At 40.7% G+C, this 72089-nt stretch overlaps 3 protein-coding genes across 10 annotated transcripts; 1 reads left to right on the forward strand and 2 right to left on the reverse strand.

Moving 5' to 3' along the window:
* Positions 1-7644: 7644 nt before the first annotated feature.
* Positions 7645-14170, reverse strand: zgc:109965 (M28_nicalin_like domain-containing protein). 3 transcript variants are annotated; one of them, XM_034287418.1, is made up of 16 exons: positions 13986-14170; positions 13557-13747; positions 13079-13269; positions 12828-12972; positions 12532-12629; positions 12328-12405; positions 11960-12063; positions 11724-11755; positions 11225-11364; positions 9621-9799; positions 9188-9275; positions 9038-9076; positions 8646-8815; positions 8399-8452; positions 8099-8177; positions 7645-7972 (listed from the first exon to the last, which is right to left on the reverse strand). In XM_034287418.1, exons 2-16 carry the CDS (start codon positions 13699-13701, stop codon positions 7916-7918), a joined length of 1599 nt encoding a protein of 532 aa, XP_034143309.1. In that variant the 5' UTR covers positions 13702-13747; positions 13986-14170; the 3' UTR covers positions 7645-7915. The 3 variants fall into 3 exon arrangements, with proteins under 3 accessions (XP_034143309.1, XP_010879679.2, XP_010879680.2); XM_010881377.5 differs by having other exon boundaries at positions 11667-11755; positions 13986-14169; XM_010881378.5 differs by having other exon boundaries at positions 11667-11755; positions 13900-14002.
* Positions 14171-14444: 274 nt separating this feature from the next.
* On the reverse strand, positions 14445-28456 carry LOC105017064 (protein FAM219A). Of its 6 annotated transcripts, none has more exons than XM_010881374.5 (6): positions 28201-28456; positions 21806-21905; positions 21132-21234; positions 20223-20306; positions 17747-17801; positions 14445-17325 (listed from the first exon to the last, which is right to left on the reverse strand). In XM_010881374.5, the coding sequence occupies exons 1-6, from the start codon at positions 28267-28269 to the stop codon at positions 17167-17169; spliced, it is 570 nt and encodes a 189-aa protein (XP_010879676.1). In that variant the 5' UTR covers positions 28270-28456; the 3' UTR covers positions 14445-17166. The 6 variants fall into 6 exon arrangements, with proteins under 6 accessions (XP_010879676.1, XP_010879674.1, XP_010879675.1 ...); XM_010881372.5 differs by having other exon boundaries at positions 17726-17801; XM_010881373.5 differs by having other exon boundaries at positions 21806-21908.
* Positions 28457-29904: 1448 nt separating this feature from the next.
* dnai1.2 (dynein, axonemal, intermediate chain 1, paralog 2) lies at positions 29905-54386 on the forward strand. The gene is made up of 20 exons (XM_010881369.5): positions 29905-30050; positions 30161-30229; positions 30355-30453; positions 32815-32895; positions 33041-33167; positions 33286-33335; positions 33467-33628; positions 33744-33803; positions 33916-34041; positions 34144-34228; positions 34322-34439; positions 35413-35456; positions 35560-35807; positions 35880-35969; positions 36119-36206; positions 36301-36380; positions 39849-39997; positions 42300-42399; positions 47348-47533; positions 54274-54386. The coding sequence occupies exons 1-20, from the start codon at positions 30012-30014 to the stop codon at positions 54373-54375; spliced, it is 2103 nt and encodes a 700-aa protein (XP_010879671.2). The 5' UTR covers positions 29905-30011; the 3' UTR covers positions 54376-54386.
* Positions 54387-72089: the final 17703 nt, after the last annotated feature.

The raw sequence follows: 72089 nt of genomic DNA on the forward strand, positions 1-72089 counted from the left end.
TACCTGTATTAACTGCACCTGTTTGAACTCATTACCTGTATAAAAGACACCTGTCCACACACTCAATCAAACAGACTCCAACCTTTCCACAATGGCCAAGACCAGAGAGCTGTGTAAGGACATCAGGGATAAAATTGTAGACCTGTACAAGGCTGGGATGGGCTACAGGACAATAGGCAAGCAGCTTGATGAGAAGGCAACAACTGTTGGCGCAATTATTAGAAAATGGAAGAAGTTCAAAATGACGGTCAATCTCCCTTGGTCTGGGGCTCCATGCAAGATCTCACCTCGTGGGGCATCAATGATCATGAGGAAAGTGAGGGATCAGCCCAGACCTACATGGCAGGACCTGGTCAATGACCTGAAGAGAGTTGGGACCACGGTCTCAAAGAAAACCATTAGTAACACACTACGCCGTCATGGATTAAAATCCTGCAGCGCACGCAAGGTCCCCCTGCTCAAGCCAGCGCATGTCCATCACATACAATGTGATTTTCTGGATTTTTGTTTTAGATTCCATCACTCACAGTTGAAGAGTACCTATGATAAAAATTACAGACTTCTACATGCTAAATTGGCAGTGTATCAAATACTTGTTCTCCCCACTGTATTTACGAGGCTTCATGCCCCACATTTTGAAATGGAAATGTGCTGATAAGTAAAACCTTTTCTTGTGTCATTTTGGCCTTCTGTAATTATTGGGGCAGGGAAGCATTTTTTTCTTTTGGCTTTGAGTCAACAAACACAATCAAACAATTACTATGTTATTGATTTTCCGATTTTATGTGAGGGCATTAGTGAACATAGGTGTTTGACAATTTAGGGATGACATCACTGTCTATATCAAATGTTTTAGGACCAATTCATTTGAAGTTGAAACTAAGCAATAAAGTGTTGTATTTGGTAGCATTCCCTTTACATGCAAATACTATCTGCATTTTGAGACCCATTGACCACATTATACGTTGTGTATTGCTTTGATCATGTTCTTCCAGGCCTTTCTTTTTTAACTCCTAGTTCTACCTCTCTATGTTTGAGGTCATTGTATTGTTGTATGTACACATTAGCTGGACTCTCCAGTGAGTTTGGAGGCATTTGCTCATCCTTTAACAGTCAATTTCTACAATTCAGAATTAATTCTGCTGCTGCCATCTGCAGTTACATCATCAGTAACGACAAGCAGGGCGTTTCCTGTGGCAGCCATACACACCCAGGTCATAACTCTCCCTCCCTTGGGTTTCACACATCAGGTATGGCAGAGGAAGCAATGTCTAATCTGTTCACAAGACCTTTTTGCAGAATTCTGAAGTCTCTTTGAAGTATTGTAACCTGGCCATCCTGTTGTTGAAGTTAACTCATTATTTGCACCTTGCAGCATAGCCTTCTGCTGGTGTATTCTTCTGGAGATGGTATTGGCTACACTAACCTTAACTAAAGTATTCCTGACCTGTCGGACAGTTTGTTCACTCATCAACTGATTTTTGTCAGGTTTTTCAGTTTGACTTTTATTGCAACCTCTTTGGTCCTCATGTTGACCTATAGCAGGCTCTAAAGGCGAAAGCAATGCCTTGAATCAAGACTTAAAAATGACTATCTGCACAAATGATGGTACAGAGCACACCTGTTTAGCAACTTCCCATAATACAACCCCATTTCCTAAGTTGGGATGGAATGCAATGATGTGCAAATCCTTTATCCCTATATTTGATTGAAACTGAGATATTTTATTGTTATTGGAAAAACACATGCCCATTGGGAATGTGATGCCAGCAACACATTTATAAAAAGTTGGTACAGGGGCATGTTTACCACTGTGTTGCATCACCCCTTCTTTTAACAATAGTCTGTAAGTGTTTGGGAACTGAGGAGACCAGTTGCTGTAGTTTTGAAAGTGAAATGTTTTTCTTGCCTGATATAGGATTTCAGCTGCTCAACAGTTTCAGGTCTCCTTTGTCATATTTCTTGTTTCATAATGCACCAAATGTTTTCAAAGGTCTGGACTGCAGGCAGGACGGTTTATCACCAAGACTCTTTTACTGCGGAGCCATGCTGTTCTAATATATGCAGAATGTGGATTGTCTTGCTGAAACAACCAAGGCCTTCCCTGAAAAAGCCTTAATCTGAATGGCAGCATATGTTGCCCCAAAACCTGTATATATTGTTCAGCATTCATGGTGCCTTCACACAAGTGCAAGTCACCCAGGCCATGTGCATAAATGCACCCCTGTACCATCACAGATGCTGGCTTCTCTGCACTGTGTGCTGATAACAAGCTGGACGGTCCCTCTCTTCATTAACCCGGAGGGCTCAGTGTCAAATTTTGATTTGTCAGACCACAGGACAGTTTTCCACTTTTCTACCTCAGTTCATTTAAATGTGCTTAGGCCCAGAGAAGGTGCTGGTGCTTCTGGATGTTATTTAAGTATAGTTTCTTCATGGTAGAGTTTTAACTTTCATTTGTGGATGCAGTGACATACTTTGTTCACAGACAATGGTTTTCTGAAGTGTTCCTGAGCCCATGCAGTGATTTCCACTGCAGAATTGTGTCTGTTTTTAATGCAGTGCCGCCTAAGGGCCTGAAGATCATGGCCATCCAATATTGGTTTTCGTCCTTGTTCCTTGCATACAGTGATTACTTCATATTCTCTGAATCTTTTAATGATATTATGTACCGTAGATGTTGAGATCCCCCAAATCTTAGCAATTTTACCTTGTGATACGTTATTCTTGAATTGAGGCACCATTTTGCCCACACAGTCTTTCACAGTGTTGAACCCCTCCCCATCCTCATTTGTGACAGGCCCATCCTCTCTGGAATGATCTTTTAATACCCAATCATGTTACTGACCTGTTGCCAATTGACCTAATTCGTTTTTCCAGTCTTTTGTTGCCCCTGATCTAATTAGTTGTGTGATATTGCACCAGGTTGTGTTTTTTAGCATTACACAATGTTTCCAGTCTTTTGGTGCCTCTGTTATAGCTTTTTTGAAACATGTTGCTGGCATCAAATTCAAAGTGAGCATGTATTTTCCAAGAAACAATAACATTTCTCAGTTTCAACATTTGATATATTGTCTTCGTACTATTTTCTATTGAATACAGGGTTTAATGCATTTGCACATCATTGCATTCTGTTTTCCTTTTCATTTTAAACAGTGTCACAACTGTCTTGGAAACAGGTTATATTCACTGTCCGGACATGAAGACATTTGAACAGAATAAAAGTGTTGTCATTTCTAAATGCTGGAACCAATATGTACTGCAATAACCATAGAATAAAATATGACAGTTTTTTTATTTAACCCCATCGCAATTTTTGTTCAAATCCAAATGAAGGATAAAAGCTTCATTGCCCCATAATTATAGAGCACTGCATTGAACAATTTTTAAAAATATTTATTTTATATCTATTTACTCATTAACAGTACTGACAAACCTTTGTAGTTATTAGGTGCCAAAACCAATGTTTACATTTCACATGTATTGAGGCAGAAGGTGTGTGTGTGTGTGTGTACATGTGTGTCTGTGTGGAGTGTGTGTGTGTGTGTGTGTGTGTGCATGTGTGTCTGTGGTGTGCGTTTGTGTGGTGTGTATGTCTGTCTGTGTCTGTGTGTGTGTGGTGTGTGTGTGTGTGTCTGTGTGTGCGCGTGTGGCTCTGTGGTGTGTGTGTGTCTGTCTGTCTGTGTGTGTCTGGTGTGTGTGTGTCTATATCCAGAGGCAGCAGGCCAGGCAGGGACCAGGGCTGCAGCAGGGCCGGCCCTGATAGGCGTGGGTCAGCTCTTTCCACTCTCCCCTTTCACAGAGCAGCACAGACAGGGATGAGGATATGAGGAGGTGGGTGGATTTAAATTTATATTTATTTTATATCTATTTTTTCATTAACAATACTGACAAACCTCAGTAGTTTTAAATGCTTCAAATTAGGTGCCAAAACCAACCCATGTTTACATTTCACATGTATTGAGGCAGAAGGTGGGTGTGGGTGTGTGCGTGGTGTGTGGGTGTGCGCGTGTGTCTGTCTGGTGTGCGTGTGTGTGTGATGTGTGTGTCTGTGTGGTATGTGTGTGTCTGTGTCTGTGTGTGGTGTGTGCGTGTCTCTGTGTCTGTGGTGTGTCTGTGTGTAGTGTGTGTCTGTGTGGTATGTGTGTGTCTGTGTGTGGTGTGTGTGTGTGTGTGTGTGTAGTGTGTGTCTGTGGTGTGTGTCTGTGTCTGTGTGTGTCTGTGTGTGTCTGGTGTGTGTCTGTGTCTAGCTCCAGAGGCAGCAGGCCAGGCAGGGACCAGGGCTGCAGCAGGGCCGGCCCTGATAGGCGTGGGTCAGCTCTTTCCACTCTCCCCTGTCACAGAGCAGCACAGACAGGGATGAGGAGGTGGGTGGAGGGATGTGCTGGTTGGATCTGGGCTCAGTACATTGCTCTGGGTAATGGAAAGAATGTATTTCTCTGCGGTACACAACCCCTAACGAGCACACATGCACATATGCAAACACCTAAACACCAACACGCAGGCACACGCAGGCACAGCATAACATCAGACACACTCTTAAGCCCCTTCATTCATTTAGGATTATGTCATTAGCAGGAGTTATTAAAACACTATTCTTGTCCTGACATTGTTGCATACATTTTTTTATGTGAAAAAAAATCTTTCTTCTGTTTTGCAATCAGTATGTAGAGTCTACAGAAGTCAACATGAGCATAATGGATGGATTAGAATTAACGGTTTCTCATTTGATAATCAACGTGAGAGGGGACTGTCAGTCAGTGGTCTTTTTCCAGAATGGAAAAAGTGAATAAGAGTGTGTGTGTGTGTGTGTTGGGGTGGGGGGGCAGGAAGATGAATGCTCTTGCACCGGTCATGAGGCTGGTTCTTGTAACGTGTCAAGAATCTGGCATCCTCCAGATGTGTGTCATGTTTATCCTGGCCAAATCCCCTAGGGAGATTTACATCTGGCGGCCTTGCTCTCTGGTGAATGGTTGGCAGAGAACAGGAGTGGGAGAAAAAACAGAGGAAGGGAGACAGAGAAGGGGATAGAGAGCGAGACAGAGAGTGAGAAAGAGAGCAACAGCGTGTGAGAGAGGGAGCTCATTATGGAAAGTTGGCAGCCAACTGAGGAGCGAGCCACAAGCAGGGGCAGGACACAACGGAAAGAATGAGATTAAACCCAGAAAAATGCAGGGTAACGAGGCTTTTAAGACAAGAAAGATGAGTAATGATGGTGCTCCTAAGCCTCGAAAAAGTGAACTTCCTCCATTTTTCTTTCACCAAGTTTGTCCAGAAGAGTGTTCTGGTTGTAACAGAGATAAACGGAGAGATCCAGGTCTAAGAGAAGTTTTACTTTAAGTCTCTTGTTTCAGGGCTATGAATGCTGTTTAGTGAGAGATAACCTTGAGGAAATGCTATAATCCATACATAGTTGTATGTTCATTTATCTCTCAGTGACTTTCCTATTCTACTGGAACAGTTTAAAGGCTAACTGTTTGTTATTATCCTTCTCTCTCTCCCACACTTCCTGTGTGGACCAGCGCCATAGATGTCATGCTAATTCACAACCCTTGAACTGCAAATCTCAAAATAAGATTCATGATGAAACCAAACCAAAACCATGGAAATCCAGCCAACATAAAGCAATGCAATACATTAAGGATTTTTTGGAAGAATGCTAAGAATGTCAACCTCCTGTTTTTCTTTGTCTAGGAATTCAATTACATGTTTCAATGGAATATTACTCTATATCTATAGCCTTTTCCACTCATTCTTTCAAACATCTATATCAAGGCTATGATTATGTTATAATATCTGAACACTGTGTCTTGCCTGCTACAGTTTATATTCTTAGCACTACCTTGGTAACAGATCTGGATCTCAGAAAACAGGTGTATGAACATCTGTTGCACACTGAAGATCCGCTCCACATTACGTTGATTTGTAGTAACAGCGGTTGACTTGATCTCCAAGATGAGTCAGCCTACAGGGAGCTGGTTTGAGACCTGTGGTGCTAGGTAAACAACCTTTCCCTAAACGTAAAACAAACAAGCAAACAAACAAAGGAGCTGTTTGTGGACTTCAGGAGACTGAACAGAGAGCATGCCCACATACACCACATCGACTAGGCCCTAATACACATGGATAAGGCCCCCATACACATCGACAAGGCCCTCACCACATCAACAAGGCCATTATACACAGACAGGGCCATCATACACACCGACAAGGCCCTCATACACACCGACAAGGCCCTCATACACACCGACAAGGCCCTCATACACACCGACAAGGCCCTCATACACACCGACAAGGCCCTCATACACACCGACAAGGCCCTCATACACATCAACAAGGCCCTCACACACATCGATAAGGCCCTCAATTGTAACCCATAAGATCAGTAAAATGTATTTATTCTTCACACTGTGTTCTACCAGTGTTCTAGTCTGAGAGGCTTTGTGGTGGATACAAGCTCTGGAGAAAACGGATGTGGTTTAGGGTGTCCTAACTATTTGGTTCCCTCTTGTGGACATACTGAATATAAAACACTGAACTGTGTATTACCACAGAATGCCAGTATGCTGATTGTCTTGAATGAAATGCAATACAGTTGTCTTCGAAGAGTTTCTCAAATGTAAATGTGAGGCTTAAGTACCACAGTATATTCTCCAGGCAAATACTTAGCATCAAAACATAACATCATACCTATAACAATATTTCTCAATGATACAGGCACTGACTCAGGTGAGAGAAACTACTCATACAGGTGTTACTCCCTTTCAGACCAGTGGTGGGATTTCTTTTCATTGAGCTGGTTCTGAAAAAGGGCTACTACATTTTTAAAGCATTTTAGATGCTTTTATAGTGCATTTATTGGGCAGGATTTAAGGTGGGCTGGTGCCCAAGATGTTTGTGCCAGCACCAAAGGTGGAGAGGATGTGCTACTGACCAGGTGTAGGGACCTGATGGAGGCACGGAGGTTGATATTTTACAGCTCCCACTACCTGGTCTAGTTAACACCAATTTGAACATGTCATTAGCTTTAGGCCATGCCTTTTAATAAATCCCACACAATCTGTCCAATTCGAAACCTATTTCCATGTAAATGTAAATAATCTTAAAAGTATTGCTTAACTGACCCTCAGGTCTCTAAATAAACTGTCCGGCACTGGCTTCCTCTCACCCTCATGTTGGCATAGACTTTCTCCATCAAAACTACAGAGGCCATCCAGACGAAACATCACTATGAATGAAAAATACTGAGACCTCCCTATTGAAACATTACAACTAATCAAAACTACAGAGGCCTCCCTAATGAAACATTACAACTAATCAAAACTACAGAGGCCTCCCTAATGAAACATTACAACTAATCAAAACTACAGAGGCCTCCCTAATGAAACATTACAACTAATCAAAACTACAGAGGCCTCCCTAATGAAACATTACAACTAATCAAAACTACAGAGGCCTCCCTAATGAAACATTACAACTAATCAAAACTACAGAGGCCTCCCTAATGAAACATTACAACTAATCAAAACTACAGAGGCCTCCCTAATGAAACATTACAACTAATCAAAACCACAGAGGCCTCCGTAATGAAACATCACAACTTTAAGCTACAAATTATTGAAAAGATTGAAATAAAACATTGTGTTATTCATAGAGATTCTATTTAATCAACACAAAATAGATTAAACGAGTTGAAAAAGATTTGAAAAAGTAGCATTTTCTAACTCTATATATTTCATAAAGGCTTTTCACATCAGCATTGTAAACTGCTTGTAAAAACACCCAGCCTAAAAGTACAAAAAGCAAGCAATGCAGATGTTAAAGCACAGCCAGTCTCAGTTGTCTAATATTTTTTTTTCCTTTGGGCATCATAAACACAGCTCTGTTGTCTTCCAGGGTGTCAGTGGTCACAACCTTACTGTTGTTTGGACTTGACAGCTGCTTTCAGTTTTGTGTAGAGATATTCAAAATTCTAAAAAAGGAAAGAGCAGAAATCAGCACACTATCAGTGTTTTAGTGACAATTTCAAATCCAGAACATGGCCTTGATACAAATATTGTTCCACACAATATTATCAAATAATGTGTTTATCACAGACCTGGATGGCATAGTAGACTGTTCCTAGATATGCTGCTATACAGCCACCAAGGAAAAGGTCAAAGGCTGCTGGCTTTATTCTGTGATAAAACATATAGAGAAAGAAATCTTCATTGTGAGTGAGGCATGACAAAACACATTTAAAAGGTGGGGAAAAAATCTCAAAATCAGACTATAAAATACATTGTTTGCTCAACTAATCTAGTGAAAACATAAAACATAAAAGTTGTGAATCAAGAAAAGTTGTTGGCAATTTAACATACATTATTTCATTATATTAAAACTGCTATTTACTCCATACCTGTACATCATCATTGGCTGCTCCATTTGGTCAAAGAAGGTAAGCTCAGGATCCCTTAACATGAAACAAAACGTTTTCAAACTACTTTGTCACCAATCCTAACTGCCAGGAATGGAATATGAAGGCTCTTGTTTTCTTTTTAAAAATAATTTTATTTGTAATTCCCCTTTTATTTTGTCTTGCGTTCTCTCTGTGTGTGTGTATCTGTGTTTTCTAAGTTAGTATCACTCTCTGTGTGCTTTTTCACCTCTTGTCTTGGCGGAAGGTGTGTCTGTGAACCTGGTGCAGATAGTGCCTCAGCTCATGCTCCAGAGAGTTGACCAGAAGGGCGTTCTTTGGTTCCTTGTCCAGCTGCATGGCCCGTGGGAGGGACGCCAGCAGAGACATGAGTGTGGACATGCGACTGTCCTGAAATTCCTGCAAGAGATTCAAATGGACAGTTGAGGCTGCATACATACAACTTCACAACACAAACATTCAGGTTATGTAAGTACATTGATGGAATTGTTTACACAGGAAGTGGCCATCAAATCCCCCCAATTTTCAAATGTTCCCTCAACTGTAGCCACTTTGGGATTGTTGTGACAGCAGGATGCAATAGCTGGCTTCAGTCATGTTTTGAAGAAAAAAACATCATACCATTTGTCCCTTGAAGACCTGTATGTCTTTTGGGGAATCCTATTGAAAAACAAATAATGACATAAGTTCTGTAAAACAAAGAAGAAAGGAATAAGGATGATGCCTTTTAATGATACTGTGAGTGTCTGTGAGCAAGAACCTGTTTTATACCTTGTCAGAGAGATTATACATAAACCGAGCCAATGATTCTGCAATAATGATGGCGTTGCGCTTCATTTTTCTCAAATCCACATGCAACCTGTGGAGAGGTTGGAAATCACCAGAGTATCCACACTTTACAAACAATTATTAGTACCAACAACATACGGTAAAAACTATTAGTCCTAACCAATGGCTTTTACCGTCTCAGGGCTGAATCTTGCCCTGAGACAAGATTCAGCACGGTCAACCAAAAAGGGTCAACCAAACAGCATTAAAGTCTAACTGCCTTAATATGGCGCCTCAGAGAGGTTTTACACAAACCTTGTGAATTTTAAAAAGTTCAGTTGGGGAAATGTTGTGAAATATGCCTTTGATATAATGTTGTCATTCTTTCCAGCGCAGAGGTTTGTAGGAGCAGTTTAAGCAGATATCTGCTACTCACATAGTGTCCAGGATGGAGCCTCTGAGCTCGGCTTTGGGGTCCCCCAGGTGAGACAATGTGAAGCCCGGGATCCTTCGTATGGCATAGCGCTCGTGCTCCCAAGCCACAGTAGTCTCCCCCAGGTTGATCTTCTTGTGGACCATTCCAAGTTTCACCCAAGGGAACCGGGAAGAAACCACCTAAAATAAAGGAGGGTAGTATTAATATAAGTTTAGTATACAGTACAGGCCAAAAGTTTGGACACACCTTCTCATTCAATGCGTTTCCTTTATTTTCATGACTGTTTACATTGTAGATTCTCACTGAAGGCATCAAAACTATGAATGAACACATGGAATTATGTACTTAACAAAAAAGTGTGAAATAACTGAAAACATGGAGGTGTGTTTGGGGTCATTGTCCTGTTGAAAAATAAATGATGGTCCAACTAAACGCAAACCGGATGGGATGGCATGTCGCTGCAGGATGCTGTGGTAGCCATGCTGGTTCAGTATGCCTTCAATTTTGAATAAATCCCCAACAGTGTCACCAGCAAAGCACCCCGACACCATCACACCTCCTCCTCCATGCTTCACGGTGGGAACCAGGCATGTAGAATCCATCCATTCACCTTTTCTGCGTCGCACAAAGACAAGGCGGTTGGAACCAAAGATCTCAAATTTGGACTCATCAGACCCAAGCACAGATTTCCACTGGTCTAATGTCCATTCCTTGTGTTTGTTGGCCCAAACAAATCTCTTCTGCTTGTTGCCTCTCCTTAGCAGCGGTTTCCTAGCAGCTACTTGACCATGAAGGCCTGATTCGTGCAGTCTCCTCTTATCAGTTGTTCTAGAGATGTGTCTGCTACTAGAACTCTGTGTGGCATTCAGCTGGTCTCTAATCTGAGCTGCTGTTAACCTGCGATTTCTGAGGCTGGTGACTCGGATGAACTTATCCTCAGCAGCAGAGGTGACTCTTGGTCTTCCTTTCCTGGGGCAGTCCTCATGTGAGCCAGTTTCGTTATAGCGCTTGATGTTTTTTGCGACTGCACTTGGGGACACATTCAAAGTTTTCGCAATTTTCTGGACTGACTGACCTTCATTTGTTAAAGTAATGATGGCCACTCGTTTCTCTTTACTTAGCTGATTGGTTCTTGCCATAATATGGATTCTAACAGTTATCCAATAGGGCTGTTGGCTGTGTATCAACCTGACTTCTGCACAACACAACTGATGGTCCCAACCCCATTAATAAGGGGAAAAATGACACTAATTAACCCTGACAAGGCACACCTGTGAAGTGAAATCCATTTCAGGTGACTACCTCATGAAGCTCATTGAGAGAACACCAAGGGTTTGCAGCGCTATCGGAAAGCAAAGGGTGGCTACTTTGAGGAATCTAAAATATAAGACATGTTTTCAGTTATTTCACACTTTTTTGTTAAGTAAATAATTCCATATGTGTTCATTCATAGTTTTGATGCCTTCAGTGAGAATCTACAATGTAAATAGTCATGAAAATAAAGAAAACGCATTGAATGAGAAGGTGTGTCCAAACTTTTGGCCTGTACTGTATAAGAGCTATCCAAAACCTCCAAACGTCCTACAGTATCTACTGGTAGGCACCAGTTCCAGCTGCTGTACGAAGGTGTGCTGAGGTGTGCCAGGTTTGGGGGGGCGGGAGACATGCAAGAACAGCTCATCTCCATTGGCCAGTGTGTCCAGACACAGGACAAATGCCACGTTGTCATGCAGGAGGCTGGTCTCTGGAGGGAGACATAGCACAATAGAATCATTTTAAGAGACAAACACACTAGAGCCACTTGAGGGAGACAAAAAAGAGGCAAATCAACTGGAACTTCTATGACTACACAGGCATCATAGCTTCGCCCTCCCAGTCATGGTTTGTCCAGTGGACAGCTGATGACCATATCAGTATGTGGCTTAAAGAGAGTGGCCTAATGATTCTGACTTAAGATGATTGATCTTGGTCTAGTCTAGTTGAGTCTAGGTGCCATCAGACTCCATTCCTAGAAGACGATTAAGTGAGTGATTAAGAGCAGCTCACCAGCATGGTCCATATTCTCCTCTATAAACTTTTTGGTACCAATGAAGTTATACTTCCCTCCACCAGTCAGAGAGAAAAGAAGATGGTATCTAGAACACAAGAACATTCATTTCAAATGCCCGAACACAACGTGAAAACATAGATACCCAGTATTGATTGGATACGTTCCTTTTATGATCAATACTTTCTGTGTGATTTGTGAAAACAAATCTTAATGACTCATTAATGATCTGTTTATAATTGACAGATAGTGTGTGTTTTTGTGTGTGTGTGTGTGTGTGTGTATAACTCACGGAGGCTGGCTGTGGGTGCTGCTGTAAAGTTTCCGGAAGAGCCGGGCCAACTCAAGCAGGATGGTGACTCCACTACCATTGGAGTCTGCTCCATACGACAGCCACTGTTTTATGTCAAATTTATTTTTCCAATTTAAGTCAAATGTAAATCTAGATCTCAGCCTAATTCTAACAGTGAACTTAACCCCAAGTCAGATAAAGCTTGTAGTCAAAGTGTCCACCCTACATGGTTTTCCTTGTTTTACTTTCGTAGCGAGGACCTCGCTACAGTAGTAAAGCAGGAACGCACACACTGACACACACAGCTTTATTTAAACTGTTGGTTAATAAATGTGTATTTTGCTAGTGTAACTGCGCTGCATACTCACTGGACTAAGGCCATAGGAGTCATAGTGAGCGGTGATGATGATGGTGGGCAAATCTTCTCCAGCACCAGGAAGTACACCCTGAAGTCACAGGTGGCTACAGTATGTCTGTCTATTTGATAGGTCCCTGGATAGCCATATGAAGTAGCTGATAGCCATATGAAGTTGCTGATATCTGTGGTCATAGACAGGGTTGGATAGACTCACCTCCAGAGTTGTGATTGTGTTGTCAGTGATGGGCTTAATTGGTTTGGTGTTGGTCACAAGAATTTGAAATGCGCTGGCTATGACCATACTACGGAGAACTGTAGAGAAAGAAAAGACAAAGAGGAAAAGAGAAATAGTTTGTTCTGTGTGAAAGATGCTAATAATTATCACAATCTCATTTCATATTGCATTATATCCTTTCATTCTTCTCGCCTTCCTAACAGTCACTACCTCCTTTATTCATCTTTTACTCAAACCCCTATTCCTCCCATTTCTCCATCCCTCCTCCTCCTCACCTCGGACCAGTATGGAGGAGGCGCGAGTGGCCGCAGCGTGCTTGACCTCCTCGTACATGAAGAGGAGCTGCTCATCCTCTGGGACCACATATGTAGGAATGATGGTGTCTCGCAGAAGCGCTTCGCTCTCACCAACCATGAAGCTCTGTACAGAAAGAAAGGTCCAGAAGAGTCAAACGCGCCCTGTTGGGGCGGGATGGTACATTTGGCCCAACCGCATGACATCAACCAGAGGCTCATTTGAACTGAACCTGTATGATGTCCTGGTGGACAGCGGAGATGTTTTTTGGGAGCAGGATTAGAACAGCGGCAGCTGTCTGCCTCAGCGCCTCCAGGTATCGCTCGATGCTGAAGTCTAACAGCTTCATGATGACACAGCGGCGCGTTAACACTGGCTCATCGGCCGAGCGGGCCTCCGCCTGTACTCTGGCACCACGACAGCCTTCACGGTCAAACAGAGTGGCGGGACACGGGTCAAAACGCAGCTCTACTGTACTCTCCGGTCTTCCAGTCTCAATCACTCCAAAGACAAACACCACAGATTAAAAAGGGGTACAAATACAACAAAATCATAAGTACTACACTACATGCAGCCCTATGAGCACAACGCGTCGGAAAATACATGACAATTATTTTACTGGGAAGAAAGGTTTCCTTACCAAACTGCACTATATTTTTATTAAATAAAAACTAAGGCTCTAAAGCCATCGGCTGGCTAAGGTAACCCACCATGTCTTTTCTGCTGTATGTTATACTGTTGCATCCTATAGGCAGTGAACTCATAGGAGGATACAGCAGGCAGGGCAGAGGCATGCAGCAACGCCACAAACAGCAGAAGAAGGGCAGCCACTCGGGATAACACTGTCAGAGACATGTCGCCGCGTCCTGATAACACCACGTTACTGTATCAATGCAGAAATCTGTGGAGGAAGTGTGACTGCTAAACAGATACATCTTCAGAATGTGCCCACAAAGCAAGTACATAACACCTGTTTTCCAGGAGAATATTCCTTCAAACCCTAGAAACAGATACAGCACCATCTTTTTTTAGGAACAGCACCAAAGAATGTACCTGAGCAGCTTGGGAGACCAACAGAACCGTCCCATAGCATGTATTTCTCCGGGGGGAGACCCTGGGGGCTTGGAAATCTTACTCACCTGTCCTCAAGGTCTCCTGTTTTGGCAATGTGTTCCCTCCTCACCTTCCAGCGTGGACATGATCCAGTCTCCTAAGGGAGAAGGCTCAAGATGCCTGGTAGTAAGCGGCTGTCCACCATATGTCTGTGGGGATAAAGTCAGGCTAATCAGTCCTATTCTCTTCCCTCCCCCAACCTCCAGGCCAAGCACATAATGTCCCTGTCACACTACCATTCACTGGCATGGGTAACTACAGTAAGCACATCATTCTGTCATTGGACTATTGCTGTTAGTTGGGTTCGGTGTAATGTTCAGGTTTTTTGATTAAAAAATGAGTTATTTTGCACAGAACAAACAAGCATGCACTTTAGAGCAGCAGGAGCTACCTTATTTACTGTACACACTTGTTTCTTTCTATCCCGTACCACACAGCTGGGTGTGCATATTCATCCATTCCCCACAGACTGCTGCACCACACCATTTCATTGAGACAAATTATATTTATTTATAGACATGACAAATAACCATAACACTGTTACATACTGAAATGTAAATTGTTCACATCTTCATTACAATCACAATAAGCATCTGAAGAATAAAACCATAACATATGGACCACACAGGACATCCGCAAAACGGCACTTCAAAACGTAACACTTGTGAGTACTCCTTAGGATTTCAGTGCAATTTCACAGACAGAAATGTTGCGCACTGTGTCCATCTTAAAATGCTTACTTTCCTATTATTATTATTATTATTATTATCTTAAATAAAACATACCACTGGCAATAAATATCTTCCACTACAATGCATTGTTTAAGGCATACTCAAGGCAACTCAGGGATGAGAGGGAGTGCCAATTTGTGAGCATGACAGGGGAATGTAGCACTGAGAGCTAAGCTAAAGCAGGTATACATTGCCATTGCATTTGCCATTTAGAAGATACAATATGTCCTTAAATGATCTAGGCAAAGGGTGCTTTCACATTAGGCCTACTGAACACAGTGATACCATGTTTTTAACAGATTATAAACCAGGGTTGGGCTCGATTTAATTTAATGTCCAGTCAATAAAGAGAATCAATCTCAAATTGGAAGTAAACATTTCCCTCATTGCAAAGCATTTAAGAGAATTGAAAACAGAATTGAAAACAAGATAATTGTGTGTACTCTCTTAACATACGGGAACAGAAATGAAACAGAGCCCAATGTTGCAATAAACAGTGAGCATTTCCATTGTTTTGCATTGACCTGCTTGGGCTACATTTGTCCATAATCTGTGTTAGTTGACACTAGACCAAAACCTATTCACATCATACACTAACTACAGTGGAATGCATTAGGTAACGTGACCAAAAGCACAACATCCATCCCTTCCTGTACATACACTATGCTATATACAGTCTTGTATGGCTCCCTTTCAACGTGTTGCCAGAAACATTTCACACTGATCCGCCCTCGGTGGTTTCTATGGATACCACGTAGCGTGGTTTCAGTTTGGACCACTCAGCTACGACTGGCTGCTAGCAGTGAAATAAGCACAAGATGGGGGTATAGCCTACTTCTGGAAGCACTAAAGGAAGACACAGGCTCTGTGTGTGTGTGAGTGTGTGTGTGTGGACTGTATCATTTGTACAGGTGCAATGGTATCATCCCTTCTCTGGAACTCAAGACACGTTCCCATGTCAACTGGTATATTGATACAATAATTTAACACCATCTCTTGACAACTGTCATGGGCATTACAGACACAATAAGGACTCCACCAAGAAGGGAGTAAGCCTTTGGCACAGTTAAACTACAGTACCTACAACCACTAGGTGCCAGGACAAGGACATAGTGTTACAGTAATGCAGGTACGGTACCCGTTAGCACATGGTTGTGTTAGCATGTTAATCCTACTGAGCACATTGGACAATTAGCATTTCTGATGTGTATAATAATAACAACAAAAACAACTGTTCAAAGCAATTAACACCAAAAGTATCACAATCGGAAGTACAACAGTATAAGTGAAGACAGCATAAAATGTAATTAAAAAGGAGTAAACATATAAGGATGATCTAATAATACACAATGATTTTGAGGAGTAATTGAAACCTTTTAGTGTTATAGAAAATAAGTTAAATTAATTTGATGTGGACATTGCAGAATGTCAACAAAACACAAATAGGTCTTCACCAGCATAACTAGCCTGGTCCCAGATCAATTTATGCTGTTTTGAAAATTCCTGCGGTAATTGTAATGCTGAACAATGTGCAAAAAAAGCAAACAGATGTAGAACTAAGCAATCTCCCAGGAGAAGATTATGCATGTAAGTGACCATATACCTACACATTTAACTTCTGTGTTTCAGCGATTAAGTACCAGGCTGTGTATGACCTATGAACTCAGTACTACACAAGAACATACACCTAGTCAATTGGCACTAGGTGGAGGATGAACTAGCTTGGCCAAAGATTGCTGATTCTCATCCTGACCGTTTGCTAAAACAGCACAAACACATCTAGCACCTTGCCTCCATGTTAGACACTTCTCACTACAGCAGAGAAAAGCAACATTGGAGCAGAAAAACAATGGAGAAGTAACACCTGTAGCAGATCCAGTCAAGTCATAAAAACTCATATGGCATTTACCTTGTGAGGTGCTTGAAACATATTTGTGATTCCCTGGTGGGATTTTCTTAAATCTTCTAAAGGATTTCATACTGAACAAGTGAGATTTTGGACATGCTAGACACTCAGACAAAGCTTCATTCTGTCCAATGCAACGTTGGTTATTTTTCCAAGCTTGAAGTACATTCACTCTTAATGGCCCCATATATACCAAAACAGCAACAAAGACTTTCAGGTTAACTTGGAAACAATCTTCAGTACATCCCTTGCCATCATGTTTTATTCCAAGATAAAACAGGGTACAGCTGCCTTGGAATATAACTCAAACAAAAAGACCCTTGTACGTGACTGGAATGTAACGGACAAAAGTATACACATATCCTACCATAGGAGGAAATCTCAGCGCATCTTTTGTGCATTTACTCCCATACCATATTCACACAAATTCAATAGACCTATTTTTTCAAGGGGGGGGGGGGGGGGTTTGTCCCAATATGATCTTTAAATCCTCTTCCTTCCTGTTACCACCCCAATGGTGATGTTAGTTCACTGCAAGGGGGTGGAGTCAGACATGTATTATGGGTGGGGCTACTGGATCTGGCAGGCTGAGGAGGAGGTGGCTTGGCAGCACATGCAGGTCGGGTTCACCGATTTAGGAGGGATTAGATCTAGATCCTCATCGTCTGGGATCTCATCCAGCCGATAACCGTCCTTCAAGAGCTGGATATTAAGGTCCTGGTTGATCTGCTGCAGGGGACCGAGCGGATAAAACGTGAAAATGTAACAATCATAATAATAAGAACCACGCAGAGTTGAAAGCTGATGTTTCAAGTTTAAGAATACTACTATGGGTGAGGCTAATGCCAGTCATTCAACTATATTAATCAATAAGGAGAAAAATACTTCTAAAACAACATACAAATAGAAGAACACATTCATAAAAATGAAGGGTGACAAAACAATGAAAGTGCTAACTATAACGTATGACTAAATCATAGAAAATCCATTATAAACAGAATAAAGTGATTGATGGTCAGATTAAAAGAGAACATGGTAATAAACTTTAGCAGGAAAGTGAAGTGAATGGACAGGTTATGTAGTGGTAATAAGTTTAATGTGACATTAGCTGTATGTAGTGCATAGATACCTGGTCCCTCAGACATCTCACCTCGGCTGAGGAGTATCCAGATGAAGAGTATCTGGACATGTCAAAGTCATCGTCACTGAAACAAGAAAAAAGATGAGCCATCACATACTATGACCTGAGTGATCAGAGTCCCCAACTCGACTGCCTATGTCCTTCCTCTGAGTCTTCCTTTATAAAATCTCACCTTCCTTCCAAGTGGTTGGTCATAAAAATATTATAGACCAGAAAAATTACCTGGACTGCCCAAACACTTGACTGGAAAAGTCGTGCAATACAAAAAAAGAACCTGGTGGAACATCTCACAACTAAATAGGTTAATTTGCAACAGGTCAGTAACATGATTGGGTATAAAAAAATTATTACAGAGAGGATGAGTCTCAGAAGTAGAGATGGGGAGGGGTTCACCACTTGTGCAACAATTAAAATAATAACTTCTCTCAACATAAAATTGCAAAAAGTTTGGTGATATCATCTATTCTACAGTATAGAATATCAATAAAAGATTCAGCGAACCCGGAGAAATCTATTTTTTCTAATGGACAAGGGCAAAAACCAATATTGGAGGGCTGTGATCTCTGGGCCCTCAGGTGTCACTGTATTAATAATGACTCTGTAGAGGAAATCACTACATGAGCTCAGGAACACTTCAGAAAACCATTGTCTGTGAAAGCAGTACGTCGCTGCATCCACAAATGCAAGTTAAAACTCTACCATGCAGAGACAAAATCAGAATAAACAAGATCCAGAAACACCGCTGAGTTCTCTGGGCCCAAGCTCATTTAAGATGGACTGAGGCAAAGTGGAGAACTGTCCTGTGGTGTGACAAATCTAAATTTGACATTATTTTCAGGAATCATGGATGTTGCATCCTCTGGGCTAAAGAGGAGAAGGACCATCCGGCATCAGTGCACCATGCAAAAGCCAGCATCTGTAATGGTATGGGTGTGCATTAGTGCACATGGCATTTCTGTGAAGACACCATTAGTGCTGAACAATATATTGGTTTTGCAGCAAAATATGCTGCCAACCAGACATTGTTTTCAGGGAAGTCAAGACTTGCTTTTCCAGCAAGACAGTGCCAAACCACATTATATCACAACAGCATGGCTCTGTAGTAAAAGAGTGCAGGTGTTAAACTGGCTTGCCTGCATTTCAAACCTGTCACCCATTTTCTGCATTATGAAATGAAAAATATGACAAAGGAGACCCCAAACTGTTGAGCAGCTGAAATCCTACATCAAGCAATAATGGGAAAACATTCCACTTTCAAAACTACATAAATTGGTCTCCGCAGTTCCCAAACGCTTTCAGACTATTGTTAAAAGAAGAGCAGATGCAACACCGTAATAAACATGCCCCTGTACCAGCTTTTTTTGAAACATGTTGCTGGCATGAAATCCAGAACGTGCATATATTTTTCCAAAAACAATAAAATTTCTCTCTGATATGTTGTCTTTGTACTGCTTTCAATTAAATAAAGGGATTAAATGATTTTCACATCATTGCATTCTGTATTATTTACATTTTACGCAGCACCCCACCTTTTTGGAAAAGGTCGTAATTTATTTGCTTTATTATGACTACACCCTAATTTAAATTTGTAACTTAATAGGTATGTAGCTTAAATTAAAAACATTTAGGAATCTAGGAAATGTTGAGTGTTCTCTCCAAAAAGCATTTATGAAAATGAGAATATACTGTAGTATATTCTATATCTCCCCAGCGTTCCAGCAGTATCTAGTTAACTAATATAAAGATCTGACATTTGAAAAAAGTTGATTTGTTCTAGCGCACACAACCAGCAGAGAAAGTCTGAACACTTGTATTAATTGTGACTCTAGGAATGATTGGCACCAATTTTGCATCCACAATAAAATCAAAATGTACCCTGTAGTAACTGTTACAGAGCCTCTGTGTGTGTTTGAGTAAGGGGGACATGACATAACTCACACATAAGAAGTGTGTGTGAGTGAAAGAGAAAAATAAAGAGAGAATCTCTTAAGAGGGTAAGTGTCCCTGCATAGCGGCAGTAAGGGAGACAAACACGTCTCTGTGTGTCACAGAGAGAGAAAAAAAAGCAAGAGGAGATTTGTAAAGGCGTTTCCCATTGGCTGGAAAAACAACAACATGGGAGGAGGGACTCATTTAGACACCACTACTACATTTGTGATGCTGACATCTGTTGGGTAGGGGAGGGTAAGACCCCTTAGCCGTCCAAATCCCAAACCCACTAATCCAGCACCCTAGTAGACATCTTTCCTGCTTACTCTCCCACCACCATGTGGAATCACAGTTAGAATCAGATTGCCAAGTAAAATTACACACATCCAGAAAGGTTTTTAGTGTAACGGTGCCTCAAGTGGTGGACAGTATTTATTGACAAATATATGCAAAAACCAAGGCTGCTGGAAGGCCAATACCTTTTTAAGAAGGAGATGTCAATTACAGTTCCTCATCCCAGTCTATGCCAGATTTGATAGACTGGGCTAAACATTACCTGTCTGTGTCCAGCGCCACAAGGGGCTTCTCGTCCGGGCTGGTCTGGTCTAAAGAAGAGTAGCCTTTGTTTGGCACCACCAATCTACAGAGAAGGAAACAAAGCATGGGCGGTTGGTGAAAGGGAGTTGAGTGGGAGGCTAACTCAGCAGAAGATACAAGTCATGGGGATCCTTCTCAAAGGGCTAGTTAGTGTGGAAACAAAATGTCGAGATTATATTTTAACTTTCGGCCTCTTGAATGAAACAAAATCTAGTTAGGTCTGGGGTATCATTAATTGAAATTACCCAGCCTCCTCTTTTGCAGCAAAAGCAGCAGCTGTCTAGTCAGCCACAGGGGCTAGCAATCTCCCAGCCTGGTTAGAGCCCTTCTGGCTAATCTCAGGCCTGTAGGCTAGCAGGGCTCTTTACTAATCCACCCTAGGGACTAGGATTACCAAATGGAAAGGTCCCCTTGGGTTTGACTCAACTGAGCCCAAGGCGTTTCAACTAGAGTAATATAGAATTAAGCGTCCACAATCCTCACAGACCCCCCATTTCTCTCCTTGTAATATTATGTTTACATTTTACCGTGAACCGTGTCATTGCAAACACTGGAGGTCTGACCCCATAGAGAGCGTAGAAATGCTTTGAATTGCGGCTCTTGTTTTCTGTAATCATCCCAACTTGGTCTATACAAAATGTGACAAATCAAAGTCTGTTGGGTGCAGATGTGGTGAGGCAATTTCACCAAAAGGTTTACATTTGGTCCAATGACTGGCAACTGGCTACAGTATGAAAATACAGCAAAGGTATTTGAAATAGTGAAAGGAAATAAAAAGAAGTCAGTCAATCCCCAAGCTGCTTGATAACTCTGCTGGACATAATAAAGCCTGGGGAAGCGTATGAAACTAACGGTGTGATCTTGTTACCGTGTTCTGGCCATAACGTTGTTCTTCTTGGGTTGTTGGTTGACAGGGCTCCCCACGGTGCCATTCTTAACTGATCCCTTCCTGGCCAGCTCTCTCTGTTTCTCTGCCAATCACACGAGGTTTCATTGTTTAGTTAGAAACCAATGCTTGAAACTGTCCCCCCCCATTGTCTTCTGTGGGGGAATTTCCATTCAACATCATACAAAACTCAGAGCCTGGCATTTCAGCTGAGAAAGGGGTGTTTTTTCTTTTCACCTCAAAACCTAGCCCCACTAGAAGGGCTGGTCAGTTTTAATTTTACAAGTTGGGCTTGACTTCTATATTTAATCTCTGACCATCAGCAGAGACAGAAGTACGTGAGTAACTGGTAGAGGAACTTGAAACCCCAGGTTGTGGATTTGATGGAGTGAGTAGGAAAAAGTATAAACAGGAACGCTGTTAGTAATGTCACTGAGAGAATTACTTAGACTCATTAAAAAGGATACTAGGCATTTAAACAGTTTTTCAAATAAGGAATGTTCTCAAATGCCACAGCAGGTCATTGCATGACGTTATATGAATACCGAATGACATTCTGAAGACATTAGGCATGTATAGATGGTCAGGTGGGCTTAATAAAGGTCATGACGTGTCATTTAAGGTGAGACCACCAGGGATCTATAACAAAAGCTCACCTATTTTCATTTGCAGAGGGGAGGGCTTGTAGTTCATGGCCACCGTTTCCCCTTCCCGTGTGTCAGAGTCAGCCGAAGATGTGGAGGAAGCTGCTGGGTCCTGCTGGAGAACGATAAAACACTAAGATTTTCTGTGGTTCAACTGTCAAGACTCGCTGCTTAGATCACAGGCAAGGCCACTGCAGCGTAACATCTTCATAACCACAGCTCTTTACAGGTTTTATATTAATCTTTTACTGTTTAGTTCACCATTAATGGATTAGCGGGAACTTAACTTAATCATGAGTAATACATAAAATAAAAATTTGAATTTAATTATTTTCATGAGGATAATTTCTAAATTGAGTAGGTAGGCTAAAGCACAGATATATATATATATATATCAATATCGGTCTCCCCCGGGGAAGAGACCCCGGGGAAGACCTAGGACACGCTGGAGGGACTATGTCTCCCGGCTGGCCTGGGAACGCCTCGGTGTCCCCCCGGAAGAGCTGGAGGAAGTGTCTGGGGAGAGGGAAGTCTGGGCATCCCTGCTTAGACTGCTGCCCCCGCGACCCGGCCCCGGAAAGCGGAAGATGATGCAATGCAATATATCAATATCTATATATCAATATCTATATCTCTATTTATATCTATCCATCTAACTATATATGCAATATTCTCCCTCGTATGTCTAGGTATCAATTCACACTGGCTGGGCTCTTTTTTAATGAGCTTTATGATTTTAAGGATACTAGATCTAAAATGGTGGTTCTGAAGCAACTAACACTGTTTGTACACCATGTTAGATTTGTCCAAATGAAATTGACTTGTGGACAGATTTTTTGAATACATTTGTCTCAATGTGTAGACACACACAGCTACAGTAGGCTACAACACACTGTTCTTCTCTTTCGCACAATGTATCTCACTCACGCTTGGAAATCAATTCACCAAAAATAACAGATGGTGGACTTGCCCGTCTTTGCAATTCACTGGTTAGTTGGCTTTTGTAAGGATTATAAGCTGCATCTGATGAACAGTAATTCCTTTTGAGTGGATTGCATCCTAAAGGTTTGCATTGTGAAGTGCACTATGCTTGACCTGAGCAGTCAACATAAAGGGAATAAGGTGCCATTTGAGAACCCAGAGGGCTGCTGGGTGGATCTCACTTGCCGGCTGGTTTTCTGGTTGGCCTGCTCCACTAAGAGAGGCCTTCTTTATGCTCACAAGCCTGGCTTTGTTACAGCCGGCCAAGTAGGCCAGATCGTAGAACCCACACGGACTAGGGGTGTCAGACGCTGCATTCCCTACAAGAAACAAACAAACTAGTAAAGCACCTCAAGTGCATCCAGTCCCTCCCTCGCATTGTTTGCCTATCCGCTGCCTTCATTAACTAAACAAATGTTGTTGACAGGCTTATTTATCACCATACAATAGCCATTTATCTTAAGGACAACGTCAAACACACTGCCACAGAGACTTGGGAGGTTTTTTTTGGGGGGGGGGGGGCACAAAAGGTGAAGATTTCTTGATCAAGTCAATATTCAGACTGAAATCCATGTAAATGTCTTTAATTTGCTGAACAAGAAACAAAAAGCAAAAATAAGTGAAAATCGACCACAGCTATCATTGACATTGCCAGACTGCTCAAGTCAATGGGTCGTACAGTTCATGCAGTTAAGTGGGTATGTACATTGGTTGTATTTTAAGTTGCTTAGATAAAATACTTTTACTGTAAGATTACTTTGGTCAATGAGGAATTTTGTAATTGTAAATGGTCAACCATCTCTGCCTGCATTGTACAGTATAGGTCAACATGTGTTTCCTGTGTATATAGCAAATTGTGTACTGTGTATTTTGTAGATGCATTTCCATTTGATAAAAGTCCAAGGATGTCTGACCAGGTCTGTTTTCCTGGCCTAGCATAGTCAGCCTTGACGTCCAAAGCAGACAGCAGCCCCCTACACTTAGGGATCTATTTGATTAAAACTGTGACCTTCCCATTTCATCAAACCAGTGTCCTTTCAATGGCATCTTTACTGACAGTCTTATCATGATGAAGAGCCACAAGGTGGCTGACACAGCACCTCTGCCAGGGGATTGGCCAGATTATGCACTGGGGCTCCCATTGGACCAATGGCAGTGAAGGCTAACCTATTAGAAGACCAGGCTACAATCTTGTCTTGGAAATTGGTACGGCAGTATTTCCATGGTACAACGTAGGCCCTAATAATGAAATGGAGGATCAGGTAGACATTGCAAAAGGCCTCAGGTAGACATTGCAAAAGGCCTAAACAGTTCAGAAAGTCTGAAGAAAACATTTGCAAAAATATCCTAATTTTCTGTTATGTCACAGTCAGCAAAGCATTTAAATGTACAGACATCCAATTCCAGTCTGTTAAATAGGATGTGTCTATAGTCTACATGGCATCATTCAATAGTGCTGTTTGGGGAAAAAAGTAGACTCAGTGAAATGACTTTGCCACAAGCAGCTCTGCAGTTACTGATATGACCAAGATGTTTGGTCATACAGTCTAACCTTGTATATGCATGGGTTCTATTCATGCTGTTACAACATGGTAGCTACAGTACCAAAACAAGGGGAGAGTCACGCATCTCGCTCAAACATTCCTTCGTTGCAGAAATGACCCACAATGCTGTTTGCGCTCAGTGTCTACGTCATCTAGCAGAGTCTACTTTAAAGGGAGGGCTGGTCCTGCCAGGCTTAGACTGGAGCCATACACAGGACAGCTTTTTATTCATGTGAAGTACATTTTAGAACATCTGAGAAGCAGGTGCCGAGTTGGTTGTTCTGCTTTACTATTCACAATAAAGTGATTAGCATAAGAATGCAGAGCTCTCTGTGCAACACAACAGCTGGCTCTTTGACTCTTTGATAGGACTTGAATGGAGTTGTCATGCAGAGAAACATATATAGTATCTTATAGTTGCTACAACCATTTCTGGACTAAAGAATACTAATTATAAATGCATGATTAACTCATGAAGTTTGATGTGTTGATGTTTGTGCCTTTAGTAGCCCTTGGAAATTTGTATACCTGAAAGTATAAAGGCATGTTGAAGAAATGTAGCTAATTATAAGCATTATGAATGCTAGACTCCATAGAATGAACAAGCTATTTAGGGAAAAAGCCTACATTTTAAAGTCTTAATTGAGAACACAGACTGCCATTTCAAAGAAATAGCTTGTCTGAACATTTACAAACTATTCCCATTCTTTGCAACAGATGTTGCAGTGTGCAAAGCATTTAAATAATGTATATCTCTTGATCAAAATAAAGTTGGTCTACATGGATACTTTCAATTTCCAGCATAAATCGTTCCATCTTTCAGTTTGAATTGACATGTACACTCCTCATACCCTCTAGACACTTGCAGTACCTTCCCCCCACCCTGAAATAGCTAATACTATTCCGGTATCGTTTGGTAAGGTAGTAGGAGTAGGAGACAGTTGTTAAAATTCAGACTGGTAAACAATAAAAGCAGGATTCTACATAGTGCCCCATTAAATACATGCAAATGAGACAATACATGTTCCTATACTGAATTCCAATACTATATTTTGTGGAACTTTCATTTTAAAGAAAATCACTCTGTGATTATTCACAGATTGTTGATGAACACGCTATCAAACTAATGTACAAATTAAGTACTACATTTGAATTTGACGTGCTTTTCAGCATGTTTCCAAGGAACATAATTTTCACTGTATTAAATATTGATAAAGTCTCAAGAATACCTCTTGTTTGGATCTCATCATCCATGGTACACAATATAATTAAAAGATTCAGAGAATCTATAGTAATCTCTGTACCCAAGGGACAAGGGAAAAAAACAATATTGGATGACCGTGACCTTTGGAACCTCAGGCTGCATTGCATTAAAAACAGACAATTCTGTGGTGGAAATCACTGCATGAGCTCAGGAACCCTTCAGAAAACCGTGGTCTGTGAACACAGTGAGTCGCAGCATCCACAAATGCAAGTTAAAACTGTACCATGCAAAGAAGAAATAATACATGAACAACATCCAAAACACCAGCTGCCTTCTCTGGGCCAAAGCTTACTTTAGAAGCGAGTGGAAAACTGTCCTGTGGTCTTACAAAATTTGAGACACATTTTGAGCATTATGAAATGACAAATACTGCAAAGGAGACCCCGAACTGTTGAGCAGCAGCAATCCTGTATCAAATAAGATGGGACAACATTCTACTTACAAAACGACAGCAACTGGTCTCCTCAGTTCCCAAACACTTACTGAATGTTGTTAAAAGAAGAGGTGACGCAACACAGTGGTAAAGATGCTCCTTTTTTTAAACATATTGCTGACATCAAATAAAAAATGGGCATGAATCTTTCCAAAAACAATAACATTTCTCAGTTTCAACATTTGATATGTTGTCTTTGTACTATTTTCAATTAAATATAGGGATTAGATTATTTGCACATCATTGCATTCTGTAACAGTGCAGTAGTTCTTAACATAATGTGTGCAGTTTTCGGGTTCTTTTTAAATGAGGCAGTTTTTCTAAGCATCAACCACTTTTCAGTCACCCCTATTGATTTAGTTTAATTTAATATCAACACTAAGTGTAAGGTAAGAGGAGTAGGAGGTAACACAAAGTGTACCCAACTAGAGAGCATGAGCAGCCAACATGTTAGCAAGCTTAGCAGTCACTGACATTCGCTTCCTTCTATCAAGCAAAACTGCCTTGACAAAACAGATTACAAGGCCCTACACAGTGTACAAAGACAAGGTGCGCCTTCAACTTTCGAACTGTTGCAGATTTATTGAGCATTTATTGGCTAAATCACTACTGACAGTTTATCAACTAACTTAACATAAATATAGCAGCCTGTAGGCTAAGCTATACAAATCTGACAGTATGTATTACATGGAAACAAGAAAAAAATTTAGTCTGACCAACTGCAGGTTAAGCTACAATCAACAGCAGCTGCATACAGTCTAGCATAAGTCTGCATACAGTCTAGCATAGTCTAGCATAAGTGCCTCAGAACAGGGTAAACAACAACAATGTATTTACAACATGTATTTATTGCCCATTTGCTAATGAGAAAATGCGAATGACATGACATTTGGTTTATATTCAAACTTGGACTATCTTTTTCAAAATCCCAAAGACTGGAATGGACTAAATGAATGACTGATTAAACCAAACAGCTAACAAATTAAGGGTACATTTATTAGGCCAAGAGTTGCATGAGTCCGGACTACAATACACAATATAAATCTGCATAAAGCAAGCTCAGCCCAGTGAGTTGTTTTGTCTTTTCATTTGTCTTTCTCTGTCTTTAAGTCTTTAAAATATAATTCAAATGAATAAGTCACACACTAAAAGGTTGCTGCACTGTGATGGGGTTTTCATCCTCCACAACACGAGACGTTTTTACTTTAGTAAGAATAGAAATAACAATCTTTCCAAAATTATAATTTATTTGTTCATCCAAGACTTCTCTTGTAAATGGCTGATATTGGTTTGACCTAAGACTTGTAAACACAAACTTTTGCTAACATTCAGTTACACCCAAAGGTTTGTGCATTTTAAGTAGCATCCATAACACTTACTGCTTGATTCATTTTCGTTTAATTTCTTTAGTCACTTTGATAAATTAAAAGGTTCGGGAAAAAGGTCATGCTTAAACCTATAAAATATTGATGACGTTATCAGTTATGTACTTACAAAGACAACGTGCATGGGCACACTGTGCCCAGACAGTCTAGTATATTGCAAAGGTATGATTTTGTTAATCGTTATCCAGGGTTAAGGCTATACTGTAGGCCTAGCCTGCCTCAGTACCTGAACTCATTAGCGGAGGAAGGCGTAGCCGAGTATAGTAGTCCACCAATGAAAATGCGGAAGGGATGCCAGTCGGGTAGGTTATCATGTTAGCTTAAGATGCGAAAAAACTGAACAACCATCCACCAGTCGTTCTACTGAACAACTTCGTTCCATGCATCAGCTATAGCTGGGGCTGAGGTGGAGACTTATAAGCATCAGCTGGTGACAGCGCCTATTCAGGCGCCCAGCAGCCATTAACATAAAGCGAGCTATTCCCCCTCCCCAATTCACAAGATATAACACGTCACCAGTTTGGTTGGAGATTCAGCCATGGCAATGGTGGTTAGACGAAGTCCATTCAATCTAATATTATCTGTCAGAAGAAACGCTAAAGAATACATAATATCGTTGACATTGTCTAAATGAATAGAAACCTACCGTCCATAACCCTAGCAAAGATTCTCGATGTCAACATGTCTAGGGTTTTCGAGAACAAACCGACCCGTAGACGAATTTGCATTGTAAATAGGTCGATTTTTTTAAATGTGAACATTGAAATGTAACAACAACCACGATAATACATAGCACTTACCAGGGGCTGTGTCTCTGTCTCTGTAACAGGGGGTACTTGAAACCTATCCATTTCTTCTTCCTTCATCATTTTCACAAATCGTTCGTTACACCACCAAACCGATTAAATATATTAATGTTTGTCACGCACAACTCGAATAATTCCTCAATTTGTTGCCAGAATTATCGTCTGCATGATTTCTGCTGGTTTTCTTTCCTGCCTATAATCAATCAGTAAGGCATGGTCAGAGGTGACTCAACCAAAACAGACAGAGCAACGTCTGTACTATCTTCCGGGTAGGGAAAGTACTTGCATTATTCATGAAACTACCAGCCAATCATGGACGAACAATGGCCAGATGAGATAATACGTGAATAACCTGCCTTATCAGGCGTTGATACATGTAAAATAATCTACTTAAGAGATCACAAGAAACACAATGTCAGATATATGTATATTTACAGCCCCATATATATATATATATATATATATATAGCCAAATGAGACGATTATCTGACATGCTTTAATCTAGGCCTAAAATACACTAATTTCAGCCCGTTAATTAGTTATATTACCCGTTCATGGAAATGGATCACTTCTATACATAGCGAGTCACGTGACAAGCAGACGATCTGGAATCGAGGTATACATGTAAATAAAATAGCTAAATAAATGACCTAAGCGACTGAGCTTATTAGTGATGGATAGTCTTTTTGAGGGCCGGCTCTTCTGGCACGCGGGAGTTGCTCTTATACTCAAACATGTCTTGGAGGCATGGACCAAAATTGTGTAGAACGTTTCAGACCTTGTAGAATGCCTTCCCCAAAGAACTCCATCCATTCCGCAGGCCCGCAGGCAGTGCGTGCCTGGCCTGGTATTATGGGTGTGTCTGATAAACATGCGACTGAGTGTAATACACTGTATACTGCATCTTCATGGATCATTAAATATTACTCTTTGTAGTACAACTAATGTAGACTATTCATATCCAATTATTAGGCTAATGAACTTTAAATGTTTTTTGTTAGTGCCGCCAAAGTGATCTGCTCTCACTGGTATTTGTTTGGCATATTTAAATAGTTAAATTATAATGTCGGGAACATTTGCACATTTATTTTTAGAACTTTTTAAACATTTACGTGTCTTTCTTTCGGTCTGAGGTGGACACAACAGAAACACCACATGGAAAATGACTGTTAGTTTGACGTAACTAAATCACTTGTATAAATTGCAGATGTCCGTTAGGTTGATTACCAATTAACCATACATTTTGTGTCTGCTATAACAGAGGTCTGACAATTAGCACTCGGATATTTTTCCAAGTAACACAAGGCAAGTAGCCTAATAGAATTCCAAAGAGGCCGGATAGTCGGTGCACAATAATTATTCGTTATGTCAAGGGGAACGGTCTCGAAAACCATGACAGAAATGCTGAACATGGACAAATGTAATTAAGTCAAAGCTGACCGACAGGGATAGATAGACACTTATCAAGATGTGACACAAAAGCACAGCCTCGAAAATTGCCAGAGAATTCAATCAGCACCTCTATGAAAAAATGTAGTTCTGATGTCCAATTGGCTTCAATCCTGTCCTGCCTATTTACCCAGGACAATAAATCAAGATAGGGCGTACAAAGGACTCAGTAAAGGACTCCAGGAGGCGCTCGCGCGCCACTGAAAGCTCGTGGCCTGGTCGGCAAGGCAACCAATACACAATTAGAGGAGTTGGAGGGGTAGTTAACGCTTGAGAACTTGTCAACGTATTTTCTGAAAGTTTTAAGCGTTTTAATTAGCTACGATCAACTAATTCCTTATTATCTCCTTGACACAATGCCTGTAACACACAAGACTTTAGTGAAATCCAAGCAGGTAACGTTTTATAACTCTAACGTGATTACTTTAACTTAGCTATTGTTTGCCAGGTTGCATGCATTATTGTAATATTTAGATAACCACTTGTTGTTCTCTGTTTTGAATAGGGGTCAAATGCTCAATCTCAGCAGAAGCCACTTGCAGCAAAGACTGCCAAAGTTGTCAGCAAGAAAAAGGTATGTGTGTTTAACTATTTATATTAGCAGTGTGCAAAAAAGGCCTGTGTTTTAGTGTTGCTCAACTGTTCATTGGCTGGACCACTCTGAAGATAAATGTGATTGTACATTTTTGTGATCGCAAGGATGAGGATGATGGAACAGAGATTGGTGAAGGAGGAGATGAGTGGATGCATGGAAAGACTCTGATCAAGCCCCCTGACCAGCTTGATCTCACTGAAGCGGTAAGTATACATTGGATATGTCCCAAATTATTATAAACTGGGTCGTTCAAATCCTTAATGCTGATTAGCTGAAAACCACATTGTACTGGTCTATTAGTGTTGGTAAGTGGTTTATAATAGAAAAAAGGCACCTTAGCTGTATCCAGGCCTAAGAATGGCCCCAGGCTGTTGTGTATTGACCATATACCACACCCATATATGCCTTTATGTTTAAGTGCCCATCTTTTGATTTGAGCCATGGCCTAATGTATTGCACAATTTAGGCAACAGTAAAATACAGAACCGATGGTGCTTCGTTCAGTTTAAGAATGTGTTACTAGAAATAAGCTGGTCCTAAATGTCTTGAAAAACTCTTGAAAAAGGTAGGGAAAGCTCTGTGATGAAACGTTTTTTTTCTAACTGACCAACCATGTCACACAGAGCAAAGCAGCACATACTGTATACACCTCAAATGTAAAACAAATGTGAATGGCATGCATGTTTAAAGACTTCTGGCTTTAAGGAGAGGAGAGTTAGATTACATTATTTATTTATTTTTGGTAAAGGTGTTGGATATGTTAAAGTTACCAAACTGTCTGTCCAAAGAGTTAATAGACAGCTCAGACACCCATCAATCCCACATAAGACATGACACCAGAAGTCTCTTCACAGTCCCATCTGTGTGATTCAAACTGGAAGCTGTAAGGCACACTCTGCTAAATACAGCCATGACATGACAGACAGTATTTGGTATTGTTTTCTTTTTCCTGTATATTTTATTGTGGTTTTTCTGTTATATACAGTTGTGCTCATAAGTTTGCATAACATTGGAGAATTAGTAATATATGTACCATTTCTGAAGAAAACAAGAGTGAGCAGGCAAAACGCATGTCTTTTATTTCTTATGGGATTCATATTCAATTGTAGTTCATAACAGAATGGCACAATCATAAAACAAAACATGGCAATACATATTTTTTTTTACTGACCCCAGTTCAAAAGTCTGCATACCCTTAGTTCTTAATACTGTGTATTGCCCCCTTTAGCATCAATGACAGTCTGCAGTCTTTTGTAATAGTTGTCTATGCAGGTGTTATTCTTGCAGGTGGTATAGCTGCCCATTCGTCTTGACAAAATGCCTCCAGGTCATGCAAAGTCATTGGTTGTCTTACATGAACTGCACGTTTGAGATCTCCCCAGAGTGGCTCGATGATTAGAAGGCCACTCCAGAACCTTCACCTTTATCTGCTGTTACCACTGGAGGGTAAACTTGGCCTTGTGCCAAGCTAGGGTCGTTGTCGGATGTAAAGTCCAAGAGCGTCCCATGCCCCGCTTTCGTGCCAAATAATGCAAATTGTCTGCCAGTATTTTCTGATAACCTGCTGCATTCATCTTGCCATCAAGTTTCACAAAATTCCCTGTACCTTTAGAGCTCACACACCCCCAAAACATCAGTGAGCCACCACCATGCTTCACAGTGGTGATGGGATTCTGTTCACTATAGGCCTTGTTGACCCCTCTCTTATGGTTCAAATTTCAATGACCATTAAGCTCTATTTTGGTCTTGTCACTCCAAATTACAGTGTGCCAGAAGCTGTGAGGCGTGTCAAGGTGTTGTTGGGCATATTGTAACCTGGCTTTTTTGTGGCATTGGCACAGTAAAGGCTTCTTTCTGGCAACTTGACCATGCAGCAAATGTTTGTTCAAGTATCATCATATTGTGCTCCTTGAAACAACCACAACATCTTTTTCCAGAGCAGCCTGTATTTCTCCTGAGGTTACCTGTGGGTTTTTTTTTGTATCCCGAACAATTCTTCTGGCAGTTTTGGCTGAAATCTTTCTTGGTCTACCTGACCTTTGCTTGGTATCAAGAGATCCCGAAATTTTATATTCCATTTTTATAAAGTTCCATTACCTTGAAACTTAGGTCTTTTGACAGTTATTTTCTGCTCCTCATGGCTCAGTATCTAGCTTGCTCAGTGCCTCCACGTGAGAGCTAACAAAGTCATTGACTATTTATACACAGACACTAATTGCAATTTAAAAAGCCCTAGGTGTGGGACATCAACCTTTAATTTCCACCTGTGTGTGTCACCTTGTGTGTCTGAAACAAGGACAAACATTCAAAGGTATGTAAAGTTGTGATCAGGGCCATTTGGGTGATTTCTGTTATCATTGTGATTTAAAAAGGAGCCAAACAACTATGTGATAATAACTGGCTTCATATGATCACTATCCTTAAATAAAATACTTATTTTTATGGCAGGATCAGTCATATTTTCAAAATCAGTGCCAAAAGATCACAGTTTCGGCCAGGGTATGCAGAACTGAGCACAACTGTATATAACTTATTTTATTGTATTTTTCAACTCCCCTAACCAGGAGTTGAAAGAGGAATTCACCAGGATCCTGACAGCAAACAACCCCCACGCCCCTCAGAACATTGTCCGGTACAGCTTCAAGGTGAAGTGAATCAAACCAAGATTATAGGAACAGCTTCTTCCTTCTGGAGTCAGTCATTAAATATTTTATTGCAAAAATGATTTTCAGGAGACCATAATACAAAATACAAGAGCATTATCCAATACAAATCATTGTGTTCTCTCAGGAACGTTCCTACAAACCCATCAGCAGTGTAGATCAGTTGGCGGTGCACTTCTTTCTGGAGGGAAACCTGTTGCACCGGGACTCAGACGAGGCACGCAGACAGAAGGCAAAACAAGGCCTCCCGGACGGTAGGCAGGGATTCTGGAACTGCTGTGTGAATCAAAAGAAGCGGCCTTCATAAGAGCATGTTGGAATGCATCCTAATTGGGTTTTGATGGACACAAACATTGTTGATTATCCTTTCAGAAAAGGCCACAGTTGTAACTGAAACTGAAGATGAAAAACTTGAGACTCCGGTAGGAAAGCTCTTCATTTCTTACTGCAGCAAATAAATTGGTATAATGACTCTTGACGAACGTACAGTGCATGCCAAAACCCACGCAAAGACCCTGAGGCACTTGAGTGTGACGTGTCCTTTTTCCCTCAGTTACAGGCAGCAGGTGGAGAAGAAGCTGGAGACGTGGAGGAGGGCGGGGGAGAGGACGGCGCTCACAGTGTGGATTCCAAGACTGGCAAGAAGGAGCAGAAACTCACCAACCAGTTCAACTTCAGTGAAAGGGCCTCCCAGACCCTTAACAACCCACTTAGGGTAGAGGCCAAAGCAGACTACGCCACAATAAGCATAGATTGCCTATAACAGTGTGAAAGCACAAACCTGTTTTCCAAAGATGATCCTAGTTCTAATCTGCTGAACTCCTTTTCAGGAAAGAGGATGTCAGACAGAGCCTCCTCCTCGTGCAAGCTTCTCCGCTACTGCCAATCAGGTGAGAAATGCATCGTTTGTGGTTTGATGATTCTCAGTGTCTGCTGTGCTCAAACGTGACCCGTATTAATGCATGTGATACAAGGATAACCCCTCTGCTCCTCTTTGTGCAGTGGGAGATCTATGATGTGTATTTGGAGGAGATGCAGAAGCAGGAGAAGAACAAAGAGAAGGCTAAAGCCGTCCCCAAGAAGGAAGATGACAAAGGCAAGAAGAAGCTGACGCTGGTGGAGACCCAGGTAAACATCCAGTCAGCAGTTATTTATGTCTGCATACAAAAAACTATGACCACAATTCAGTGAATTTAAACAACTTAAACTTTTTCCCGGTTGCTTTTTCAGAGTGATGACCTCACCAAAGTGGCCAAGGTGGCCAAGATCATAGAGCGGATGGTTAACCAAAACACATTTGATGACATTGCTCAAGGTCATTTTCTCCTGTGCAGCATTGTATTTGAGCTAGATAGTCTCTACAATGGTAGGAAATATAACCTCCCTCTTTTCCCAAACCCGCTTTTAGATTTCAGGTACTTTGAGGATGCTTCTGATGAGTTTCGGGAACAGGAGGGTACCCTTCTCCCCCTTTGGAAGTTTCAGTACGACCAAGCCAAGAGGCTGTCTGTCACTGCCCTCTGCTGGTCAGTCTGCTTACATTACAACAACAATATTAACGCCTCTGTGTTTCAAAATCGCCTATTTCAATGAAGACTGGCCACAACATAATCTTCATGCTAAACCATCAATATGTGCTAGATTCATATGTGCAGCTGATTTAAATTGCAACTATCATTGTGCACCCCTCAACTGCTTCTTCATGCAATTTCAGGGTTATGTTTTAGTTGTCATTGCAACCAACATTTTTCCTACATAACACAGGCCGATTATTCTGTCTAAATTATTCTTGTGTATTACGCAAATCTACTATATAGGTACAGCCTGCTCTATATATTGTTTGAATGGAAAGATCCTAGTGTTCATTTTTATAATTTTTTTCCCAATGTATTAGTAATAACGTAAGGCCACTTGTCTTAGTGGAATATGTCAAATAGCTTCCATATGCGTGGTCCAGGGGTCTACGCAGTTGCCTCTTGTGTGCTGTTGCCCCATGGGTTTGCCCCATGCTCTCTCAGACAGAAACTCTCACCCATGCCTTTGCCCACTATCATTGTCAATTAAGCATACAGTGGGGTGAACAAGTATTTGATACACTGCCGATTCTTACTTATGTCATGCAATAAAATGCTAATTAATTATTTAAAAATCATACAGTGTGATTTTCTGGATTTTTGTTTTAGATTCCGTCTCTCACAGTTGAAGTGTACCTCTGATAAAAATTACAGACTTCTACATGCTTTCTAAGTAGGAAATCCTGCAAAATCGGCAGTGTATCAAATACTTGTTCTCCCCACTGTAAGTGGCAGAAATGTTTTAAAAATAGAATTTAAATTGAAAAGTAGGCTACACATTTCACATTTGTAACTAAATGGTGATTGTGTTGTATTTCTAGTAACATATGTACAGTGTGGTAAGCTAATTCATTCCTTTTTAAACATTAATTATTAACTAAACAACGAAATGCACTTTAATTATAGTCTCCCCGTTTTTCATCAGGAATCAAAGCTACAAAGATTTGTTTGCCGTGGGCCTCGGATCATGTAAGTACACGAGGTCTACCAAAACGGTAGCCTTATTCTTGAACCGGGTGAATTAGGTTGAACACGTTTATTATGGCATACCATCCGCTCTGACTCCTTCCAGACGACTTCACCAAGCAGGGGCGTGGCATGCTCGTGTTCTACTCACTGAAGAACTCTACCTACCCTGAGTACAACTACCCCACAACGTCAGGCATCCTGTGCCTGGACATCCACCCAGACCGTCCCTATCTAGTTGCCGTGGGCTTCTACGATGGCTGCGTGGCCGTCTACAACCTCAAGGAGGAGAGACCGGAGCCCGTCTACAAGAGCAGCTCCAAGTCGGGCAAGCACACTGACCCTGTGTGGCAGGTGTGTGTTAGACCGCCGTGTATTTGGGATTGGGTTAGCAGACGGAGTTATGTGTGCGACTTCTCTTTTCAGGTGAGGTGGCAGAAAGACGACATGGACAACCATCAGAATTTCTTCTCTGTGTCGTCTGACGGCCGTGTGGTGTCTTGGACCCTTGTCAAGGTACCTGAGTAATGAATTCACTTTCATCAGTGTGTTCACGTGAAGTACGTATGCAGTAGTTAATATAGTATGAGTGTTTGTGGGTAAGCATATTTCTGTGGATCATTTTGTTCGCACGGTGGTTTTTATGTGGGTTTGTTTGCGTGCAGAGTGAGCTGGTCTTCACAGACATCATCAAGCTGTCATTGGTGGGAGCTGTGTCAGAAGGACCAGAGGGTGTGCCACCTCCCACCATGGGTAAGACCTGTCATCAATTGACGCACCATGTCATGCTGTTCCAAATAAGAATAAAGCACCATTTAGGTATTTTATGATGCCTGTTGTCCCACAGCTTGTGGAACATCGTTTGATTTTCATAAGCAGATAAACTACCTCTTCCTGGTTGGCACGGAGGAGGGGAAGATTCACAAGGTGAGATTCAGCTGATTGTATAATATGTTTTAGATTATAATTTTGCTTCAGCTGAAAAGAGATGTTGACTGTTGCTGTATTCGTTTACTCCAGAAATGTATATATTTTCTGGCAACTTATTAAGATATGAATTGTCTGGGGAATCTTAACTGTCTCCTTGTTGCTCCTCTGAGGAATGAAAGGGAGTTATGTTCTGTGGTTTGTAGAGTTGTTTGTGATATCCTGCTGGGCATCTGTGGCAACAGCGCTTCGTAAGCAAGTGTTGTCATTAGTGCTAGGCTTTGGGCTTGGCATAACCTCTTCCCAGCAGGACTTAATCTCCATTCTCAACAGTGCAGCCCAGCTGTTCAACTTGTTTTCTGATTTTGAAGAGTCTCTGATTGGTAGAGTTGTTTACTTGTAAAACATCTCAAATGAGTAGGCATATAATGGTTGTTGTTTTATTAGTTTTATCAATTTTGTATGTCATTTAAAATTGCTGGGGACTAATGGGTGAACAATGAAGTAAGTTATTTTTATGAGAATACCAAAATATGAGAACTAGTTATCTGATGTTAATTGGAAGCACTAAAAGCTTTTTTTTGCAAGACAAACAGCAGTTTGTTTTCATTTGGCTATAATCATCAAACTACTGAGAAAAAATCATTCTGGAGAACAGGAACCACAGACTTCCCCATATTGCAGCTGTTGTCCCCCGAAGAGAGATATGTAACATTCATTTCATGGGGAATTTCATCGCCTCTTTGAGGATTATAGAATGTTGGCTTTGATTTCCTCTCCATTCATATGCAGCGTGGTCATCACTCTTGTTGACTTCCAAATTGAGTTTGCCTCTTCCTTAGGGTCAGGGTTCATTCTCAGAAGATGCTTTTTCAATCAGCCTACATATACAAACACGCACTTTCTTTGATTTAATGGAGTACAGAGCCAACTTCACAGAGGTACAGGTGCAGTGATGAGCATTAACAGAATGGACAGACACCTGACCATGTAGGCCTAGGCCTCCCTAATAAATGTCTCTGACACACTACAATACATTGTATACAATCATTTTGTTAAAGATTTTCCTAGATTTACATTGATTTATTGAGAGCCTGGATGGTTTGGTCTTTGATTTCAAGATAAAATAAATGGGCTGCATTTGTCAGTCTAGCTTAAATTTGTCAGTTTGAGCAACATTTGTCAGTCAAAGCTAGCACCCTGGGCAGATCTCTCTGTTTAAATGAGGACTACAATATGGGCAGCTCCTCCAAAAGTCCTCTTATTTGCTCCTTAATGGCAGACAGCTGAAGGTTTTGGCTGGCATCCACCCTCATCTGGCATTCTCCTCAAAGTGTGTGTCAAGCCGTGGTGCAAAGAGAAACACTTACAGTGAGAGTATAAAACACTCTTGCACATGCAAAATACACACATTTGTTTTTTTCTGTTTTTGTGGGGACCTGAAACCAGCCCTAAACCTACAGCAGCTTCAGAAAGTATTTAGAACGCTTTAATTACATTTATTTATTTATTTCAGAAATTTGTGCCAATTTATTGTAAACTAAAAATGGAAATATATATATACTATATACAGTATTCCGTCCATTTATTCAGTACTTTGTGGAAGCGCCTTTGGCAGGAATCCAAGCTTTGTCTTCATGGGTTTGCCTCTAACAGCTTTGGATTTGGCCGGTTTCTCCTGTGCTTCCTAGAAGATCCTCACAGTCTTGTCAGATTTGATGGGGAGAATCGGTGAATTGTGATCTTCAGTTCTTCCAGCAAATGTTCACTGGGATTCAAGGCCAGGCTTTGATTGGGCCACGCAAGTACATTTACAGACTTGTCCTGAAGCCACTCCAGCATTGTCTTGGCTGTGTGCTCTGGGTGGTTTTTAATGCTGATCAATAGTTCTTCGCCCGAGTGTGAGGTCCTGGGCACTCTGGATCAGATTTTGAGCTTCTATGTATTTTGGTCTGTTCATCTTCCCTCAATGCTGACCAGTCTCCCAGTCCCTGGCACTGAGAAGCATCAGGGACAGGGCCAGGGACCGCATCCACAGTCAAGCTTTTTACACAGCTCGTATGTGTCCAGAGTCAATATAACATAATTCAAGTCAAATTCATCGGGGATGAGACAGTGGGTTCCAGTGACACTGTGGCCCTATCCGAGAGTTCCTCCAGACTTTGTTTGTTGCCCAATCAATTGAATTTGCCACTGATGGACCCCAGGAAAGTTCTAGAGAAATCTTAAGGATGATCAAAGGTCATGGTGTGAATCAGAGCTCAATTTGTAGGCTCATGGCAAAGGGTTTGAAGACTAAGGTCAAATTTCAAACAAATATTTTAGCATTGTCATTATGGGACACTGTGAAAATAGTCAATTATGAATTCAGTCCATAATGTGGAAAGAGGGACCTGGCCAAAAAACCTTGTGAGGAACAATTACATTTTCTGGTTTTAAGTCCCCGCATTTACACTTCTGAGACTAGGATCCCACACACACTAAATAGCTTTACAGAGGGATTTTTCTCGATCAATTGTGGGCTAAATAAGGTTGTATTATGCTCAGCTACAGTAACAATACACTGATATTCACCTCTATTAGAAAGCTCATAAAGAACTGTCACTGCCACACAGAGCCTCAAGTGGCCTGCAGCTCATTCTATTGAGAATGTGTCCTCCTAAAGCTCTGCTAATTATGATTGTTTGCCCAATATGCTAGCTTGCTTTGCTCACTGTAATGTAATAGTTTAGTTAGTGTATGCTAATTACGGTTTTGGGCTGATTACAAGCTTGCTGTCACAGCCAATTCTGAAAGTCCTTGCTGACTGTGCAAGCTAATTAGTGTCTCTTTAATGTGTTGTTGTTGTGGTATTGTTGCAATGGCGTTATATCAATATTGGGTGGGAGTGTTTCATCACACGAGCAGGCTGTTGTAAATCACAACATGCCTACAGTAAGGAGTGTTTTGATATGTTTTTGAAAACTCTACAATACATGTATTTTACATTGAAACGAGTTGTAATGAAGACCTTTTATAAATGAAATAGACACTAAAAAGATTTCTGAGACTCTAGCTATCTCCTGTCTGTAAAATTGTTACACACGCGCGCACACACACACACACACACACAGCTATGGGTGTTATATCAGTTCCTATCTGTCACCTCTTGTTTGGAAACAGCCGCCCCAGGGAGCTCCTGGGAGAAGTGTAATATCTTTGCTGTGAATTCTTTCTTGACTATCTATCCCCTTTAGAGCAACAGGCCATTTAGTTCTTAGGTTTCACTTTGATTTATACCTTTAATTTTAGTCTGAGACTTTCTCAAGGGTCTTACTGCTTTCATTCTCTGCATTCTGTTACTGGTAGCATGCAAATGATGCAGCTGGAAATAGTTATGTAATACAGAGGTGTTTTGGTTCTGGAGAGGTTTATGAGTTAATCTGATGACTTAGTCCAAACTACTGTGTATTGCTGTGTCTTTTCCAGTGCTCAAAGGCCTACTCCAGCCAGTTCCTGGAAACCTACGATGCTCACAATATGGCAGTGGATGCAGTAAAGTGGAACCAATTCCACCCTAAGGTCTTCATCTCCTGCAGCTCTGACTGGACTGTTAAGATCTGGGATCACACCATCAGGTAGCTATGCTCTAGTCAAGATGATCTGTGGTGTTGCCCAATTCAAACAGGTCCAGGCGGTCAAGGTTAACTTGGTCCCAGTTCAGGTGAAAATTACAGTAGGAGTTGACCAGACAGCAGAATGAAACCTTGAAAGATTTTGTTGTAAAATGACAGGCCAAAAGGGCCTGTATGAACCCTAGATCTTTTTCCAACTTCCCCAACTATTTCATTATATTGTTTTAAAAAGAACAAGATTTTCATTTACGTCACTTTTCTCGCCACATTTAATTTGGAGACCATGTAATTTGCCTGTCAGAATACTTGACAAACTAAATCAATAAATGATTTATTATGGTATGCCTTAATAATCATAATTATCTAATCACCTCTACAGTCCAGATTGTCCAGGAAAACCTTGCTAAGCCTTCTCTCATCAAGCCCATGTTTATGACGTTACAAAGAACTTCCCAGCAGAGGCCATATACACAGGAATACACTGACTTAAAGGACTTCAGTAGTGTTCCTTGTGTTGAGTACAAACAGAAATCATTGATTTTGTCTGCTTTGGTTGACTGTGTTGTGGCATATCACTGGTCTTATAGCACCTGTAAGTATCACTCACAATCATTTGTTCAGCACCTTCAGCCATAAAACCCGGCGTGATATTACATCTTGAGTTTCAGACGGGTATTAGAACAACAAAAGAGGTTTTCAGAAACCCCTGAATAGTGCAGATTCAACATTGTTTACGGGACATGGTTAAGAAGATGGTTATTAGTTCAAGGAAGAGTAGTCCATTTGGACACGTGAATGGCCTTGTGAATAGGATAATATGGATTGATTAGGTTCTCACTACTTGTTAATGCTGCATTTGCAAATCCATCTATCTGAATGGGCTGAGTAATGACTCATTTGTATCAGATCAAATCTAGCGTGAGTCATGAAATGTTGAAGTTGGTTACATAAATCAGGGCTTCTGCCTGCTGCATGTGAGAAGCTACTTGAATCCACATGTCTGGCATTGATTGGTCTAATGTCCACACGTCTGACATAAATCAGGGCTTCAGCCTGGCTGCATGTGAGAGACTACTTGAATCCACACGTCTGACATAAATCAGGGCTTCAGCCTGGCTGCATGTGAGAAGCTACTTGAATCCAAACGTCTGACATAAATCAGGGCTTCAGCCTGGCTGCATGTGAGAAGCTACTTGAATCCAAACGTCTGTCAATGATTGGTCTAATGTGCCATCTGTTTGTATACATACAGTCCCATCCAAAATGATTGGAACCCTTACAGATAAAGATGACCAATAAATTCTGTTTCAAATAAACAACCCAGGTTATGAGCTATATTTCATGCTAACAATAACGGAAATCAATATTATTTTATATATATACATTTGCTCAGTAGTAATGTGACAATTGTTGTCATTCTTAAATACAATTTAAAAAGCCTTAAGATTTTTCTATTTGGGTTCTGAGCTTTTCCAACAACAATACAATTTCTCAGTTTCAACATTTGATATGTCGTCTTTGTACTATTTTCAATCAAATACAGGCATAATTGCATTGCATTCTGTTTTTATTAGCATTTTACATAGCATCCCAACTATTTTGGGAATGGGGTTGTAATTAATGTGTCAATAATTGTGTCAATGATGTACTCAGTTATCACTGAAGAATATATGGTAGTGGTTCAGTCCCATCTTTCACCTTATTACAGAACAAAGATTGTTATTGTTTCAGCTACTGCTGATTGCTTCTTTAACGCCTGATGCCACTGTTGATACTCCCCAGTCCAGCCAATATAATGTGTGGTATGACCCTTTAATGTTTCTGTATGGTCATGCATTTGATCCTGTCTTCTTGGTCATCTTACAAGTAGCCGGTGATCTACCAGTTTAAGGCTCTGTGGTCACACTGGCACTCTGAGCTATGTAAACTCCAGCAATTATGGTTTGAGTCAAATGTTCGGAGTGAATAGAAAGGTTGGGAGGAAAATATATTCTTCTACAGCATGATCTATTGGCCTTTATTTTGACTCTCAAGCCTTCTCTCTCACAGAGGAATAATGTCTGCATCTGCATGTTTTATGTACTCTTTATTTGCCCCTGTGTCCTACCACTGCCACTTTCCCAACCTCGTATGATAAAGAAAACTCTGCTTGCCCTCACAGAAGTTAGAGAAGCAGCCTATGATGTTTTTTTCCTTATCTTTGATGGAAGAAAATGTAAACTTGGTTTCATAGAATTAGCATTAATGTTATATCTGGATCTCTTACCGAGTCTTTACATTTCAATGTCCCTGTCTCGCTCTGTAGGACCCCAGTGTTCATCTTTGACCTGAATGCAGCTGTGGGAGATGTAGCATGGTCTCCATACTCCTCCACTGTGTTTGCTGCAGTCACCGCTGATGGGAAGGTAATTTCCAAAGACCCTTTCCTTTCAATATATCTTAATTACTCAATTGTATTCCAAACAGTTGGGGTACTACAGACATTTTCCTGACATCTGTATTTTTCAGAACCTTTAACTCTGATCAAACAGAGCACTACATAAATGCTTTATATCGGTGGATGTGTGTGAGTCGAATGAACACAGTAAAAAGAAAATCTACCACAAACACACACAGAGCTATTTATAACAGAGCGTGATGTCATCACACTATTTCTCTGCAAAATGCTTAACTGTGATAAATCACTTTTTGGAGGAGCAGCAAACCGTGGTAGGCATTAGTCTTTCTGTCTTCATTTATTCAGGAACATGTCTAAAACAATTACTCTCATATTGTAAGTGACATCCTGCTTCTTGTACAAAGGTATATTTTACAGAGATATAAAAGAGAAACATCCATAAGAATTGGGTTTGGTGGAGCCAGTCCAAGTGTCTGTCTACTGATGTGATTCTTCAGTGGCCAGACCAGTCTGTTGCTACAGGATGAGCTGTGGGGCTGAAAATGAACCATGGTCACGAAGTCCTATGAAACACCTGCTCTGTCACTTTGTCTACAAGCAGACAGGAAGACACTGCAGTGTGCATGGTGCTGCCTGATAACACTGGATCCTCTATTCCTGGTCTTTGGACCTCCCCAATAACAGTCAAAAAGAAGCAATTTCCTAAAAGATCTGGACTGAGCCACAGTACACAGAAAATGCTAAACTCTACATTTATTTCATTTTGTGTTAGCTTGTATTTCCCTTGACTCAGTGGAAGTAAGAATGCCTTCCCAAGTCTCTCATATGTAAGCAATAACACCTGACAGACAGTGTTGCCGAAGAATGAGGCCAAAATACTTTTCAGAGTATGCTGTCCATATACTGTGGTGCTAATGCTAGCTAGCTGGAATCTAGAGTTCGTGCTAGCTATGTTTACAACATGGACTTGGAACAACAACTGGCCTCTGTAGCTAGCTAGCAAGTCCACCTCTGGGACAATGTTATGGGTTAAGGGAGTGTTACGTCTTATTCAATTTTAAGATAATCTTTTTACAGATTTAAGGCCAAATAAATTGTTTGCCATGTTGAGTTATGGACATCTCATATAGTTACAGGGAATTTGGATAACAGGAAATTATCAAAGGCTGGTATTCGTTATACAGCAAGTTGAAAAGGAAAGATTTAAGTGAGGAACAGAAGCTTTCAATTTCCAGTGGTCTCTTAATTTTAACCCTTCTGTTCCTCATTCAAAACCTTACATTTCGACTTTTTTGGTGCAGTGGTCTCTTAATTCTTTCCGGAGCTGTATATTTACAAACAATATGGAGTCCGATTATCAGTACATTAATTAATCACAAAGGTTATATTCCTTTGCCCTCATTTTCCCAGCTGTCCCCTCAGTAACCTTGTAAGGGATAAACTTTCGATCACACCTACTACAGGATGACATGGCAAACTACACAATGAATGTGTAACAGTCTTCATTGCAATATGATTACATTAATATTATAACAGTTTAAACAGTATTTATGTAGATAGTGATAACAGTATTTACATATTTTTATATTGCGTGTGTATGAATGTCTGTTTGTAATGGGTGTGTGACTGTACAGTGTGTGTAATGTGTACTCTGTTTTGCAGAGAAGATATAAGTGGTCAGACAGGTCAAGTACTCTGCAGTCTGATGGCTTGCAGACGGAAACCTTCTCCAGCGTCTGGCTGGGTATGAAGGGTCATCAGTAATGCTGCATGCTTTCGTCAGTCATCATTTTGGATAGATGTCCAGCATGAGTGGGAGCACAGCCCCAGTGATGCATTGGGCTGTCTTTACCATCTGTTAAGAGGGCCTTGAGGTCATGTACCGAGCAGTTCTAGTACCAAGCTGTGATGCAGCTGGTCAGGGTGCTCTTAAAGAAGCAGGGATGGTATTTGGTGAGGAACCAGGACGGCAGGCCCGATTCTTTTAGTCACCTTACCCCAGCATCCGTAGTCACAGCACCATCAGTTTTCCTCGCTAAGGTTAAAACTTATCATACAACAAAACATTGTATAGCTTATACTACTACCCAAAGGACTGCAATGTAGCTTCAGGATTTTCTTCATACCCTATTCCTACAGTCCCTTGCATGAGTGATGGCAGGACAGGAGTTCAGCAGCATCCTTCCTTTAGATTGTAGAATGTCACCACTGGCTGTGTGGGTGGCTGGCTTTGTCACTAATGACCAAAATTCTGCCTCTCAGGCGTGACGTGTTGTTATTGTTGTTTTTGGCGTAACCTACTAAGAATAGGGCAGCTGGGCTCGCTGCTGTGACCGACCGATCGCCGGCTGGCCTGGCTCTGGTGAGTCAGCCCAAGCTGTGTGTGTGTGTGTGTGTGTGTTGGATGAATGGTCCAGTCTGCAGCTATACTAAATGTCAGGATGCTCAGGTATTGACTGCACAGACAAGCACTTAAGCCACGCCCACCTGACCAATTTTCCTTATAATTTTGGGGTTATTGAGTAAATGTCTGGTTTACTGAGCAGAAATTTGTATAATGTCTATGAAGCTTTCGGCACGTAATAACAGTGAACACTGAGGTTGTACCCACTTTAAGGTACAGTTTCACACTGTAGCCAGTAAACTAGCTTGTCTACTTGAGCATAATTTAGGCCTATACAAGTGCCCTAGAAACAAACAGTGGAATAGCTTTTCATTTTAATTATGTTGCCTACAGGTACCTGATTTTAAATTGGAACAGATATTTAGTACTTTACTGATTTTAAAGCAAATACAATTATATGTAAAATGTATCCAATTAAGCAATATTTATATAACACATTTATGAGGTTTTAAAAATAAGCTATATTTGAATAAGCATTTCATGACAGCATGGACAGGGTATTATTGGCAGAATAGATGGATTCTACATACATCTTCTTCTGCTTCATCCGGGGCCGGGTCGCGGGGGCAGCAGTCTAAGCAGAGATGCCCAGACTTCCCTCTCCCCAGACACTTCCTCCAGCTCTTCCGGGGGGACACCGAGGCGTTCCCAGGCCAGCCGGGAGACATAGTCCCTCCAGCGTGTCCTACGTCTTCCCCGGGGTCTCCTCCCGGTGGGACGGGACCGGAACACCTTCCCGGGAAGGCGTTCCGGAGGCATCCAAAACAGATGCCCAAGCCACCTCAGCTGACCCCTCTCGATGTGGAGGAGCAGCGGCTCTACTCTGAGCTCCTCCCGGGTGACCGAGCTTCTCACCCTATCTCTAAGGGATCGCCCAGCCACCCTGCGGAGAAAGCTCATTTCGGCCGCCTGTATCCGGGATCTTGTCCTTTCGGTCATGACCCAAAGCTCATGACCATAGGTGAGAGTAGGAACGTAGATTGACCGGTAAATCGAGAGCTTCGCCTTGCGGCTCAGCTCTTTCTTCACCACGACCGACCAATACATCGACCGCATTACTGCAGAAGCTGCACCGATCCGTCTGTCAATCTCCCGTTCCATCCTTCCCTCACTCGTGAACAAGACCCCTAGATACTTAAACTCCTCCACTTGAGGCAGGCACTCTCCACCAACCTGAAGTGGGCAAGCCACCCTTTTCCGACTGAGCACTGGATTCTGTTCAAGAAAATATTCATATATTTTGCTTGGTAGTCAAATAAATAGAATTTGCAGGTGCCTTAGAATGTTTTTATTTTTTGATAACTTCATTGATAGCATGTTTAGCAAAGCTGATCTATGAATGGGGATTAAATACACTGATTCTGCTATTACATAAGAAGAAATTGTCAGTATGTGTTCCCCTTCATGGGATTGAAGATTGTTGATATTTGGTTATATTTTTTTAAATCTTTTATTTATATAGAGAAATCAAGCTGAGGACCTAGGTCTCTTTTACAAACATATCCACAAATATGAAATACACAAACATGAATAAAACCAAGCACAATGAACAAGACAAAGGATAATGTAATTAACATTTGAAGGGGGTAGGGGCATAGTATTCTAAAGCTCTTTAACCTTTCTCAGAGTTAGCATGCAGTATAGTATAGGGCTTTCCTGTATGAGTGCATTAAATGAACTACACATTTTCCAGTAAGATAATACTTAAAGTAATCATTATTTGTTTGAAGAAAAAAATCTATTTTACATTGAAATAAACAATGAATTATCTTTGCAGAATGTTTGGGGTCATTATCGTGGTTAAATTTAATGTTTTTACAAATCATGCATAAAGCTTTTTTGGACTTTTCCTGTTTTTCTGTCTTAAGTATGCCCAATTCGAATTATTAGCCTTTTGGACAACATAAGAAATACTTGTTACTTTTTATTGTAGTAATGTCCATTATTGTTCTCTCCGATTGCTTTTGATAATTAATGTGTGTGTATTTCAAATCTGCATAAATATAATTTATTTTGCTGTAATACAGGATTCAACCATACAAGAGACCCTCTCAGCATTATTTCTCTGTACAAATACAAAAATAAAACATTTATATTTATTCTAATGTCGTATAGTGTTTGTACAAGCTAATAATATATTCGCTGATTTTAAACAGGCAACCTAAGACTTCGGCAAAATAATGTACCTTTTCAAAGAATGTGTGTATGTTTGCACATTTATTCCATTGATTTGTCATTGTGCTTGTATAATCCATCCTTCATTTTTTGTAAATAGTGTTGTCTTCATAGTCTAAATTTCATTATGCATCTGTTATATTAATCAGATGTGTATTTTTTATCTTGATCAATTTTGACAACTGTTGATACGTCCTGTCAGAATTGTTTGAATAGAAGACTTACAGATACAGACTCAGTTGCTGAATTAGTTCGTCACATAGAGGTTACCAGCTGGAGCGGTTCATGGTCGAACAACATGAGCTTTGACCAATTGATTCCCCTTACATTTGTTTATTAGATGACATTTCCCTTTCTACTGTTTGCTTTTTCTCAGGTCCACGTCTTTGACCTTGGTATCAACAAATATGAAGCCATCTGTCAGCAGCCAGTGGTGGCCAAGAAGAAGACCAAGCTCACTCATATCGAGTTTAACCCTGTCTACCCCATTATTATCGTGGGAGACGATAGAGGCTATGTCACCAGCCTCAAACTCTCACCTAACCTGCGCAGCAAACCCAAGGTAAGAGCCTGTAGAGCCCAGCAACTGTTAGTACTAAAGGAAAAAGTCACCAAATGAAACACTGCTTCACCCAGGACACTGTTGTGTGTGTTGAATGCACATTGACCCATGGCATGCTAGCCTTAAGTTCTGACCAAAGGTTTGGACCTAGATAGTGGATTAGGATGTCAATGCTGAGGCACATCATTTTTGGTGAATGGATTTCTGGGCCCATTTTTGGAAAGAAAGGCTAGCTCACAGTGATAATGGTGATTAGGTGAACAGTGCTCTTATTAGAAAAGTGCATGCCCTGCTAACCTCTCGTTTTAAACCATCTACTTACTGTTTTTTGAGGGCTGCAAAATCCGCTTGTAACTTAAATATTGCTGAATTGATCGCTTTCATTTGTACTTTATTGACTTTTTCCCAAGGCTCACAGTTCTCCCTCCTCTTTTCCTCTGTCACTCACTGAGTGGGGTATCCACTTCACCCAGTACACTCAGATACCCATGCTCCTATTAGGCCTACAGAAATACATGGCTATTAAAAATGTATCTAACTAATGGGACCCATAAACTACATTCCTTTCCAAATGCATCATGAATTCAAATTGAAGCAGTTGATTGAAGCCTTTAATATTCCATTGAGGCTAAAGCTACTTTGTGAACTGCTATAGTTCCATTTAGAATTGGTTGACATATAACCCTCCTAAACATAGAAAAGCTCCTGGCTTAAAAATGCAAAACCTTAACTTGATGAAGACAAAGCGAATATTTTCAACAGAATAATTGTGTAAGCCTACTCACCAAATACATATAATGCTCTCCTTTTGGAAAGTTTGTCCCAATACCTTTGAAGTCTACATTTGTTTTTGGATGATTCAGATTCATTTTGGAAGTGCTCCCAAAGCAGGTGAATGTAGGGAGACATGTTCTGATGTATGTGGTCTGATGAGTCCAGTCAATTCTAATTGTCCTGCTAGAGAAACCCAGCTTTGAAGCCTAAATTCCACCAACCAGATTAGGCCCACCGGCCCACGCAATCCCAGAACCAACTCATCAGAAGGCCTCCCAACTAGCCTTATCAGTCTGATATGCTTCTGATCGCTGGCGGGAACAGCAGGTCAGAGCCAAAGGGCAGGATGTTTAAATATCTCTCAATTCAAGTGTTGTTTGGCCTAAAAACTCTTCAATTGTCTTGAGCAACAATACAGATTTAAACTCGTGAATAAGTCTTGGTCATAAATATGATATGAGTATCCTATCTATCAAGTAACAGGAAACTATAACTGCTTGATTTAAAGTTGGAATTTCAGCAGTATAGCCTAATATTGATGATTTGGAGAGGCAGAAATGGACTGGACACATAAGAGATAGGTTTCTATTGTCTCTATTTCTATGCCTGTTACTATTGCAGTCTATAAGCAGGAAGTGAAGGATCAGGAAAGATTCTGTATTAAGGAATGGTCAAAGATCCCTTCCAAACTCCTCTACAATCCCATAAAAAATAAAGGAAAAAGGTATTGTTGAAAGTACTGTATAATCACTTGTATATGACATTCATTTTTCATAGTAAAAATTAATTATTTGCTGGAGCAGACATGGATTCAGGGATGATTTCACATTATAATATTTGATATGTCAGAATTCTGTTTCAAGCTAAAGCATTCAGTCAGTACAGTGCTCCTGTTCATTAATTATTTTGGACAGTTGACTCCCAGTGGCTGAGCCAGGTCATGTATTTTCCAGTCCCTAATAATATTATGACTTGCTGACGCCCAAGCCTTTTTCTGAGGAACACAAAGCGGTGTCTCAGTGCCTCAATGAGAACTAAACAAAAACCTGACGAAGCCAAATGCTTCCAGCTGGCATCCGCAGTGCTCCCAAAGTTGAAAAACAATGGTTGATTTATTTCCTTTGGTATGCTTTTGGTTTTAGACAACTGCACTTTTGCATTGTCACTATGCTTCATTTTCTGTGGGACAACTTTGCTATAACCACCATAGATGTGTGTCTGGCTTCTGCACCAACAAAAAGGCACATCAAGCAAATCAAATGATCTGAAATGCCCTCACCCAAAGCTTAATATAATAAATAACAATATCAGTTTGGCTCTGCTAGGCTCTTTATTATGAATTATACCAGAGTATTGTTGAATATATACTTTGTGATTATGCTGTCTCGTGTTGCTACAGATGCCACCCAGTCATTCATTCAGTTACGTAGCTTATATAGAACTTCAGAAATTATTGAACGAAGGTCAGTGGCAACCAAAACACGAGAAAGCATGAATTCATTAGGAAAACATGTACATTTAAATGAAAACATGTAACATTTACTAAATGTTTGCTTATGTTGTTGTTTGTATACTGTGACATGAAACCTCTGGTGTTCATCCTTTAATATGCCTCAACACACTCATACAAACACACATTTTTCTCCCCCTCTAATTGCTACACACAAACCACCATATAGTGGGGTCGGAAGAAACTCGATATCCAGTTTTCTGGGATACACTATTATCCACCTAGCTTCCTTTTCCTCAGAAAAACTGGATGAGCCCATGGCCTCCGGCATAGTGCTTCAGAAAACACAAACAGTTGATTGAAGTAAGTGCATGTATGCTATGAATGGCTCAATAAGGGAATACTATTTTCTGTTGGTGTATCTGTGCTCTTTTGTCCAATTAGCATCAGTTGTTTTTCTTTTTCTGTTTAACCAGATAATCCATTTATAAAATGATCACTGTGATGTGGTAAAAATCTATTTTTTTGCTCTTAGTTCAATTCTCCACTGAAGAACATGGGGTTAGTTTTTGGTCCAGGCTACTAACTATGAAGAAAACCAAGCTGACATGGAGGCTGTGATAGTGTTGGCTAATTAGTTATAATGTTTATAATCACTGGGCTGTCAATAAACTCAGGGCAATGAAAGAAGCCTCTGACATAAATGACAACACAAAGTGTGTGCTGAAGTGTATGTGTTACTGTTAATGTGAATATATTCAGTTCAACAACCATTTTCTACTCTTTGTTACTGTTGAAAATGCAGCATTCCCTATATTGCATATGGGCCGATTTCATGGACACAGATTGAGCCCAGTCTGGGGCTACAAAAAGGCCAATGGACAACCCCATTCATGCAGATTGGCGCAGCAGATATCGGTTTTGGCGTAAAAAGAAACTGCCTTCTACCCACTGGCCCATCCACCCCCTGGCCCATCCACCCCCTGGCCCATCCACCCCCTGGCCCATCCACCCCATGGCCCATCCACCCCATGGCCCATCCACCCCCTGGCCCATCCACCCCCTGACCCACCCACCATCTGGTTAGTGACACAAACCTTTCAGTAGGACCTTATCGGTCAGGCGTCATACCAAGGATAAGATTACCGTTAAATGCCAGTAAAACAAAGAGTTTTATTCACTGTCCATACACTATTGCTTAACGGGTTGGAGACAGAGGTTTTCTTTTACATTTCTGGGTTCCTAAAAACGGTTAGAGGAATAGACCACATCCATATCGACAGACGCTCCATCCCAAATCTAGTACAGTGTGTGAACCGAACAGCCTTTGATCCATTTAATTTTTAGGTGATATTAGATGCTTCTGAATGTGATGGCGAGTTGCCAGGTGGAGCACATGACTCATTGGTTACATTGTTGTATTTTATTTTGTGGCATTGTGTATTTCCTACATATATGGTCAAAAGCAGCCCTTGAGTTAGGGGCGTTTGGAAATCCAAATGAAATGCCAAGATTGTGCACGAGCAATGACAATGAGAATGATTTGTATTTCAGCAACAGCATGAACTTTGATATTACACATTTTCTGTATGATCCTATAGCAGAAATATTTTTGGCCATTTGTTTTGCACAAATCCAACACAGCGCATCAACCAAGGAACACCATCCATACTGTTAACCTTGGTGTAGCAGCATCATGTTATGGGCATGTTTGTCATATTCAGAATAGATGGGACAATGACTAGAACAATGTGCAGGGAAAGTCCTTGAGGAAAACCTCATATCATCTGCAAGAATGCTAAAACTGGGATAAAAGTTAATGTCCTCGAGTGGCCCAATAAGAGCCCTGCCCGAAATCCAATTAAAAATGTGTGGCATGACTTGAATCCAGTATCGGGCTGCTGCCCCCGCGACCCGATACCGGATAAGCGGATGAAGATGAGATGAGGGATGACTTGAATGAGAGATGACTTTTTGGGTGCTTCCACCAAGTACTACACAGAGGGGTAGGACTTATACAACTACAACATTTAGTTTATGTATATTTAATATCCAGGAAGGTTCAAAACTATTGGGCCACCTGAGCAAATTGTTTAAAGCTATTTAAATAGGCAAGTTAAAGACGGGAAACACAGTGGAAGACCAAAAAGCTGAATTTGGTCCAGTAAAAATGGCACTGCTCTATTTACATAGACATCCATTATGTATGTGGTGTTCACACACAGTAAGTGCCATCAACATTTAGAATTTCTTCCCGAAACACAAATACAAGCATATCTGTGTTTCACTGGTAGAAGTGGGCCATCTACATTTCCTGGTTGTAAGCAAACTATAATGTCCAGAATTCATAGGAATGATCAGCCAGAAGCAGCCATTGTTTTTTGCAATCTTTAAAAGACTAGCTAGTAAGCTCCAGAGAATCTGTAGAACTAGTAAACAGTTTGACAGGAAAGTAGGGCTAACAATCTGGTAGTAGCTGCAACAACAAAAAAGTCCAGTGGCTCTATTAAACACGGACAACCAAATCTACCTGTCACTTGTGTGACTGAGAAACCGGGGAAAAACAAAGGCCACAATGATTGCTACAAAACATGAATCCATTCACTTTTAGTTCAGACAGCATGCTCAATCAATGACGCCATTGGTTGAACTCTTCTTTTGAAAGGGAATGTTCAGTCAGTCTTCATTATTAGCTGTGGATTTTCCCTATAAAGATCACTTCTTTGAGGGATAGAAGGGAATTCAGTGATGTGCCTGCCAATTTGTCTGAATCATCTGGCACCAAAGTACCATGAAAGGTCTTACAAGAAAGTCTTGCAAGGTGTGTTGCAGCTAATCAAACCAATCTTGCAATATCTTTTGCAAGTCACCTTTCCACAATAATAGTTTCTTAGCTGCAACATACCCAAGAAAGAAAAGGTTTTAGCAATCTCACAATATATACATTGTATACATTATTTTTTATTGGAATATTGAGTATTTGCATTTATTCTGCCATTGTGTTATTATGAGCAAATAAACATTTAATGCCCGGATAAATAGCTTTTCTCAGATAAGACCTTTGCTGAGTAATGTATAATTTCACAATAATTTCACAACAGTATTTAAATCACAATAGATAAACCTCTTAAGTTGGAGTATGGTTTGTAGATAAGTGCAAAGTGTAAATGCATGACATTTTAAGGCACTAACAAAATGTGAAAAATAGGTACTGTGTATTTGTAATTAGGCTGTGTGGATGATGTCACAGAATGCCACAGAATTTCACTAGACTCATTATTAGATCACCATGTGGAAAGTCTTCACACAGATGGTAAAACCTGACAGTTGGTCCCCACTAGGAAAAAGGCTATTTCTGGCTTTGGGGTTACAATTGGGTTTAGTGTTAGAATCGGGGTGATTTTTATGTTTAGGAAGCACATTCATGGCAATAGAAAGCGCGTAATTGCAGTTCTTTTGGCCAAAGATAGTGTTGCTAACTAGTTGCAACCCTAGATTCTATGGTTTCAGTTTTGTCAGTGATGTATATTTTCTGATTTAAAAGTATATATTACGTTCTGAACAAAAAATAAGCTTCTGTAATATTAAGTGAAATAAAGAATTTGTGGAGAGCAAAAATGTTAGTAATTTGAAGAAAGTGCAAGATTGCCCTTTTGGCAACGAACAGTATGATGATAGTGTGTAACTGTCAGATCGGGTGAAACACCTATAACAGAAAGGGAGCGTAATTCAATAGCTACAGGAACATTCAAATTAAAGCACCCTTACTTTAACATTACAAAATATTTGTGTCTGTGAAGATCATAGTACTCACAAGTCTGTGCATGACTGCAGGCTAAACCCATTTAAGTACCAGACAACTGGAAAAGGATTGGGCATCTGTAGGTCCAGTCTGCCCACCAGACACTGCCTGGTAATGTTACCTTAACCTCTGGAAGCCGCGTTAGTCTTTAATGCTCTTCGTCAAACGTGCTGCGATGCATGATGGATTTAACTGCATCCTTCCTTAGTCATTACTACTAACACGATTGAAGAACTGCTGAAAGGAATCAGCACTCTTGAGAAAATGATCCAAAGGATCTTAATGCAATGAAAGTCCTACCGTGGGATGCAGAGTGCTCCGCCTGCTAGGGTGGTAGCCATAGTGATGATCTCAGATGAAGAGGTACTAAGGTGCTGGATATTCATCCTGGGAGAATGCCTTTGGGCCAGTTTATCACTGGACACCAGTTAGACTGTCAATTAGGTTATTCTGGTTTCAAGTCAACGATGGACAATTGTTGAACTGCCAGTAACATATCCATATTTGCAGTTGTACTTTCTGCAAGTCTGTTTTTCTCATGTTTTTTTTGTCTCTGGAAAGAATGGCATATACTGTATTACATTTTGTCATGGGTTTTAATCTTGTCTTTGTTTGCCATCTCTTACTTTCCAGTATATTGTATGTTTTTTTCTTTATAAATGTTTTTTTTTCCCCCTTTCAGTAACTGAAATGTGTGTTGGTGTCTATTTCTAGGAGAAGAAAGGTCAGGAGCTGCCCAGAGGACCTGAGGTGGAGATTGCGAAAATGGAGAAGCTGCTGAGCTTACTGCGTGAGCCAGAGAACAGCAAAGCTTAGTGACCACATCATGCAGGACATGTTATTTAATACTGTACTCCAGCTATAAACCCAATATGTTCATGCCTTCTACATCTACTTATTATGAAGCCACTTCTGTCTTCTGAATCTATTTGCTGTCTACCTTTTCCCAGTCCGTTCATACTAAATATGTACAGCATTGTAAAATAGTCAGTGTGCAACCAGAGTTGTCTCCTACCGGAAGCAGCAACATAGTTTTTTATGTATGTATATTTTTTTTGATGGAGTATTTCAGTTTATTTTGGAAATATGTATTAAAAGTACTTGTCAATCCAATGACCTGCCTTGTTCTCACAGTTGTTCATGGACATACATGCACAGCAGTGAGAAAGAGACCTATACAAATCCAATATTTATTACCGTTCTGCTACTTTGGTTAACCACTTATGAATTGGACATAAACTTCCATGAGCCATAATGCATTTTTTAAATGGCATTTAACCTATTCACTAGTCAGATAAGATTTTTAAAATGTCAGTGTATCTCCTCACATATAGGAAGAACTTGAATGTGAGTCACTCCACTAATGATTCCACCTGTTTCCTAGCTGCCCATCACTTCATCTTTCCCTTCACTGAAGTTGCTGCCTCTGAGGACTATAGGTGAACTAAATTAAAGCAAGTACACACAACTTTGCTTCTTCAATCAGTGGCTGGTGCTCATAGCCTGGCTGACGTGACCCACGTACTATACAGGGCAGGACAGAGAGCTGGTGTCAGACAGACTATGGCCCTCAAGCCCTGGATTTTAGAAGATAAATGCAAATCAGTACAGTCCTCAAACTGGGTTGTGTGTGTGTGTGTGTGTGTGTGTGCACGTTTGACATCTGTCTGCATTCCTTTATGCTTGTCAGTTCCACCAGGACATGAAAGATCAAAGGAGACAATATAGAGTTCCTAAAACCAACTGTTCACCGGCGTACATTATGAACTGTTGCAGGTGGTTCCACTCTTCAGCTGCTGATGGGCACAGAGTAACCGTGTCCAGTGATACTTTGATCCTTGGTAGGAGGGAGTAGGCGGTGCTTTGTTAATGCACAGTCAGCTAGCTGAAACACGTCGTTTCAGTCTGCTCCTCTGCTACACAGAACTTCCCTGAGCTCTACATAGAAGAACTGTTGTTCTCACTCACTCTCTCTGGCTGTGAGTCAGGAAGTCAGCAGGTACTTGTGTTCGCCGATCTGCTGAGTCTGCCCAGTGGGAACAGCTAGCACCGGCGCCCTCTCCTGGCTGGAGGGCACCTTGCAGGCCTTGTAGAGGATGAGGAACAGGACAAGAAGGAGAAACGCTACCAGAGCATTGCAGGCAATGGCCACCACAGCTGCTGTTGACAGCCCCAGACTCTCTCCGGACTCCATGATACAAGAAAACTCCAACAGGCCATTCAAACTATAGTCTTCAGGCTTGCTCCTTAGTCCACCTGTGAAATGTTATGTCTCAGAGTAAGAATATATGGTATGAATGTATTCCCATAACTGTGGCCTAGACTTGTCCAATCTCTCACTGTCTGTTTGCTCTGGTAAAAGTCAACTCTGTCTTGGTGTCGTCTCAAGGCCAATCAGGGCACGGTCATCGTTACCCCAAAGGTCAAGTAACTGCCGCTGGCTTCACATGATGATGATCCACAGTGATGGCAGCACAGGACAGACATGGCCCCTGCAATGGAAAGAAAATAAAGTTTACGAGGCATAAAATGATTCCATGAATGTTTATCTAAACTGGGGCAAACGTACTGCAACCACAGAGAAATGACATCAGCTAAAGCTGCATATGTGATTTTCTGTCATACTGCCGCGGGGGCGTTGTGGTACGTTGTGTGCATCTGTTCATCCATTGTACAAGGCCATGACACAACAGACCAACGCTGTGCACAGATGGGAGATGCAAAAATACAGTACCAGTTACTACATGATTCAATGTGTATTATTTCATTGTTACGATGTCCTCCAGTCTAGCTTTCCATAATACATGCCACCTTCTAGCGAAACAAGGGCCTTCATCAACAGAAGCGCTGCAGTACTCTCCTGGGGTGGCCATTTTGGCGAGTTGGCAGAAGATGCAACAATACCTCAACCCGGTTGGTGAGCACTGCAATCCTTGTGCAGTTCCAGTGTTTGACAGAAAGGCATCGTCCATAGACGGTCAATAGACTATAAATTGGATGAATGTGTGTAGAATTATCTCCCTCTCAACGCTCCCACACCCTCTGCCCCTTTGCACCACTGCACAGAGAGATGAATAAGGCGAGACAGCAGTGCAAGCCTCTCCAAATCCCCTTTCACCGGGTGAAAGGGCCGGGGAGGGGACATCCATTTCAGAAGATGTCAGAAGCAATATGAACCGTGAAGAGAACAGAGTGTGTGTAATTACACAGTGGTGAATGGGAGTGGAGCTTGGGGGGGGGGACTACATGGCACAACGAGCTGTATTTTACAAAGGCGGCTGTTACACCACACAATTACTTACAGCTAGGCTCTTGGCATTATTTCCGGCATAAAGGGAGAGAGAGAGATTTTGAGTGAAACTTAACCATAGGCTTTTAGGAGTGCCAGAGACATTAACAGCGGCATATATAACTTTTTTGAGTTTGCCCTCCATGTAGTTCAAAGATGTCGAAGAAGTTCTTGTTTCTCAGGGTTTTTTGAAAATCAGGTTTATTTTTGATAGGCCTTGGTATTAGCTATCACAATGTAAAGGGAAAATCTAATAAATATAAAGAAATGTAATGTCATCTCCATCAGACACGATAAAAGGCATGGACTCTATTGTATACTAGAAATAACAGTGATGGAGTTAACAAGTCACTATTTGTAAAATACTATGTAAAAAAAAATCCTGAATATACAAAATAAAAAAAGATTCTTTCAGATATTTCAGTAATTTAAAACATTACAAAACTATTTGATGTTGATGTTTTAAAGAGTTGACAAAACATGAAAAGGGACCAGGCAAGCCTAGTTTGGCCGGCCTGCGTTTAAAAGGGATGAATGATGTTGCCCTCCCTGGATTTGAACCTGGCTCTCCCATCTGACAGACAGTGTCTTTAACCAATACACCACTAAGCTACACAGGGAATGTGCAGGGATGTGGTGTCGGTATACTTCTGCATTGTTAAACCAATTAATCGAAACTCAAATGACCTTGAAACTAGTTCCCTACATTACCTAACATCCAAACCAACAACTGGTTTAACAGTGTTGCTGCACTACATTCAACACGTTAAATCAGAAATAGTTTAGTAATCTAGTATGCCAGTACTGGGACCGATTGGGGCAGACTATATCGTCAGAAAATGGTGTCTCATCAAGGGTATTTTGTCACGCTTTAAAATCATGGCAAGTTTGAATATTTAGCTTGACACCATTAATCATTGAAGGAACTGTATTTTGACTCTTAAGATGAATTCCATATTGTCAATGAATTCATGTAACAAATGAATTTAACATATAAAAGAGACTTTTACAATTATAGTACAAGTATCAAAGATAGAATTCCTCCGGAGATTCAAGATGTTTGCAAGATGTTTGCAAAGATGCAGACTGAAGGAAGGAAAATGCAAAAGAGAGATTCCCTGAACCCCGCTCTGGTTTATATCCTAAAACTAAAGGCATTTGGTTGGTTGGTTTGGGGTTGGTTTACTGACTTAAAGATAACAAAACTAGTCCTGAAGGATAGACCATTTATCAATTAGGGAAACATTCCCATCTGTTCTGGGGCCATCTCATATGACAGAGTGGTATTATCTCAAGAAGCAAGCAAGCTAGGCAATAACAAACAAACATTTGTCCTTGCATTTACACCTTACAGAAACATCTGTTAACCATTAACATTCCAATGATTGCCTACTAGGATAGAAATTAAGTACATAGGTATACATGTCTTAACTAGATAATGAAGAATCATTTAATATTTAAATAAACATAAAATTGACATATTTCGGTTCCTTCATCATGTTAAACTGACTAATGTTCCTAATTAAGTTATTAAGTTTGCCTCCACCACAAATAGCATCTATGAACTGTACGGCTTTTGCCACTGGCTGTTTTAAAAGCTTCTTAGCCTTGGAACTTGGAATAGTCATAAGATCAAGTGTTAGCGAGACTGAAGATGAACTTTACACTACCAAAGCTATTTCATTTCATGGCACAATGTTTGTGGCTTATGGTATTGCTAACATAGCTAGACCCTAGAGTTTGTTCTTTGCTTACTACAAGTAGAACATTCTTACATAAAAATGTATAATTATTTCAAACAAAATATCCCTGTCGAGCAAGGATTTTACCCATTTCTAAGAATAGATGTTCATGCAAAGCCGTGGTCCAGCTCTGTGTGACCCTCCCAGCTCCGTGCAGATGATATCAACAGTAGACATTTATCAATGAATGTGGTTGGAATTTAGCGCAAATATGAATGTGTCCAAATCAAGGGGGTTTACTTACCTCACTAGATTGTGTGCAATCAAGTCATGATATCATTTTTCTTAAATGTCAGCCATTACATAAACATAAAACTGAATTTTCAATAAGGATGAGTTGGCTTTTGATCTCACTGTACAGTACATGGTTACCCACCAGAGACTGTCTCCCCATGATTCCAAATGTCAAAAAACTGAAAAAGAATATATAAAAGCCTTGATCGGCACAAATCGTAGAAGCACGCATGCCACACAAACAGCCTATTCCATACAAATGACATTCTAGTGATTAATATGACAGACGACATCATCATTTACTGGGAGAGAAATATACAGACACCTCAGAATACCCAGGCAGCCAGCCTTGAGTGCAGTCAGCTCAGTGTCAGTCTGAAAGGAGGAAACACATGCACGGCCGGTAGTTCCCTTGCCTGCCAACATGTGGGCAAGAAGGACTCCTTTCCTAAGAAGTGGTTTATGACAACTGGCGATGGACTGAGTAAGAACAAGTGTGTCCTGGCACTGGAGACCAAAAATTTTCTGCGAGCTTTGTTTCAATAATCATTGGGAGGACTGATTAGCTGGAATACCTGCCTGCACACACTGGGGGTTTGGTTCCAGGGCCAGGATTGAATAACTCAGATAAGAGGGGTTTAGTACAGTAAAATAACAATGTTTTGTAAATCCTGGAGGGAGTTTGTAGCATATCAGACAGAACACTGCCTCAGGACTGTGAATTGTAGGTCAGAGAGAGAAAAAAAGGAAAAGGCATCACAACTAACTTATCTGTGCACCTTTATACAATCGTGTTTCCAAAAAATGGAACACAACGTAAAATGTTGTGCAAATAATTTATTCCTGTATTTTATTGAACAAAAACAACATATCAAATGTTGAATATGAGAAATGTATTGTTTTTGGAAAAAAACATGCCCCATTTTGAATTTGATGCCAGCAACAGTTTTCAAAAAAGGTGGGACAGGGGCATTAGGGGGATACAGAAGAAGAGGAGACATGGTGGTGTTTTACCATCATCCCATTTTAATTTGAGCTCAACTAACTGGTTAAAGAGCAGTTAAAAAAACGATTGCTTAATTTCCTTTTAATGGGTCCTACGCTGCTGGCCAGCGATGTAGAGAAAAACATAAAAGATTTACCTGTTCCTGAGAGTCCTTCTTTTAGGGGTAATTATATAACAACTCCAACCATCAGAAAGCTAGATATACAGTGCACTAATATTGGCACCCTTCAAGTATAATATGAGCAAAACTGGCCATAAAAAATAGGTTTATCCCATTAATCCACTTGGTCTTTCATTCAAAATATTCACAAAAATCTAACCTTTCACTGAAATAAAATGGTTGAAAAAATAAATGTGAAAAACAACCAACACAAGTACCATCAGTTTGACAAACGTTACAGGAAATTTCAGTGGGACCATTCAGTCCCACTGATAGTGGAACTATGTTCAGATAAGACCAAAATAGAGCTTTTAGGAAATAAACACCAGAGTTGGGTTTGAAGTGGACAGAAAAACAGCCATGCCGAAAAGTACCTCATTCCCACTGTGTACTGTAGTATTGGCCCCCTCTTAGCAGCTATAACACTCTTCTGTGAAGGCGTCCCACAAGATTTTTTGTGTTTCTGTAAGAATGTTCCCATTCAGCCAAAGAGCATTTGTGAGTTCAGGCATTGATGTTGGACGAGAAGGCCTGGCACACAATCGATGTTCCAATTCATCCCAAAGGTGTTCAGTGGAGTTGAGTTCAGGGCTCTGTGCAGGCCATTTGAGTTATTTCTCACCTGCCTCATCAAACTGTCTTTATGGACCCCGCTTTGTGCAAAGGGCCCCAAACTGTTGCCACAAAGTTGGAAGTGCCCAACTGTCTAAAATATCTGTGTTTCCTGTAGAATTAAGAAGACTCTTAACTGGAACTAAGGGGCCTAGCCCAAACCCTGAAACAAAATCCCTGCTGCAGTTTGTGCAAAGCTGGTCAAGAACTACAGGAAATGCATGATCTCTGTAATTGCAAACAAAGGTTTCTGTACCAAATATTAAGTTCTGCTTTTCTGATGTATCAAATACTTATGTCATGCAATATAATGCAAATTAATTACTTAAAAATCATACAATGTGATTTTCTGGATTTTTGTTTTAGATTATATCACTCACAGTTGAAGAGTACCTATTATAAAAATTACAGACTTCTACATGCTTTGTAAGTAGGAAAACCTGCAAAGTCGGCAGTGTATCAAATACTTGTTCTCCCCACTGTATATTTTTTTTGCTTTTTACAGGCATCCATGTCAGTTCAAACAACCATTGCTTAATATTGCCAAATGCTACTGTATGCAAACATTGGATTTTTAAGGACATTCGAGGGGTCAAATCTGCTATCAATAGGCATAAGGGAATAGATTTAGGGCAAATATCCAAAACATTCCTAACAAAACTGATGACTATGTAAAAGATGCATTTATAGCTGCTTTTATACAGTTAAAGCTTGCAATCATACAGGAAATACTAAAAAGCAGATGTGTTTCGCTGAAGTTGTAGTCTTATAGAATGTCAAAAAACAACAAGAACATGAGCATGACACTTGAAAGACCGTGAGAATTGCCTTGCACCAACTTTCAACAATGAAAAGGACAACATATATTTAACTCTTTTTGAGCGGTAGAAGACTGAAATCTGGGCCCTGCTCCTCTTAAGTGTTCTAGTGGGAAAAGCTCAGAAAGTATATGTCACTTCATCTCCTGATGGTAGCTGAGAGTAAGAGACGAGTAAAGCTGCTGTCCTTCAGGCTTACAAGTTGGTCCCAAAGGCATAGAGAAAAAAGTGAACAGATTCCCAAATACTTGAGTGGCTACAGGTTCAATCATGGTTGTTGGTCAGATAATTTTGCTTTCCTCCAGGCATGTGTACGTACAGTACCAGCTAATACTTCCTTGTTGGGAGAGCAGAGGGATTGGAAGCAGGATTGCTTTCAAAATTGGTTGCTACCCATGTTACTGAGCAAAAAATTTCACTCATGAGAAAGTAGAGTGAGGAAAAAAAAAAATGTATCCCCTGCTGATTTTGTACGTTTGCCCACTGACAAAGATATAATCAGTCTATAATTTTAATGGTAGGTTTATTTGAACAGTGAGAGACAAAATAACAACAACAAAAATCGAGAAAAACGCATGTCAAAAATATCATAAATTGATTTGCATTTGAATTAATGAATTAAGTATTCGACCCCTCTGCAAAACATGACTTAGTACTTGGTGGCAAAACCCTTGTTGGCAATCACAGAGGTCAGAAGTTTCTTGTAGTTGGCACCCAGGTTTGCACACATCTCAGGAGGGATTTTGACGTTCGGCAACTCAAACCTTCAACTCCCTCCACAGATTTTCTATGGGATTAAGGTCTGGACACTGGCTAAGCCACTCCAGGACCTTAATTTGCTTCTTCTTGAGCCACTCCTTTGTTGCCTTCGCTGTGTGTTTTGGGTTATTGTCATGCTGGAATACCCATCCACGATCCATTTTCAGTGCCCTGGCTGAGGGAAGGCTCTCACCTAAGATTTGACGATTGGCCCCGTCCATCGTCCCTTTGATGCGGTGAAGTTGTCCTGTCACCTTAGCAGAAAAACACCCCCAAACCATAATGTTTCCACCTCCATGTTTGACAGTGGGGATGGTGTTCTTGGGGTCATAGACAGCATTCCTCCTACTCCAAATACGGCAAGTTGAGTTGATGCCAAAGAGCTTCATTTTGGTCTCAACACTTTCACCCAGTTCTCCTCTGAATCATTCAGATGTTCATTGGCAAACTTCAGACAGGCCAGTACATGTGTTTTCTTGAGCAGGAGGACCTAGCAGGTGCTGCAGGATTTCAGTCCTTCATGGCGTAGTGTGTTACCAATTGTTTTCTTGGTGACTATGATCCCAGCTGCCTTGAGATCATTGACAAGATCCTCCCGTGTAGTTCTGGGCTGATTCCTCACTGTTCTCATGATCATTGCAACTCCACAAGGTGAGATCTTGCATGGAGCCCCAGACCGAGGGAGATTGACAGTTCATTTGTGTTTCTTCCATTTGCGAATAATCGCACCAACTGTTGTCACCTTCTCACCAAGCTGCTTGGCGATGGTCTTGTAGCCCATTCCAGCCGTGCGTAGGTCTACAATCTTGTCCCTGACATCCTTGGACAGCTCTTTGGTCTTGGCCATGGTGAAGAGCTTGGAATCTGATTGATTGATTGCTTCTGTGGACAGGTGTCTTTTATACAGGTAACAAGCTGAGATAAGGAGCACTCCCTTTAAGAGTGTGCTCCTAATCTCAACTCGTTACCTGTATAAAAGACACCTGGGAGCCAGAAATATTTCTGATTGATAGGGGAAACAATACATATTTCACTCATTAAAATGCTAATCAATTTATAACATTTTTGACATGAAATTTCTCTGGATTTTTTTGTTGTTATTCTGTCTCTCACAGGCCAAGAGATTGTGACTTTGAAATGTATGCAAAATACATCAAACACACAGCCATAATGTCTAAACCACTGGCAACAAAAGTGAGTACACCCCTAAGTGAAAATGTCCAAATTGGGCCCAATTAGCCATTTTCCCTCCCCGGTGTCATGTGACTCGTTAGTGTTACAAGGTCTCATGTGTGAATGGGGAGCAGGTGTGTTAAATTTGGTGTCATCGCTCTCACATTCCCTCATACTGGTCACGGGAAGTTCAACATGGCACCTCAGGGCAAAGAACTCTCTGAGGATCTGAAAAAAAATATTGTTGCTCTACATAAAGATGGTCTAGGCTATAAGAGGATTGCCAAGATCCTGAAACTGAACTGCAGCACGGTGGCCAAGACCTCAGAGCGGTTTCACAGGACAGGTTCCACTCAGAACAGGCCTCGCCATGGTCAACCAAAGAAGTTGAGTGCACATGCTCAGCTTCATATCCAGAGGTTGTCTTTGGGAAATAGACATATGAGTGCTGCTAGCATTGCTGCAGAGGTTGAAGGGGTGGGGTGTCAGCCTGTCAGTGCTCAGACCATGCGCCGCATACTGCATCAAATTGGTCTGCATGGCTGTCATACCAGAAGGAAGCCTCTTAAATATGATGCACAAGAAAGCCCGCAAACAGTTTGCTGAAGACAAGCAGACTAAGGACATGGATTACTGTAACCATGTCCTGTGGTCTGATGAGACCAAGATAAACTTATTTGGTTCAGATGGTGTCAAGCGTGTGTGGCGGCAACCAGGTGAGGAGTACAAAGACAAGTGTATCTTGCCTACAGGCAAGCATGGTGGTGGGAGTGTCATGGTCTGGGGCTGCATGAGTGCTGCTGGCACTGGGGAGCTACAGTTCATTGAGGAAGCCATGAATGCCAACATGTACTGTGACATACTGAAGCAGAGCATGATCCCCTCCCTTCGGAGACCGGGCCGCAGGGCAGTATACCAACATGATAACAACCCCAAACACACCTCCAAGATGACCACTGCCTTGCTAAAGAAGCTGAGGGTAAAGGTGATGGACTAGCCAAGCATGTCTCCAGACCTAAACCCTATTGAGCATCTGTGGGGCATCCTCAAATGTAAGGTTGATGAGCGCAAGGTCTCTAACATCCACCAGCTCTGCGATGTCATCATGGAGGAGTGGAAGAGGACTCCAGTGGCAACCTGTGAAGCACTGGTGAACTCCATGCCCAAGAGGGTTAAGGCAGTGCTGGAAAATGATAGTGGTCACACAAAATATTGACACTTTGGGCCCAATTTGTACATTTGTTCTCACTTTTGTTGCCAGCGGTTTAGACATGAATGCCTGTTTGTTATTTTGAGGGGACAGCAAATTTACACTGTTATACAAGCTGTACACTCACTACTTTACATTGTAGCAAAGTGTCATTTCTTAGGTGTTGTCACATGAAAAGATATACTCAAATATTTACAATAATGTGAGGGGTTACTCACTTTTGTGAGATACTGTACATCTGTTGCCTGTCACTAGAAAGTACAATTCTGGATGTAAATGTACTATACTTAGCAAATAAATGTGATTCTGATTAATATGGAATTATGGTAGCACAAGTACTTTGAAGTGATTTGTTTGACAACAATCAGATGAAAATATAATGCATGGCTGTGTTGACACCACATGAAAAAGTAGTCTGAATATGAAGTATATTGCGTAGGAAATATCCTCAAACTTTAATAAGTGAAATGTGAAAGCTGTTACTCCAATTTCAAAGCAGGTTATGTCGTTACTATGGCACTTTTTATGGAGACGTCCAGTCACAAATTAGCATTGGCACAAATGTGAACAAAATATCCTAACTAATTCAAGGTAGCAATTTTGTAACAGGCAAAAACATATTTAGGGGCTGTTAAGATTGTTTTATATTACCTTTATATTAACTTGTAAAATGCTTTCATTCCCCTTTTCCTTCTTTATTAGAAAAGGGAAACTGGTCTACATAGCAGTTTTTCCTTCTATGTTCTATGCAGAGTTAATAGTCATTCTGGCCCACTGACTGCTTCATCGATCCATACCACTGAAATCAATAGTACAGTAGTCAGCTCACTGTGTTTTTATTAGGACAGCCAATTGAACAGAGGACATTCTTTGATTTGACATATTTGATTTCACAGTATCATGTCTATAGTAGAAAAATACATCAAAGTTTTTATTTTCTTGCAAAGTGTGAACTCTTAACAAGAAGAAACAGTTCCAGAAGATTCCTTTAGTGCCCTCTAGTGATTTCTTTTGGGCCCTCTCAAAAGTAAGTTTAATTTAACATATAGGATGGGTTCCCAAGTATTTCCAAGAATAAATAAAACATTGAGATCTTGCCTTAATGTAATCATGGTATGCAGTTTCTGATATTCACCAATACAGTCTATTTTTGGTCAGTGTATACATTATCTTTCCCCTCATTTCCAACTGAAGCATTCCTAAAGGACCCTCCAGTAACATTTGATTTTAACAGTGTAAACTGTCACTCAACTAATGGGTTTCAAAAGGACTTTCTCTTAATTAGTCATAGTAGCTTGTAGACGTGGGATGATCTCAGTTGTCATTTCCTTATTCTTCTCTTCACTGTCTATGAATCTGAGCTTCAACTACGCCAGATGTCCTCCTCCAATTCATTTGGAAAAGGAAGAATGGCAAGAGGAGACAAGGAATGACAGAAATAGGCCCACAATTTTGATTAATTCCAATTGGACACATTTAATTGGACACATAAGTAGAAATTGCAAATATTACTCAAGCTCAGAGACAGGCACACAAACTACTAACTCACGCCCTTGTGTTTTGACAACAGTAAGAGCCCGGTCAAAAAAGAACCTCCTTCATACACACACATACCCACACACACACGCCCACACACAGAGGAAAACATTTGACAACATCAGGCCACGTCTGGTTGACTCAGAGGACAGACAGAAGCATGCCAGCCGTCCTGAGGCAGAGGAACAATCCATCCGGATCAGCAGATGCCTCACACCTGGAGTCTTCCAGAGCCAATCGCAACAGCATGACTGGTTGTGGAATCCATCTGAGATGATTCTCCATCCCGAACAGCATGATTGGCTGTGGCATCCACCTGAGATTATTCTCATTTCCCAACAGCATGACTGGCTGTGGCATTCATCTGAGATGATTCTCATTTCCCAACAGCATGACTGGCTGTGGCATTCATCTGAGATGATTCTCATTTCCCAACAGCATGACTGGCTGTGGCATCCATCTGAGATGATTCTCATTTCCCAACAGCATGACTGGCTGTGGCATCCATCTGAGATGATTCTCAGTCCCAACAGCATGACTGGCTGTGGCATCCATCTGAGATGATTCTCAGTCCCAACAGCATGACTGGCTGTGGCATCCATCTGAGATGATTCTCAGTCCCAACAGCATGACTGGCTGTGGCATCCATCTGAGATGATTCTCAGTCCCAACAGCATGACTGGCTGTGGCATCCATCTGAGATGATTCTCAGTCCCAACAGCATGACTGGCTGTGGCATCCATCTGAGATGATTCTCAGTCCCAACAGCATGACTGGCTGTGGCATCCATCTGAGATGATTCTCATTTCCCAACAGCATGACTGGCTGTGGCATCCATCTGAGATGATTCTCAGTCCCAACAGCATGACTGGCTGTGGCATCCATCTGAGATGATTCTCAGTCCCAACAGTATGACTGTCTATGGAATCCATCTGAGATTATTCTCAATTCCAAAAGCATCACTGGCTGTGGCATCCATCTGAGATGATTCTCAATCCAAAGGTCTGAGTCACTGTCAGCTTGGGTCTTTTTAGTCTCCACTCAGTCATCACATTGCAATTTAAAGGCTGCATTCATACAGCAGGCTTAAATGAGTACATCAAGTCTACAAGACTCTTTGTTAACCATTGCCATCAGTAATTGCCATATAATGAATGCGTAGGTACTACATAACATGCATCTTTTTACACTTTACTCTGCATGCCCTTTTTCCGGTTGTTGCATGATGCTGGGGTTTCTAAATGCTCTTTATCAGCAAGTGAAATGCATGCTGGACTAATTTACACGTTTTGTACAATTAACTCAATTGTTGGATTGACCCAAAATACAATGCAAGTACAACTAAGGAGATAATAGGACTGTTCTATTCAGTGAATATGGAAAGGCACAATTCAGAATTCATTTTCAGCCTAGAACCAATAAACCTCTTGGTGTTGGATAGTTACAGGATAGGGATGGAGAAATGGACAAACTTCCATGTTCAGATGAAGCTATGGATAATCAAATCAAAATAATATCAAATAATAGGCTACTTTAATATTTTTAATTAAATGTATTTTTTTTTACAAAGGCACTGCTTAATGCTTATAAACTAATTTAGAAAATTGTCGTTTTTTGTATTTACATACAATTATAACGAGTCATTAACAACTATTCAGAAGCAACAATGGGTTTCATCATTCATTGAAATGTGAATAAAACAACTGTGAACTTGTCAGGTTGTACATTTAAAGCAAAAAAGGCAAAGGCTTTCTTCATGAGCCTATTCTCAGCCTGCTACACAGACTCTGGAAGAGTGAAATTACTGTACGATTTATAAATACAACAGCGAAGACTAAAATGCCATAATAAAAAAAGAGCACAATACCTCTTCAATGTAGATGTAGATGCGGAGCCTAAGTATTGTCGTGACAGGTGTCCGAATATTGCCAACAGTTCGTAACACAATACGTTGGCTCCAATCGGTTGCAGTGGTCTACCTACAGCCTTGCGCAGTGATGAAATGCTGTTAGCCTACTGGCAATCGCATGGTTTGTAACGCTGGGAAACGAGCAAGAACAACTAAATACTTCCGGTTCAAATCTGTAGTTAATCTTTCAGAATAAGATACTATGATGTACTAGCATGTTCATTTATTATTTTATTTTATTTAATCGTTATTTAACCAGATCTACTCAGAGCCCATTCTCATTTTCAATGACGACATTTACATAAAAATAACAATGGTAATACTAATAATAGAAAATGCAAATAAACAGTATATACGGGGGAATGTACAATACACTTACATAGAAATGCATACTTTATGTAAAGGAACATTGAAGGTGCATTTTGCTGAATTTTGCCTTATGATATCAGAAGATTTCCATAACATATCTGAAGTAATAGTGGGATTTTTGGGGGGCATTCAAAAGGGCATCTTTAAAGGCAGAATTTGTATTAGTCAACAGAAGGTGCACCAGTTTCTTTCTTCTTTTTCTTCTTTCTTCAACAGACGGTGCATCAGCTTCTTTGGCAAATGTAAAAGTGGCACCCTCCCTCTCTAGCATCGATCATCTCACCTCAAACGATCAATACCAGACAGTGGCAAGCAAATCCCTCAGTAAATTCTTGGTTACAAAACCTTCTACACAGGTCACTCAATTTCTGTGAGAAAACAAGCACTGAATAGTGAAGGAAATCATTATGATCTTTGACTCTTCCTGAACACGATGCAGAGAAAATAATTAAATGAAGGACCTGCTTAACAAAAGGGCACTTCTGTGTTCCAGAACCACCAAGTATATACCGGGAGGAGTACTTTTTCTCATTAAGCAGCTCTTTAAAGAATGGCCAGTCAGCTTAACAAAGACTGTTTCTCATAGTGGACACATATATTGGATTGTATACAATTCCCTGTACCTAGCAGCTCCAAAAAAACACACTGAACTAGATTAATGTATATAGTGGAAAATCTGAACCTAAGCCTGCCTAAACTAATCAACCTCACCCAATACTCATATTGGGTGAGAAATACTATTCTTCCTTGTTGTTACAGGTATCTAAGAGCATGTTGTAAAACAATCAACAAACTATGTATTCAAAGAGTGAATCTATACATACAAGTATGCATGTATGCAGAATATGCATTTCAGAGGATTTGCCATACTGTACAGGTCAAGGAATGAGCAGCAATGAACCTGTGGATATAATTTCATCATTAGTTTTGCTATTAAACAGACACTAGATGGTGTAACTGTTCATATTGCAATGTTGTGTTTTGACACTTTTTGGAAACTTTAGAATGTTTGTTTAGATGTTAGTGAAGCCTACTAAACGTTTAAGTGCAAACAATTTAATCCCATAATTTAATATTAGAACCTTTGACTGTGTAGTCATTGGAGGTGCTGCGAGTTGCTCTGAGGCCATGACCAAACTAACTTTCTGAGCAGGCCTTCACCAACAAAGGAATTCTAAACATTGATTGCATGTCACTTTTTCATCATAGTTGCAAACATTTCGAAACACTAAGTAGGGCAGCCCACATAACAATGTTTTATGTTTATATCTACTGTAACTAGCTACTGTTGTAAAGTTAGTTACTAGCTAGGCTAGTGAACATGAGTTTTCAAAAAAAAATTGCATTTATATCATCCTGCAAGCTACTGCAAAGTGCAAAGGGGATATAAAATGTTGCAGTGAAAACATGCTGACAGACAGGCAGACTCAGGGCTTGTCCTCTTGGCAGAGTGGAGAACCTTGTGAGCTTTCTCTTAGTCACAACAGAAGCCCCTATATTCACCAGCAACCCATTGCTTTTCATTACTGTGTAATACTTGAAGCTTTTTTCATGGGATGCATGTTTCCTCACATTGATTGATGTTAGCATTGCTTTGCTTAAATGTCCCAGTCTCCAGTGTCACGACTGTCACTCAGCTCCCCAATGGCCCCATCAGTACATTTCCACACTGTATCTTTGTTTGTTTGCGGAGAGGAGATGTATCATCACATGGTAACAACTCCCCGGGGGGGGGGGGGGGGCTCTGTGGTATGCCCCTTTATTAGTACTGTAAACAGTGTCTAGAATTTAATCATGTATTTTTGGACATTGCACCAGTCGCTCGTATCTGGGAAATTCCTGTTGAGGACGTGTGTCCCTTATGATGTCCATTGTGTAATCTGGATGGTTTGTTTCCACCACATTCGTCTGATGAGCCTCTAGCTGTTGCCCAATGGATGCACCGACACCTAATGAGATGAACTCCAGACAAAATGAGTGGAGGAAAACAGATTACAGGTCCACAAAGCAGGATTTAGACACTATAGTGACATAAATGCAGCAGAATTGTTTGACATAAACGCATACACCACCACAATTGGACCAACCCGGTACTCCTGGCATTGGGTACAACATGCAGGAAGAGTTGCAACCTGCATCCACAGTTATCCAACAAGAAACACAGTAAGCCACAGTTAGCCTACAAGAAACACAGTAAGCCACAGTTAGCCTACAAGAAACACAGTAAGCCACAGTTAGCCTACAAGAAACACAGTCAGCCGGTTTGCCTACATAACACAAAGTTAGCCACAGTTAGCCAACATGACACAGTTAGCCATATTTAGATATGGCAAGTATGCAATATACATAACAGTGTAAACTAGCAGCAATTGGTAGAATTATTGAATATTATAGAACTATATACAACTACGTAGTGAGAATTTAAGAAGAAAAATGTTTACACAGCAAAAATATAGCAAGAAGATAAAGAAATCATATAAATAACACTGTATATAGCCGCAGTTTAAAAAGAGTACTGTAAACTAGCAGCAATATTGGAAGTAGTATTGAATATTATAGATATGGTAAGTATGGCAGTAATATACATAAAAATGTAAACTAGCATGCATTTTGAAAGAGTAGGAAAGAGTAGGAAGACACACAACTAGCCACAGTTAACCTACAAGACACACAGTTAGCTACAGTTAGCCTACAAGACATGTTTTTTCCTGTCGTTTTATTTATGATGTTCAGAAATATTAAGTAGAGACTTGGGCTACATCCCCCTGAGGTTTACTCGAAGGCTTGGGAGCTTATCCAGCTGCATCTTAAACTGTCTTCCCAGCACAAAAATAATGAAAATAATTTTCTTGCTTTTCCCTCCCTTCAGATTGAACCTATGTTGATCCCAGTGCTGAGCCAAACATCCCATTTGGGGAAATCTGTATACATTACAAGAGAATGTGATGACATTACAGTATATTGTCTAGGAAGAAATTGTTTCCCACACATGCCTCACAGTATCTCTGCATCATTGCATTACTTTCAGCAGAGAGCTGTCCAGATTGGCTCAAAAAGATGTTCTCCTTGCAGGAAGTTTAGTTCAGTCTTGAATTCTCATTCCTCTTAGTGCATAGGTTTTGCCGCAAACTTTCTGGTTTAGCAAGAGGTTTTATAATAAAGAGAATGGCTTTGGAACAATGACAATGAGTTTTATAATAAAGAGAATGGCTTTGGAACGATGACAAGAAGTTTTATAATAAAGAGAATGGCTTTGGAACGATGACAATAAGTTTTATAATAAAGAGAATGGCTTTGGAACGATGACAATTGAAGCAAATCATTTACTCTCTCAAACATGCTGGGAGTTGCTGCGATAAGTGCCATAATTACACATTTAATATAAAATACTGTGATTGCAGAAAACAACAATTCATATATCTATATTCAGCTTCCTCATTAGCAATTGCTTAACAGGTTTAGGACTAGGTCATTAGCTCATGCTTTCTATTGGTTTTCTACATGCATAGATTTCAAGCAGGCCATGTTCAGGAGTAGAAATGGGCAGAACCCTTAGTTTTACCAACAACTCTGTGCTTGGGACTGCAACCAAATGGGAAAGTACATGCAATAGTCTGTATTGGAAATGTATTTAGAACATCTGCAGATTTTATTTTTCACTTTCATTCTGTACATTTTTGTGTTGATCAGTGGCAAAAACTCAATTTGGATTT

Source organism: Esox lucius, chromosome 17 (assembly GCF_011004845.1).
Source record: "Esox lucius isolate fEsoLuc1 chromosome 17, fEsoLuc1.pri, whole genome shotgun sequence".
Classification (NCBI taxonomy): domain Eukaryota; kingdom Metazoa; phylum Chordata; class Actinopteri; order Esociformes; family Esocidae; genus Esox; species Esox lucius.

Coding starts and splice junctions, on each gene's coding strand:
- zgc:109965 (XM_010881377.5), bottom strand. CDS start 13,701: ATGTCTCTGACAGTGTTATCCCGAGTGGCTGCCCTTCTTCTGCTGTTT. Junction 12,064..12,327: donor ACTCCTATGGCCTTAGTCCA/GTGAGTATGCAG, acceptor GACATAAAACAG/TGGCTGTCGTATGGAGCAGA. Junction 11,365..11,666: donor GGAGAATATGGACCATGCTG/GTGAGCTGCTCT, acceptor GTCTCCCTCCAG/AGACCAGCCTCCTGCATGAC.
- LOC105017064 (XM_010881370.5), bottom strand. CDS start 28,269: ATGATGAAGGAAGAAGAAATGGATAGGTTTCAAGTACCCCCTGTTACA. Junction 21,909..28,200: donor AGACAGAGACACAGCCCCTG/GTAAGTGCTATG, acceptor ATCGTTCTCCAG/CAGGACCCAGCAGCTTCCTC. Junction 21,235..21,805: donor CCCTCTGCAAATGAAAATAG/GTGAGCTTTTGT, acceptor TGTGATTGGCAG/AGAAACAGAGAGAGCTGGCC.
- dnai1.2 (XM_010881369.5), top strand. CDS start 30,012: ATGCCTGTAACACACAAGACTTTAGTGAAATCCAAGCAG. Junction 30,454..32,814: donor AGCTTGATCTCACTGAAGCG/GTAAGTATACAT, acceptor TCCCCTAACCAG/GAGTTGAAAGAGGAATTCAC. Junction 33,804..33,915: donor TCTCCGCTACTGCCAATCAG/GTGAGAAATGCA, acceptor CTCTTTGTGCAG/TGGGAGATCTATGATGTGTA.